Source organism: Mercurialis annua, linkage group LG3 (assembly GCF_937616625.2).
Source record: "Mercurialis annua linkage group LG3, ddMerAnnu1.2, whole genome shotgun sequence".
Classification (NCBI taxonomy): domain Eukaryota; kingdom Viridiplantae; phylum Streptophyta; class Magnoliopsida; order Malpighiales; family Euphorbiaceae; genus Mercurialis; species Mercurialis annua.
This window is the reverse complement of record NC_065572.1, coordinates 5,464,485-5,534,541: the sequence shown is the minus strand read 5'-3', so window position 1 is coordinate 5,534,541 and position 70,057 is coordinate 5,464,485. Positions and strand designations below refer to the sequence as shown.

The 70,057-nt window shown below is 34.9% G+C and overlaps 6 protein-coding genes and 1 long non-coding RNA gene across 23 annotated transcripts; 3 read left to right on the top strand and 4 right to left on the bottom strand.

Annotated features, from left to right (window-relative positions):
- Positions 1-13: 13 nt before the first annotated feature.
- Positions 14-8,462, top strand: LOC126674253 (GPCR-type G protein 1). Of its 10 annotated transcripts, none has more exons than XR_007639481.2 (15): positions 15-425; positions 519-619; positions 864-971; positions 1,157-1,277; positions 2,202-2,331; positions 3,606-3,684; positions 4,580-4,668; positions 5,328-5,420; positions 5,796-5,822; positions 5,944-6,030; positions 6,234-6,305; positions 6,754-6,884; positions 7,000-7,160; positions 7,432-7,474; positions 8,217-8,462. XR_007639481.2 is itself a non-coding variant. In XM_050368672.2 (15 exons), exons 1-13 carry the CDS (start codon positions 211-213, stop codon positions 7,151-7,153), a joined length of 1,407 nt encoding a protein of 468 aa, XP_050224629.1. In that variant the 5' UTR covers positions 15-210; the 3' UTR covers positions 7,154-7,160; positions 7,432-7,469; positions 7,879-8,199. The 10 variants fall into 10 exon arrangements, 3 of the variants coding, with proteins under 3 accessions (XP_050224629.1, XP_050224630.1, XP_050224631.1); XR_007639484.2 differs by having other exon boundaries at positions 7,000-7,164; XR_007639480.2 differs by lacking the exon at positions 8,217-8,462 and adding an exon at positions 7,880-8,199.
- A 6,817-nt stretch (positions 8,463-15,279) lies between these two features.
- LOC126674456 (F-box/kelch-repeat protein At5g60570-like) lies at positions 15,280-17,402 on the bottom strand. Of its 2 annotated transcripts, none has more exons than XM_050368900.1 (2): positions 17,074-17,402; positions 15,280-16,850 (listed from the first exon to the last, which is right to left on the bottom strand). In XM_050368900.1, the coding sequence occupies exon 2, from the start codon at positions 16,831-16,833 to the stop codon at positions 15,487-15,489; it is 1,347 nt and encodes a 448-aa protein (XP_050224857.1). In that variant the 5' UTR covers positions 16,834-16,850; positions 17,074-17,402; the 3' UTR covers positions 15,280-15,486. The 2 variants fall into 2 exon arrangements, with proteins under 2 accessions (XP_050224857.1, XP_050224858.1); XM_050368901.2 differs by having other exon boundaries at positions 15,280-16,843.
- A 3,183-nt stretch (positions 17,403-20,585) lies between these two features.
- Positions 20,586-29,471, top strand: LOC126675142 (uncharacterized). 5 transcript variants are annotated; one of them, XM_050369744.2, is made up of 13 exons: positions 20,586-21,198; positions 21,383-21,469; positions 22,214-23,203; positions 23,377-23,462; positions 23,580-23,674; positions 23,764-24,063; positions 24,433-24,939; positions 25,038-25,752; positions 25,859-26,089; positions 26,198-26,322; positions 26,975-27,258; positions 27,635-28,284; positions 29,049-29,471. In XM_050369744.2, the coding sequence occupies exons 1-13, from the start codon at positions 21,124-21,126 to the stop codon at positions 29,059-29,061; spliced, it is 4,158 nt and encodes a 1,385-aa protein (XP_050225701.1). In that variant the 5' UTR covers positions 20,586-21,123; the 3' UTR covers positions 29,062-29,471. The 5 variants fall into 5 exon arrangements, with proteins under 5 accessions (XP_050225701.1, XP_050225698.1, XP_050225699.1 ...); XM_050369741.2 differs by lacking the exon at positions 29,049-29,471 and having other exon boundaries at positions 23,770-24,063; positions 27,635-28,951; XM_050369740.2 differs by lacking the exon at positions 29,049-29,471 and having other exon boundaries at positions 20,587-21,198; positions 27,635-28,951.
- A 1,138-nt stretch (positions 29,472-30,609) lies between these two features.
- On the top strand, positions 30,610-32,551 carry LOC126675135 (uncharacterized). The gene is made up of 5 exons (XM_050369732.2): positions 30,610-30,762; positions 31,038-31,161; positions 31,245-31,341; positions 32,044-32,124; positions 32,209-32,551. The coding sequence occupies exons 1-5, from the start codon at positions 30,729-30,731 to the stop codon at positions 32,344-32,346; spliced, it is 474 nt and encodes a 157-aa protein (XP_050225689.1). The 5' UTR covers positions 30,610-30,728; the 3' UTR covers positions 32,347-32,551.
- A 442-nt stretch (positions 32,552-32,993) lies between these two features.
- On the bottom strand, positions 32,994-36,610 carry LOC126675134 (8-hydroxygeraniol oxidoreductase-like). Its single transcript, XM_050369731.2, has 7 exons — positions 36,408-36,610; positions 36,188-36,330; positions 36,071-36,108; positions 34,410-34,812; positions 34,094-34,333; positions 33,354-33,509; positions 32,994-33,261 (listed from the first exon to the last, which is right to left on the bottom strand). Exons 1-7 carry the CDS (start codon positions 36,442-36,444, stop codon positions 33,151-33,153), a joined length of 1,128 nt encoding a protein of 375 aa, XP_050225688.1. The 5' UTR covers positions 36,445-36,610; the 3' UTR covers positions 32,994-33,150.
- Positions 36,611-38,780: 2,170 nt separating this feature from the next.
- LOC126673660 (uncharacterized) lies at positions 38,781-43,991 on the bottom strand. The gene is made up of 3 exons (XR_007639348.2): positions 43,812-43,991; positions 41,715-41,830; positions 38,781-41,006 (listed from the first exon to the last, which is right to left on the bottom strand). It is a non-coding gene; the product is annotated as an uncharacterized LOC126673660 (long non-coding RNA).
- Positions 43,992-47,000: 3,009 nt separating this feature from the next.
- Positions 47,001-68,663, bottom strand: LOC126673654 (8-hydroxygeraniol oxidoreductase-like). 3 transcript variants are annotated; one of them, XM_050367884.2, is made up of 8 exons: positions 68,557-68,663; positions 68,333-68,475; positions 55,738-55,775; positions 55,256-55,661; positions 54,707-54,943; positions 54,395-54,553; positions 53,326-53,418; positions 49,853-49,976 (listed from the first exon to the last, which is right to left on the bottom strand). In XM_050367884.2, the coding sequence occupies exons 1-8, from the start codon at positions 68,591-68,593 to the stop codon at positions 49,944-49,946; spliced, it is 1,146 nt and encodes a 381-aa protein (XP_050223841.2). In that variant the 5' UTR covers positions 68,594-68,663; the 3' UTR covers positions 49,853-49,943. The 3 variants fall into 3 exon arrangements, with proteins under 3 accessions (XP_050223842.1, XP_050223841.2, XP_055961102.1); XM_050367885.2 differs by lacking the exons at positions 53,326-53,418; positions 54,395-54,553; positions 54,707-54,943; ... (2 more) ...; positions 68,333-68,475; positions 68,557-68,663 and adding exons at positions 47,001-47,254; positions 47,820-47,978; positions 48,127-48,363; ... (1 more) ...; positions 49,665-49,702; positions 50,084-50,174 and having other exon boundaries at positions 49,834-49,976; XM_056105127.1 differs by lacking the exon at positions 49,853-49,976 and having other exon boundaries at positions 53,017-53,403.
- Positions 68,664-70,057: the final 1,394 nt, after the last annotated feature.

The window sequence follows — 70,057 nt, the reverse complement described above, 5'->3', positions numbered from 1 at the left end:
AAACAAAAACGTTTCGGTTGAGCTGTCGTCTCCAAAAAAAAAAGCACAGTTTATTGCCATGGAAGAAAACTCCATGGTCGCAACAGAGATCAACAGCTTAAGCAAACATTTCACAGAATTTTGAGCAGAGACCGTCAAAAACAATACCGGCACCGCTGCTACTGCTCGGAGATACTGGAGAAAACATCACCAGAACTGTAATTTCTAACAATGGGGTGGGGAATAGCGATATACGAAGGGATAGTGATGGTCGGTTCGCTATGTTTATTAGGTTGGACCGGTCTCTGGTTCTTGAATCGGAGATTGTATAAAGAGTACGAAGAGAAACGAGTGCTGGTTCAAATCATATTCAGTGTCGTTTTTTCCTTCTCCTGTAATCTTCTTCAGCTTGTTCTCTTCGAGATCATTCCCATTCTATCCAAAGAGTAACTAACTTACTATTTTTTAAATTAATTTTAATTTTAGTTTTAGTTGTAATTATTTACTTTTTTTAGACTGATTGAGTTGTGATTATGCAGGTCAAGATGGATAAACTGGAAAATTGATCTGTTCTGTTTGATTGTAGTATTGGTTTTTATGCTGCCTTACTATCATTGCTACTTGATGCTATGTAACAATGGTAAGTTTTTTCGTTTTTTGTAGTTTAATATGGTTCATTGTACTTAAGTTAAAAATTATGCTGTAGTTAAATTCTGTTTAGTCATTTTAAATGCATTTTGAAAGAAATGAAATCGTGCCGGCTACAATTTGATTTTGTGTTATTTGAATTTCTAGGATTGTGAGAAATTCTACTTGAGAATTTATTTTTGTTATTGATTTTTCGTTCTTTTGTACTTAATGGAATGGTTGGATTATCCTCCTAGGTGTAAGGAAGGAACGGGCTGCACTCGGAGCAATCTTATTCTTGTTGGCCTTTCTTTATGCTTTTTGGCGAATGGGCATTCACTTTCCTATGCCTTCTCCTGATAAAGGTTTTTGTTTCTTTTCCTTGTTCTCACATTTGTTATGTATCTCTTTGTACATAGACCTGTGCATTTGATATCTTATTGCTAATTTACATTCTTGTCGTAGAATAAATTTGCGTCTAAGAGTTTTGACACTTTATTTTGTTTGCATTGATTTTTGGCATTGTGACTGATGTCAATTTTGTATTTAGGTTTCTTCACCATACCTCAGCTGGTGAGTCGAATTGGGGTCATTGGTGTTACTGTCATGGCTGTCTTATCTGGTTTTGGAGCTGTGAATTTACCATATAGCTATTTGTCCCTATTTATCAGGTAGGTAGATACAATTGATGTTTTTTTCCCTTTCCCTATGAGATGCTTATTATTTATCCATATAGCTAATTGTTGCTTTATTCAGTTTTTATGTTTGAATTTCTTCATGTTTACTGCTAAACCTTCATGGTTTCTTGTGCTATTATAGTCAATCGTGAGGGAAATAGCTATACTTGTAAGTTATAATTTAGGGATTCCAACTTGAAGGTCCACTGATCGAACAATTAAAATTTATAGGGGGTTCAGGGTAGGTTTACAGGTATGGGTACTGTGCTATCGAGAAATTCTTAGGTGAACTAAGTCCACCCCGTAGGATTATGAACCATTCATTTAATACGTGACACGTGGCATAGTTATTTACAACAACTAATTAATGAAAGGCACATTTATTAATGAATATTTAATATATATTATTTAGAATTAATGCGCCTTTCATTAATTAGTTGTTGTAAATAATTATGCCACGTGTCACGTATTAAGTGGATGGTTCATAATCCTACGTGGTGGACTTAGTTCACCTAAGAATTTCTCTGTGCTATCACTTGTTTTTAGCCTCATCTTTGGATGTAAAGAGAGAGATATTTAAAGGTGCAGTACTTTTATGTAGTCCCTGACAAATATCGTTAATTCATACAATATTACTACAAAATAGTTATGTTTGAATGAATCTAGAGGTGAAAGGGTGCTTGTTATATATAAATTGCATGTGAAGATGCAGGGTATCCTTCTGCTAACATCTCACATTAGACTTTTATATTACCTGGATTGAATGTATGCTGCATACTGAAACAATCCAGAGAAAAGTATTTTCACTTATTATGACTTTTGAATAGATTAGTGTTATCGAATTAGAATTTACAAGGACCTACATTTTTTCCTTTGTATAATTAAGTGATTACTAATATTATGTTCTTTATATGGTAGAGAAATTGAAGAATCAGAAGTTAAGGGTTTGGAAAGACAATTAATGCAATCAATTGAGACTTGTACTGCAAAGAAGAAAAAAATTATTCTTTCTCAAATGGAGATGGAGCGAATTCAAGGATCGGAGGAGGTTGGTTAATATATTTCTTATCATACGATTTATGTTATTTGACTGTCTTCGATTCAGAACTTATAGATGTCAGTTCCTCACCACATCTTTATCTAAACTCCTGCTTTTTTTTAATGTTGTGATATATTTAATGTCTTGTTATTGTCCAATTAACGTTCATCTTGTAAAGAAGATTAAAGATTTATGCTCCTGATATACATACTTCATGGTGCATCCCTGCATGTGCTTTGATGATACAAGTGATTTAGAGAAATATAAGCAATACTTTCTAATTTTTGGAGGTGCAATTGACAGAACATGATGTTTATGATTTGAATAATTGAACTAAGTGATTGTTGTTTGTTTTGTTACTACATGAATAGTTTTCACCAGTTGCCTGAATAAAGATGGGGTGTTATTAACACTAAATCTCCTGTCCAGTGGGACTGTGGGAGGGCTAGAAGTCTTTAAAGGCATTATTTTCTTTAAATCTAGCTCCGCTGTTTTTTTTTTGAAACATTAGTAGGTATTGGATGTCTCTCTTTGTGTTCCTAAATATCTGTGATAACATTTCCAAATTAGTTTTGGCATGCCTTTTTGTTGAAAACTTGACGCTTTTTATGAAATATGAATACTTAGGCTGGAATTGGACACATAAATATTAGAGCAATTTACTTGAAAGAGAAAATAACAATGCACCAAATGGTAAAACTTTTGAATTTTCAATCTTAACAAGGGGAGAAAATGACATTGTTCTTATTATGTTCTATTTTTAACCTTTAAAAGACAGGACAGCATTAACCTCACTATTAGAAATGCAGTTCCATTAGGTAGTTATCTACTTATGTCTATCCTTAAGTAGGTTTTCTATACTTCGTAAATTCCATGTATGCTGTAAACAGGGTAAAAATTTCTTTGGTTTTAGGAGGTAGTTAATAAATCCTTATGCTTTTGTAATTCAATATGTAAATATTATTTATTGTTAAAAGTTGAAAAGGAGAAAGAATCTCAGGAAAAAGGTTTTTGAGTTCCTTATACATCAAGACTCAAGAGATCCTTGGGTTCTTCCTAAAGAGCCCTTACCAAGAAATTGCTGGGTTCCTCTAGTGAATCCATATTCGTCATATGATGTCTAGTGCACACACCCCGTAACTAGATTAAGAAGCCTGGTTGTATCTCAAATTTTAAAAAAAGATTTAAGAAGCCTGAGATTGTAACAGACTACTACTTTGGCAGTTTCAAAAATATGCTTTGGATATTCTTAACATCATCTCACTTGTAGCTGTGCATTGCAGACACTGAAAGCTAGATCATTCTTTAAGCGGATTGTTGGAACAGTTGTACGATCAGTTCAAGATGACCAAAAGGAGCAAGGTGACTTTCACTTTACCTTTTCTCTTGCAATCATAGTATTCTCCATCTTCTGATGTCGCTTTGTATAATTTATTATTGTCTGTTATTTGGCACACTTTTTGATTTTCTGTTTACTTTTGATAGTTTATATGTCGCCATTGGGTGTTTCAGCCCATTTTGGATGTTAGTGTTAAGGGTGTTTTGAAATGTATAAACATTTTAAAGATTTGTGAAAGGTGTCCAAGTTATTGATGAATTTTTATCTTCAAACTCGTCAGACTTTGTTCTGGCTTTATGTGCAATTTGTTTGTTTCTTGTTAGATTCCATCTTAAAACCAATTGGTGTTAAGTGGAGGTGCCCAACTAATATATAAACACAAGTCCATTCACACACACAACCAATGTGGGATTTCCCACTTCAACACTCCCCCTCACGCGTAGCGTGTACGGGCCGAGCAACAAAGAATTGGTTTTAAGATGGAATCTAACATGGTATGAAAGCCTTGTCCATTCACACAATTTGAGTTTGGCCCGGCCCACGTAAGATGTGCGTGAGGGGGGACTTTGTTGCTCGGCCCGTACACGCTACGCGTGAGGGGGAGTGTTGAAGTGGGAAATCCCACATTGGTTGTGTGTGTGAATGGACTTGTGTTTATATATTAGTTGGGCACCTCCACTTAATACCAATTGGTTTTAAGATGGAAACTAACATTTCTATCTCTGTGTTGTTTCTCAAATGTAGTTTTACTGCCAAGTTCCTGCTGCTTCAAATACTTGCACTCCTGAAATACTTGAGAGTTCGATTTCATAATATGAGCATGGACTCAATACTCTCTAATCATTTGTTGTGAATTTTCTCTAGTATTTGTGTTCTTTTTAATGATTTTTCCTGATTTTATTTCCTTGTATGCTCTAGATATTAAAAACTTGGAAGCAGAGGTTCAAGCTTTAGAAGAGCTCTCAAAGCAGCTTTTCTTGGAAATATATGAACTTCGTCAAGCTAAGGTTTATGCCTAGAATATGCTTTTGCAGTATATCTAATTAACTAAAAGTTCAAAATCATTTAATACAGTATAGATTTGTCACAGGAAGGACTTATATATTAATGATTTTGTTTAAACCGTGACTATTAGGTAAACGGGCTTTGTAAATCGGCCTACCTGACTTTACTAAATCTGACTACATACTTTGAAGTTATTAAAAGAACCAGCACAAATAGTTGCCGATCCTTGCCCATCTTTGTGTTTTCCTCAACCAATATTAGAGTCAAAAATGTATTCCCGTTGGTCATCTTTGTGTTTTTCTTAATCAATATTAGATTCAGTGCTATTTCTTTGGGTTACTCAAGTATCATGCGGTATTTGCTCTTTCACTTTTTATCTTAGTTTTATAGCCATTAAATAAATTTTATTTTGTAGCTTTCCTAAAATGAAATCTAAATAAAATATGTGCAATGCTTATCGTTTAAATAATCTCCCTTGAGCATAAAAAGCAACATTTGATGTAAACGTCGTATCTGTTTGTAATAGAAGGGAGCTATTCAACAGGTCTCGTAAGAAAAGGCAAGAATTGTAAAAGAAAAAGAATATACATGGCGAACAACAAGAAATAAGACACATATAACTCATTTAATTTCTTATCAATGATTTGTTCTCAATTTGCAGGAGGCAGCTGCTTATTCACGAACCTGGAGGGGCCACATGCAGAATCTACTTGGCTATGCATGCTCTATCTATTGTGTATACAAAATGCTTAAGGTATGGATCTTTTTAGAATACACGGCATTATTTTTAAGTTCTCTTTGGAATGTGAAAGTTACTGTAAAAAAGTATGTTGTTCCATCTCCTACCTTAACTCTGATCTCAAATAGAGAAAGCTTCTGATTTGCAGGTAAAGTTGTCTTCTGATGTACCTTTGTCGCCTGTGGAATCATGATTTTTAAATTTTATTGAAAAACTAACTTTTGGTTTACTTTATATGCGTAATTTGAGTCGTGAAAAAATTATGTCACCTCACTCAGTCGTGAATGCGAATGACTTTTTCTACTGGTTATTCAATTTAATTGCTTATTCTGATTCCATCATCAACATATGAACAATAACATAACTAATAAGTTTATTTTGCTTTTGCAGTCTTTGCAAAGTGTTATCTTCAAGGAGGTACTTTGTGTTCCTTAATGATTCCTTTTGAAAGCTCTTTTTATGTTTTCCTTGCAATATTGAATCAAACCATTTTGCTCTATGTTGTTCATGTAATGATAGATATATCTCTGTTTTACAGGCTGGTTCAGTTGATCCTGTAACAAGAACTATTAGCATATTCTTACAGTTTTTTGATATAGGAATTGATGCAGCATTACTGTCACAGGTGAATTATTTTTTTCTTCTTTTAAATCACACATCCAATTTCATAGTCTCTTGCATGATAAAGAGGGGTAATTTCAGCTTGAGTTATAACATTGATTAACATTAAGCAAACTGTTCTTTATATCTGCGCTGTTGGTGCTGTTGAATGCTGCAGAATATGTTTCACAGCCAGGAGAATTATCTTATGTATTCTTTCTTGTACAGTACATCTCCCTGTTGTTCATTGGAATATTGGTCGTCATATCAGTTCGAGGATTCTTAACAAATCTGATGAAGGTACTTTTGCTCTTTTTCAGCTGTTTGCATTATTTGTGCACTCAACAGCTTCATTTTCTTATGAGAAAGTTGAGTTCATAAAAAAAGTGTCTGTTCTGGATTTGTGAATAAAGCTCAGTTGTTGGACAAGTAAGAAATATTTACAGGGATGAATTCCAGAGTATGTGCAGATTAGTCTAAATGACTGTTGAATTCATGTTACTCTACTTGAGTGTTTTATAAGAAGAAGCATCAAGTTCTACGGGAATTTAGAATGTAACAGAACCTGATCTCAATCCCATTTTTTGACGTTTGCCAAGTTATGGTGCATTATATCATACAGCGTATTTCCATCCCTGTCTTACCTGATGAAGATCAAAATTTGCTCGATAAACGTAATCAGTCTGTTTTAAAATAAATGGATGTGACTTATCGTAGTGGTTGACATGCAGCATTTGGCTGTGTGCAGTTTTTCTTTGCAGTTTCCAGAGTAGGGAGTGGATCTTCAAGTAATGTTGTGCTTTTTCTGTCTGAAATTATGGGAATGTATTTTCTATCTTCCATTCTGTTGATCAGGAAAAGCCTAGCAAATGAATACAGGTACTATGGTACTTTGGATCATAACTATCTTTTTCTTTGGTCATTCATACACGTTCAATCTTTGAAAGTTTGCTAGTTATTCTTGATTTTATCTGAGATGTTTGTCTTTTGGCAGGCTGATTATAACGGATGTATTGGGTGGAGATATTCAGTTTGACTTCTATCACCGATGGTTTGATGCCATTTTTGTAGCAAGTGCTTTCCTTTCGCTGCTTTTGCTTTCTGCACATTATACATCTCGCCAGTCTGATAAACACCCGATTGATTGAAAATACGGTATGTAAGTATCAGCTGATGCATTATTTTCATTACTTTTGGATCAATTGAAGCAGTTATTGAAATTTTGGAATGGAAATTCGGTGAGTTTCCAATTTTATAAATGTTCTGACAGTAATAATATGTAGGAAATGACCATGGCTAATCTCGTAATATTTTAAGCTGAGTAGCAATCATTGTGGATAATATTATAGTCTAGTCATCATTCAATTTTATTTTTTACTCAACTAGTCAATTCTATTTACCATGCTTTTATATATATTTGGAACAGTGCAAATACTTGTACAATGTACTACCATTTCAAGGCCAACGAGGTATTTATCAAATCTTTTATTTCTAATTTCACTAGTTTTCTTTTCCTCAATATTTCATTTTAACATTTTCTCATTTTCACCATTCTGATTAAGAGCCTGTATAGGATTAGTTCATATAGGGTCATATCAACATTTGTTCGCTGATAGTTTGTCATAAGAAATGTGATTGGCCTCTAGATTACTGATATTTAAGTCCATGGATGGATGGTCTGGATGCTTTTCCAACTTATAATACCTGCATAAAACGGTTCAAAATTACCGACGCCATGAAGTAGAGTGGCTCCTAAGGTTTTATAATGTTAAATGCTATATATGATGTATGGAGTTATGCAGAGTGGTTATCAAGGAGATCTAACTGGAAGATGCTACTGTTTGAGTAATTGATTTTAATTTTCAGTCCATCAGGTGTTTTCTCATTGTCAGCTCACGGTAGACAACTTTGCGGGTTAAAGTATAATATGTCATAGCGCCGCTGATTGTTAATTTTAGACAGCTAATATTGGTGACTTCAACTAGAGAGTGTAGCTTGACTCAACATTAAATGTGATGTGACAATCTCAACATACTGAATTAAAATCATTCAAATAGGGAAGTTTAATTATAAATTCGGGTATAAAAAATGCGGGATTAGGATGGTAGCTGATCGAGTAGTCTTCTTTCTCGTTATCTGTAATTCTGTATGATGCTTTATATTTGCTACTGATAATCGCTTTTCTGTTCTTCAATCCATGGCATATTGCAGATCAAAAACTAGTCAAGATGAAATCATACACAAAATTTGGTTGTGCCATTTTGTTTTTGTGTATAGTGCATGTGAATGTGCTTGTAATGCGGCTTTAACTATTAAATTTGGTAGATAATGATATTACTATGGCACAAACCATGATTCTATTGATTTGTTGAAATATGTATAAAAACACAAGATTAAAAGCTCTGTAACTACTCAAATTGATGAATTACTATTAGTTACTTTGATTTTAGTTTTCAATTGATACATAAATACGAATCTGATGGCATTATTAAATCTTGTAAGTCTTATTAAATGAGCATAATATTTACATTTTGATTTTTTTAAAATGGTTGTAATTTATGTAATATGAAATAGTAAGGAGGTGTAATATTAAATACAATGATTTTGATTTTTATAAATTATTGACTTATAAAGTCATCTTAAATAAATATCTTAAATGGTATATACAAATGCATATACAAATGCATGGTAATTACAACTTCAGATGGTATATACAAAGGCTTAATACATAGTTTGACCCCTGAACTTGTACCCTTTCACCCATCTAACCTCTAAACTTAACGTCTCACCTATCGAACCTCTGAACTTGTTAAATAATCCGATTTGACCCATGAACTTAATAAATATGTAAATATTGAACCCTTCGTGTCCACCTGTCACTTGAAACATTCTAGAAGAAATTGTGTACGGAGGGGTTCAATGTTTACGTATTTATCAAGTTCGGGGGTCAAATCGGGTTATTTAACAAGTTCAAGGGTTCGATAGGTGAGACGTTAAGTTTGGGGGTTAGATGGGTAAAAGGATACAAGTTCAGGGGTCAAACTATGTATTAAGCCTATATACAAATGCGTGGTAATTACAACTTCAGATGGTATATACAAACGCATGGTAATTACATTATCTAAAAAAGATTTTAATAGTTGTCCATCTATATAAATAAATTAAAAATACAATTGCAATAAAAAAGAGTTGAATTGTTGCTAAAAATATTGAAAAATTTAAACAATTAAATTGTTGACGGTTGTGTAAGCATTTTTCTAAAAATAATAAGGGTTTTATTGCAATAAAATATACATTATTACAATTTTTCTTTTCTTTCTTTTTGGCTAGTGTTGGATTTTAGTGGCGGTGATAGTGAAAAAAAGAAAAAGATAATTTTTGTTTAGTTTATTTAATTTTCAATTATTCACCCTTAAACAAGTTAACAGTTTGCATCTCCAACAATACTCTCTATTTTAAAGAGCATCTTTAAATAAATAAAGAGCATCTTTAACAATAGAGAGTAGAAAATATAATCGTATTTAATGGACTCTTTAAAACTATTTCTCTATTATATTTATTTAACTTTTTTCTGTTTTTTTTTATTAATTTTCATCTTCACTTTCACACTCATTTTTATTGATTTTATTTATATAAATAGACACTGTATTATTTTTGACATCTGGATAGAATTTGCAGTAGATTTTAGATTTTAGATAGTTGTTTGCTTGGAACTTGGCATATATATAAACCTGCTTATTTTTTCTTGTTTTGGAATTTTGATTATTGTCCAGAGAAACATCACTTTCCTTAATTTAATTGAGTGGCCATGCAAGCAACACCATTATACAGATAAGAAAGTGTTTAGGATCCAAAATCACCAACTAAACAAGTTTTCATAATAATGAAGAGGACAAAGATGATGAATGTGCAGTATGTTAAGAAGAAAAAAAATGGAGGTGTTTGCTGTTTCCGAAAAACAAGGAGATAGTGGAGAAATAAAAACACGTTGCATATTTTAAAGTAGAGAGTTGATTTTGCTCTCTAAATGTGGAGAGTCAAATTGACTCTTTATTTTTATTTTTAAAAATAAAAATAAAAAGTCCATTGGAATGACATTTTTTAATTATACTCTTTAAAATAAAGAGTATTGAACTAATAGAGAGATGCTCTTAGTCAATACAGTCAAGCGGGACTTGTTTGCACCACTTAAAAAACGTTAAGGATTCAAATGGTTATAAAAAAAAAGAGCATATGTATTTTTATAGAAAACTTGAAGTATTTTTTTTATATTAATCTTTATTAAATACATTAATGATGTATCTGTGTAGTTGGTTAATTTCTCTATTAAAGCACTAAAAATAAAAAGAGAAGTAAAAGAAAGTGATATTTTCGAAATTGTTCAGAGTTGTCAACTTCCTACAGAGAGCTTAGAAAATAGTAATGATTATAGTCTACAAATTATGTAATCAGAGAGGGACACTTATTTTCTAAACCACAAATTTTGATTGACATACAGCTTCTTTCTCTTCTTAAGCCACTAATTATGGCCCTATTGCCTATAGACTTTTTTAGACAGATTACGGGCTTAGCCCAAACTAATTAGAGATATACGGTCCTAGGTTTCAAAATTGAGATTTGTTATTTCATCTCCCTAAATTCGAATTTTAACCTTTTTCCTTATAATTTTTATACTTTCAAAAACTGAAGAATACGGTTTCGAAAATCAGAGAGATTGCATGTTATGATTTTTGCGAGATTCTCGCCTTCCTTTTCTCCATACGAGATTCTCGGCTTTCTTTTCTCCATCCAAATTATGGTTTCCTTTTCTTTCAAATTTCATATTTCAATATGTTTTCAGAATTTGAATGCATTCACAGTTTGTTTTTGTTGTTGGTGGTGTAATGGAGTCATCGGAATCGGAATTGGAAATTGTGGCGGTTGTTGTAGATGATGCAGCGGTTGTTGTTGATGATTATGAAGCAAAAAGAGAAAAATTCTCCATGGATCATAGATGATGCGGCGGCGTGGATCATCATCGCCATCGACCAAAATTAGTTGCTGCTCGGCGGCGTGGATCATCGAGGAGCAGCAGCGGCATGGATCATCATCGCCATCGACCAAAATCAATTGCTGCTCTCTTCTATTTTCCTGTCGCTGCTCTGCAATGGAGATGAAGTTGGCGCGTTGTTGCTATGGAGGCGGAGACGGCGCTATGTTATTGAATGGAGTGAGTTCGACGGAGAAAAAAAGGCGGAAGAGGAAGAGCTTCTGATGTGGTGGTGGTGGCTTTGTTTACCGCTGCAGCTGTTAGTGAGCCACAAATTCAAATTTGTTGGTGATGAAGGAAATTTTTGATTTGTAATTATTATGATCAGATTTTCTGTTGGTTAATCAATGGTTAACTAATGGTTAACCAATAACAAGATGAAGAAATGCTTATGAGAATATAAATGCTTATGAGAATAGAACGTTAATGTGTGTTTACGAGAATAAAAATGCTTATGATAATGTCTGTTGATTACTGGTGATTCAATCTCTCTCGATCCCTTTCATTTTTATCGCTCTTTGATTTTGTTTAATTAACATGGAAATTGATTTGCAGTGACTATGGTCGAAATTGATTTGCAACTGCTAGTTCGATTTTTTAGTACGCACAACCTGCACTCTTGGTGTTTGAAGAAATGCTTATGAGAATAAAACGATTATATATGTAATGTTTTAGGTGTTGGTTAACCAATAGTTAATATTGGGTAAACCGTTGGTTGACTTGTAATAATTATGGACAGATGAAGATTGATATAAACATTGACAGCGACGAGGAGTTTGAACCAAAACCAAAATAGAAAACTGGTAGATTGAAGAAAAACTTTGAATAGATTGTAATATAGTTGTTACTTTAGATGTTTTTGATATTTTTGTTTGTGTTTCAAACACACTTGAGTAGTTTGTGGAACACATTTGGATACTAGTTGGTACACTCCAGTTTTTGGTACATATTTGGTTTCTATTTTGGATAACATTTGATACACAGTTGGTTCCTATTTAGTTATCTAATATTTTATATTTTTTTATTGCACAATTTTTTATTGTTATACAATCTAATTTATAATTTGTATTGCATTGTGATTCAAACAATATATATCACTTTTTTTTACCAGAATTAGACTATACTTGATTTTTTTAACCTATTACATACCGGTGAAGTTGTTAGTTAGTAAATACATGGTAATCGTTTGGTTCATAACTGGTTACCTAATTAACAATTTGGTTAAAAAATTATAAACACCCCGCATGTATTTTTAATTGAAAACATACATAAAGTTTTGCTAAATTTTTGTTTTATTATTTTTTATATGTCAAAAAATGGTTGAATAAAACAACCGCTAAACAATTAAGCTATGGTTATAACGGTATACCAAGCAACAACCAATAGCATACTACTCAGACCAAAAAATTGAATTATATCATATCTATTACTATTTTGGTAGACCGCGACAAATCTTTTTATTATGTCCCTGCTGTATATAATTTTTTTAAAAGGTACAGTTTATTTAAAATACATAATTCAAGTTTACCAACAATTTACTAAAAAATTATCAACGATGTATTCAAAATAAAATTTATTACAAGTTAACCAACTATTTACCAAAGATTAACCATTGGTTAACCAACACCCGAAACAATATAGATACTTATAAGCATTTATTCAAACACTTAAAGTGCAACATTAAAACCAGACCACTACCGATAACCATCATCATCCACAACCATCAAATTAAACAATTTCTTCAAATCACAAAGAAATTAAATAAAAAAACTAGAGGAACATTAAGACAGGTCAATTTTTCTTCACTGGTGGTGCCATTGCTGATGGTGGGAAGAACGGCAGCGATTTTTTTTTTGAGGAGCGACGCAGCTGGTAAAATGACATCACTGCTGGCGTAGATGATACAAAGACGAGATGGAGAAGAGGACATTGCTGAAAACAAGAACGACCTTCATCATGGAACCCAAACTCACCACCGCGGCCTCCACCATCGCGACCTCCACGTCCGCTCTGAATCTTTGATCAATTCGGTTGTTTGTATCTTTTATGATTCAATTCTATGTAATCTTTCTATGTGTTAAGATCCGAATATCTTTTTTCATGGATTCAAAGATTTGGCTGATTAGGTAAGATTTGCTTTCATTCAAATGTTGAGAGCAAATTTAGGAGAATCTTGGATCATGAGCTGACTGTTACCTTATAAGTTGAAATCGTATTTCTCTAATATATAAAGGTCAATTTTGCAAAAAAAATTAAGAGAAAGCTAATTATCTAAATAGAAAAGTTGGGGCGTAATTTTCTGATTATTTTGGCTTAAGTTGTGCAATTGTCAATTTTTCTCATTGCCTATACTTCTAGATGTATTGATTAAAGATCGAAAGTTTTGCAAATAAATTACTATCAACATAATAAGGACAGACAAGTTTTTCTTTTTAAATTTTAAAATAATATTATTTTTTTATTTGCAGAGGTGAAAGCCATTTTTGTATTGTCATTTTAATAATTGTAAAAAAAATTAATAGTTAGTATATTTTCATGATACCTTTTAAAAGCTGTGATTTAATTAAAAAAAACGTATAAAATTAATAAATTTTGATGACATTATCTTATAATAAAAAAAAAAATTGAATTAATTAATAGAAATTTAAGAATATATTTGTATGGAATCCTGTTAGTAGAGTGGAGACAGAAGTGTTTAGAGAATGTGGCAGCATAACTGAATTGACAGTAACTTTGATCCATAAAATCTGAGTTGGCATCTAATACCTATCTTTCAAAAGCCTACCACCTAAGCCTACTCAGATTTAAAACCATGCATCTACAGCTGGGGAATCAAATTTAGTCTTTTCACCATTATATCCCCAACTTTCATTTCTCATATTAATATTTTAAATTTTATACATATTATACCATCTGTTACGGAATTAAAGTGTGTGCATTTATCGGAAAATTCTTATCTAAATTAGGTTCATGAAAAATTCATAAACGTATCTCCAATCAGATGTTAGAAAAATTAGGAAAGAGAGAAAATTATGATAAAAGAAAAAAATTTATATTAAATTTCTTAACAGCTCATCTAGGTTAGAATTTTCCGTATTTGTTAGGATCGATATTGATCAAGTTGATAACCATACGATCCAGAAGATAAGGTGATCCAAGAGGGAATCCATCACTAATTATAATTCCTACCGGTGTTTTGAAACTAATTAAAACTCTATGTTCGTGAAATATATACCGATGTTCTAAAGATCCAACAAGATGGTCAAACTGAATAGATAATTCGGTTCACGATCAAACCGTTTGAAGTGGTTCAACTAGCTAATCCGACCGGCATGTCTAAATATCATTTTTTTATTAATTTTTCAATTATTAAAAATAGCTTTATACCGACGATCAAATTTAATCTAATCGACTCTTAGATTTTTCTTATCTTTAGGACCAGATCAGGCAACTGTTTCCGATTGAACCAGTCCGATCGGGCCAATCAGATCCGTTTTTTAATCCGCTGGGAGAGAACTTCCATAACTAACCCACATCCCTGCTGCAGAACTGCATATGAAAACTTGGGTTGAAACTTGAAACTCTTCAGCTTTGCTCTGTAGCTATAAAAACCTGCCAAACAAAAATGTACAGAACAAATCCAACTTCTAAAATATTTCCTGATAAAGCAAATGCTGAAATGCACATGCATTATTTGACAGCAACACAGTGCTGTATAATCAGTTTCTTTTGCTACTTGGTGATTTCGTTTTAGCCAATGATCTGTGTAATCCTGCTACAGAAAAGGGCCTTGCACGGAAACTTATCGTGTCCTACATTTTGAGGTTTCTGAAACTTTATATTTATAACATATTCTGGTAAAGAAATATCATTTCTCCGTTACCCGTTTCTCATTTCGGTATCTCCGTGCAACATAGGGAAGGTCAATAACAATTACAACGAGGAAAAAGCTGCCAATAAATAAAGATACTCAGGGAAAGACAAACTTTATCAACAGAAAAGCATTACTCAACATTAAGACTATTTTCTTGCAGAACATCAGCTTCCGACAACAACATAAAGCAAGACAGCGAGAGCACCGGCATAGGAGCAAAGCAGAAACCAGTCTAAAAGATGTGACTCCTATTTGAAGTAATAGTCTAATGCCACTAAATACCGCAAATAACAACTCAAAATCGACAAGAAAACGAAACATTCAACAAGTATTAATGAAATCGATATGCTAATCTTAGGTTACGAATATAATGGGGCTTAAAATGAATCGTTTATGAATCCTCATTGTCAATGTGAGGTCAATTATGTTCATCTAAATGCCATAAAATCAATATGAAGCAACATCGAAAAAATATTACAAGTTAACATTGTAAATGTTTCAACAACAATTATACCGAGAAAAACAAGTACTACCTCGGTATGTACGCATATAAGTAGTTTGCAGTATGTACGAAACAATCAGCATCCCATGACTGCACAGTTGTATACAAAAGCTCCTGCTCTCTCTTTGACAGCAAGAACATCCCACTCTGGCTCATTCATGCTTGTATCTTGAGGATCCCAAGAATGAAGCACAATTACTTCGCCTTCAGGGCCTCGATGTCCACCAATCACTAATAATTTACGACCACATGCTTTAAATGCTAATCCCCAACCGTTAGAGGAGTCGGCTCTAACTGGCAACCTCTTCACAATGCTCCATGTATTATTAGTCTTATTGTATCTCTTGACCTCGTTTGTTGCTTGATCGGCAGAGTATAGTTGATTATTTACAACAGCTACTAACGGAGGAGAACGCATAGCTGGATGACCCACAGTCGACACTGGATACATGTTTTCTATCCTCCTCCATGTCCGTGTCTCAAGGTTATACTCCTCGCCACAACTTAAACACTCTGTTTGGGTTGACATACCACCAACGACATAAAACATCCCATCCATAAAGAAGCCTGAACAGAGCTTACGTGGCAAGCTCATGTCTGGTAAACTTTCCCACACGCCCAGTTCGGAATTGTACAGCTCGGCGGACCTTAGAATACATCCATTCTTGTCACTTCCCCCAGCAACAATGGCAATTTCTCCAAAGCTGCTCGAACCAAACAGGCAACGAGGCAAGCTCATAGGAGTGCATCTAGTCCAATCATGAGATAGCAAGTTATACATCCAAATGGCAAATCCCGATAGCTCACGACCAAAAACAAGTAACTGAGTTCCTACCGCAAGAGACTCCTTGTCTGCGTAAGTAAAACAATCATCACACGGCATCCTAGGTAATTGCATCCATCTTTGCCTCACGGGATCAAAAGCTTCCCAAGGCATCAAAATACAAGCTAAATAAACCCAGTGTTCAATAACACCAAGCCGACGCCTCAATTTATACAAATATCCACTTCCAATCAAAGCCTTAAACTTTTTATTAATGCAAGCAAGATTAGGGTAATCCGATCTGCAGCCCCAAGCCAGAATATCCGACGCTGTATCATCATGAAGACCAGGCAAGAGACTATCATCCGATGCTTGGCGACCATGATTCTCCCCGCTTCTATTTAGCACTACAGTTTTTATATCCTTAAGAAGCACCTGGTTCAAATCAAAACCAAACATCTGTCTTCCAAGAAAACAATTCTCCATAAAGTTCGGATTAACATTTCTAGACAAAAGAATACAAGCTAACGACTGCAAATTATTCTCGAAAAATCCGAAATTTTCGTCCGAGCTCATCTGAAGCTTATCAGAACCAATACAATCATAATCAGAATCTTCCACCATCACTTTAGGTTCCTTGAATGCTTCTCTAAACACCATTTCAATCAACCTGCGTTCTATAAACAAGCAAAAATCCAAATTCTTCCACTCAATGAACAATCATATATAATCAAGATTCACAATTTATGAAATCAAACACATAAAGAAACAAACTTTCACAAATTACAACAAGCACAGCACAAGAACATGAAATCAAATTCAAGAAAATTGCAAATTTAACACAAAATTAAAAAAGAAAGATCTAACAGTGTCAAATTCAACATCAATCAAAGAAATTACCTTTTATAGCTGAAACCCAAGAATTCTCCTGATTGAATTTGCTGAAAACAAACCCACCCAAATCAATCAGATCAAACCAAATCAAATCAAATCAAAGCTCTCAGCTTTTACTTTATTTTCTCTCTCAAGAAAAATTTACAAATTGACCTAGCTTCTGAATCTATCTTGAAACTGTTATTACTTACTACAACTTCTATTGATTCATTCTTATCTACATCAATAAAATTCTTTTGTTTTTGTTTTTTGTTTTTTATCTTTCTAAAACTAGAAAGAGAAAGTGAAATTTTTATTCTTTTTGTTATCTAAAAAAGATTTTATTTTTTTTCTTTTTCTTTGCTGTGAGTGAGCGTTTTGATTCTTTTTGGTATAGTTTTTAACGTTTTTTCTGTTTCTTTATAATTTTTTATACGTAATTGTTGCGTTGGAGTGTTTTGAGTGGTTTCACTGCTTTGAAATTGTAAGTAAAAAAATCTGAGTTTCTGCTTCTTCCATTTTTTTTTATTATTCTCTTTCACTTTCTTTTTACCTTTGGTTTCTATTTTTTTTTATCGGACTTTGGTTTCTATTTGACCAGTCAGCCATTTCTCTCCTCTTTTTTTAACTGTTTTATTGTCTCTCCTACTATTTAAAAAGATTCATTTCGGCCCTGGAATTTGACACAAAATATCATATAGCGTCAATTTTATGAATTTGGATAAAAATACTTTTAAAATAGGCGTTTTTAATTCATTTTAGTTTTTTAACCCCCTCGGCTGCAATGTGTAGGTCACATTTCTACAATAATTATCATATATTTTATGAGGTGACAGATAATGATACAAATGTGATTTATAAATTGAAGATGGAAAGAGTTAAAACGGGCAAAACGCCTATTTAGTTTGTTTGTTTCCAAATATGCATGAATGCGAACAAAATATGAATCCTTTTAAAATAATAAATGTATGGACTTATTGATATTTCTAATTGATTACTTAATTATTGCAGATGTTAACTTCACACGAAGGGGAAACGACAACAAATAATACACAAGCCTCAAACACTATGAATCAGGATGCCAAAGGTAGCTACAACTAATGTAAAGGACCTTGTGGTAATTATATCATCGACGTACACAAGAAGATAACACAACTGAAATTTCATGGTGGAGTATGAAAAGAGATGTGTCAGACTGAGAATCAATGAGGCTTGTGAAGCTCATGGTATAATGCATGTGCTATTTTGTTGAAGAACATAAATAACTTTTTTGTAGTTTTTAAACTTGAGTAGGGCATTAAGACACGAGAGGTTGATTCATGAATATCTCATTGAAAAGAGATTTGAATAAAAAAAAACATTGTTCATGTAGAGTTGAGGAAGAGGTCAACTTTAGTTATAACCAATACGAGTAGCAGTCGAACAGTAGTAGATTTGTCAATATGACTATATGTCTCAAAAAAATTGATTATAATTCTTTGATAAAATTCATAGCTACTATTTGGGCTGCATACCGAGCAATAAAATCATTTAAATTATTCTTAATTATATAGTTCCACTTACAAATAACAACATCACGTGGGATTATGGTTTTATTGTATGAGAGAACATTAAATTCATCACTCATAGCTTGACACCGATATGCAAGTTTTGGGACTATTTGTATGTGGAAGGTTTTATTAAAGATGAAGTCGTTGTAGTGTGAAGGTTTATGATTTGTTTGCTTTTCATGATATCGTTTTTTGTAATATGAGTTATAATGATGAACTCGGGCATTGTGGAAGAGGAAATACAGAGTGAGGTACTTATCGTGTATGTAAGGAAATATTCATTGACAAATGAGGAATAAGAAGTTATTGAAGAAGCATAACTAGATGGCCCAGACATGCTGAAGCGTATTCATGAGGTGAGATTACTAGGTTGACTGTAAATTTTCAAGATGGATAGAAAATAGAGAAAACATTTCAAAAAATGTAGATGGTGATTTAATGACTGTTTTGTTTAATAAACGAAATTAAGGGAAGAAGAAGTAGTGTTTGGAGTTATAATAGAGGTAAGAAACCATTCATATACACTTGGAAGTAAATATGTGCAACATTTGGGTATAACTAAATTAACCTACTAAACCAAAATATAATTTTAATATGGTATAGTTTTGGTTAATTGGGTTTGGTCATAGTTATAAATTTTTAAAAAATCAGTTATTTTGACTTGTTCAGTTATTAGTATGAATTTTTTAAAATAACTGAACCGACCAAATTAACCAAAATTCAAAACGACGTCGTTTTGATGCATACATATGTTATGATATTTATATAATTTTTTAGAAATATAATTTTGTAATTTAGATATATCCTCTTACTTTCTTAATCATTTCATAGTCGTACAACGTTTCTAAACATGACACAATTTCCTCAATACACTCTATGCTCTACCCATCACAATTCTTTGAAGTCTCACATGTTTCTTCTCTTTGTTTTTTTATTACCAGTGGGTTCACGAAAATACATTCACTTATGATTTCAATAAAATTCGGTAAACTAAATCCAAAAGGGTTATTTTGATTAAATTTACAAATTTCATATCAGTGTATTTATTGTGCTAACAAAAAATGATTTTTTTAAAAATAATAAATTTATGGATTTATTGATGTTTCTAACTTATTACATATTTAATTTATTAATTGAAAATTTTCAAAATATGTAATATTAACCTAACATGTTTGATTTATCTATTTAAATTGATCGAATACGAGTAATATCAACATAATTAATATATTTATTGGTAAAATATTATGTTGGTTGGATTCGTATGATACAATATAATAGTATGTTTTAATTCGTATCATAAATGGATTGAAGAATTCACGTGTCAATTCAGACACTATATATTTTAAATCGGATTATATATAAATAGATTTATTTATAGACCTGTTCATGAGTCTGAGTACAGGACGCGCCCATCCAGGTCTGTCCCTTTAAGATCGGGCTTGGATACTTATTTTGTGTCTCAAGCTCTGTCTGAACCCGAAAAATCCTTTTATTTTATGGGCATTGATAAAAGCCCAACCCTAATTTGCATTTATAAGTGTAAGAGTCAGATATAGGTGGAAAATATAAAATCCGAATCGGACTCGAGCCGGACTTAAACTTACATAAAAATTAATAAAGCCCGTTAAACTTGGTTGGACCTATCCCGAGCCCGATCCATTGTGTTTTAGCGACATGACCCGTATTTATACTTTAGCTACAACAGCAAGCAAGATTTGCTAAGGAAATAAAACAATACCCAAAACACGTGTTACCAATTTAAGAAGATAACCCCCACACGCGCTTAGTCAAAACACGTGCACGCATCACACGTACCAAGCAACAGTTCACTCCCTTCGCACGTGCAAAGAGTCTCACTCTCGATTGGCTTGTACCGCAGGCCGCAGCTTTCAAATTTTAAATACCAATATAAAAATAAAATGTAATAATAATATTTTTTTTAAAACCCTCTAAAGTCTGAAAACAGAGAGAAAAATATATTTCATTTTCCAGGAAAATAACGTGGTGGAGCGAGAAAAAGAAAATTAGAGAAGATTTGCCTTCTAAAAAAAGTACCCAAAAAAAATTTAAAAAAATTAAAAAATTTTAAAAAATCTAGAGAGAATAGCTGCAGTGCTATAAATAAAGAGAAAAAGAAAGAAAATTGGACAGAGGCAAATTTAAGCTCTGAGAAGAGATTATATACGATTCTTCTCTGATTAAAACTGAGCATTTCAGATCATTAACAATCAGTAATTAACTTATAATATATATTTTATAATTAGGTTTTCAATTTTGCTGTAATTTAGATTTTTTTTTCTTTTGAGAGTTAGAAGAGAGAGAGAGAGAGCAGTGAACAGAGATAGATATTATCTGATTGTTTTTTTTTACTTTGTGTGTTTGTTGCTGTATTAGTAGAATTTGGGGGAAATTGAAGTAAAACTTAGGTTTAATTCAATTCGAGAGGGATTTGCGATTAAAATAATATTTAGGAATTGATGTTGTTAGATTGCGGTGGATTGTGTCGGCGGATTGGGCGGCGCGGGGGATGGCAGTCTGGAAAAGTAGAGAACGGAGCTTGAATGACTTGTACAATGCGACGGAGGTGATTCGGAAACCTAAGGTACGTTAATAGTTCCGAATGTGTTTATGTTAATTAATTAGGTTATTTGTTTGATTGATCGGGGTTAATGGCAAATTAAAGTATCTAATCGTTTGGCTTTGATGTTAATTGGCGCTGTTAGAAGGTTGATTGAACTAATTGAATTAGCAGTTGATGTGATTTTTTTAATATTTTGTTCTTTTAGATCACATCAGTGTTGAGTGGGAGCTATCCTATGCAAGGACCATCAGTAGTTGTAGAAGATACTGAACGAGATATTGAGAAGGACACGGTGAGATAAAACAATCAAAATAAGGGTAATTTACAGTTGGTCTTTATCTTTTTATTCATTCATTCATTGTTGTTTTACTTCAGTTTCTTCTCTTCATTTCGTTCCACATTTAGGGAAAATAATTATTAGATGTAACTCAGAGCGGATGAATCTGCTTCTACTGTGGTGTGGTGGTGGGGTAATTGTCATTTCTGATTTGTGTGGATTTTGTCTAATTTATGTGTGATTCTTATAAGTTTAATTGTTCTTAATGGTGTTTGGATAACTATAGAATGCTGTGGGATAATTTAAATCAGCTTGACTGTCAACGTGAGTGGTATTATACCTTGTTGATTTGCCATGTTATTTCTCGTAGACCTGATCCAATTGAGTTTAGCCTGCTTCCAAAACCAGGGAATCAAGTGATTGTGAAACTCAAATGACATTAATCTATGTGGGATATTCAATCATGTGAGCACTGAGCATCATGTCTCTTGTTAATTGTACCTGCAAGGTTGTTACTAAATGAATCATTCATGGTTTATTGGGTTGCTATTTTTTGATGCTATTAGCTAGAAAATAGTTTTCACATATATGTTTTACGCTGTGGTTCTGTTAATGGTCTCCTTCCTCTTTTTTCTATACCTTAGATATTTTATAGTTTGGAAATAATATATTCAAGCTTTTGATTATGAAATTGTCTGAAGTGTTACTAGTTCTTCATCATTACCATTGCTTATATTCCTTTCTTTGTCTCTTCCCCAGTTACCATCGCAGTTCGAGAAGAGAATAGGCAAGCGTTCCATGAGACGCAAGGTTCATACAAGAGTCGAGTCTGGGACCTGTAACGTGTGTTCCACTCCTTGTTCATCTTGTATGCATTTTAAGTTAGCCTGTATGGGGTCAAAGGATGATGGATACTCGGATGAAATCTGCCGTGCAACTGTTACAAGCCAGAATTCTATTAATGAGGATGGTGTTTTACCTTTCAGAAATAGAGCAGGTGACCGCTTGCAGCGTACCACTAATGAAGCAAGTAATCTGATCAGTGCCAATTCGATTCATGATTCTTTGTCTGAGAATGCAGAAAGTAAGGCAACGATTAGGTGTTCGGATACTGTTGATGCCTCGGTTGATTCTGAGATGCTTCCGAAATTTCCTGTAAGTGAAAATATTGCCGTGGATCAACTATCTGCCAAACCACAGTGCATGGCAGATCATAAAACTTTGGAAAATGAGCCTTCCAAGGTTGTGGAAGGCCATGATGACAACATATCATGTGTAAGTAGAGCAAATGATGCCAGTATATCAGTAAATTTTCATAACAAGAATGTAGACAGGAATAATTTATCTTGTACTTCAGTTTTAGCTAGTAGTTTAAGACCTGAAGGATCTGGAAAGGCACTGATCTCTCCCAAGTTAGAGTTATCGGATACTCCTTCAGATGATGCAGATGTCGGCAGTAGTTTAGCAAAGGTACGAAGCAGGTGCCAGTCCTCCACCAAAGATGTTATACATATGGAAGAAGATGTGAAGATAGATAATTTGAAGGTTTCAAGTCAAATCTATCCGAAGATAGAAGTAGAAGCCAAAAAAGATAATGAAGATGAACAAGACGAAAAATTTATATGTGCCAACCAAGTTGAACAAGATGAGAAGTCCATTGATTCAGCTGAAGTACCTGATATGAAAGAGAATGATTCGCGATCTGTATCAGGGAATGAGAGCGACGAGTCAGAAATAGTGGAGCATGATGTGAGTATTTGCTCTTTGATAATGTTTGCAGTAAATTTTTGGGATCTGTGTTTTTCTTTTCCTACTGGTTCTGGTTTGAGAGGACATCAGTTCTTCTCCTTTTTCTGGTGGTTCTCCTTTTGTGAGGACTACACCTCTTGCTTTTGCTGAAGTCATCTTTTGGCTTGAAACAGGTAAAAGTGTGTGATATTTGCGGGGATGCTGGCAGGGAGGATTTGCTTGCTATATGTAGCAAGTGCACTGATGGTGCAGAACATACGTAAGTACTTATAGAAACTTTTTCTGGATTTCTTCTGATGCCCATTTTCATATGTTTTTCTTTTGTATTGGATGCCTTTAGTTGATACAAAATCACTGTTTCTGTTGCTATGGTCAGCTATTGCATGCGAGATATGCTTCACAAACTTCCTGAAGGTGATTGGCTGTGTGAAGAATGTAAGTTAGCTGAGGAAACTGAAAAACAAAAGCAAGGTAAAGCTGTGAAAAGTTTGAATTACTTTATGCAGTTTTCTGGGTACACAAGCACTTGCATTTAACTGTCTGTGTAATTGATGTTCAAGGTTCAGATGCTGAGGGAAAAAGAATGAACAAAGAGAGCAGACAAAGCTCTTTGAAAAGACCTGCAGAAACTACAGATGTCACTTCAACATCAAAAAGGCAGGCTGTTGAAACAAGTTTTGGATTACCAAAATCCTCCAGCCCCACCAGAACAGGTGCATTGTCTCGGGATAATTCATTCAAGGGTTGGGATAAAGGGAAAGCAAAGGTAGCTCATCAAACTTCTTTGGCTAATAACTCCAATATGGACATATTGGACAATGCACGCTCTTCTATTGGTCCACGAGTTCAAACATCCAAAAGTAAGGAAATCATGTTCTTTTTTCCTTTTATTTATGCTCTGGATACTATATATTGAAAGGGAAACTGAAGTTTGATTGGTTGTCCTTTTACTGAAATCTTTATATTAGATGAAATGTCTTACCCATAGTTGTGAGTTATATATCTTACTTTTCTAGTTCAAGGACTTGCAATATGTTTTTTACTCCATACAATGAATGATTACTCTATGGCTTAAATGAATGTAATTGTGGATAACCCGACTGGAATGATTTGATATGGTAGAGCATGGTATCCTACAGTTTGTATGTTGAGGTTTTGCTGTATGATTGATTTGCATTTTATGTGGTAGAGCTTTGCAAGTATTAGTTTTTTTGTTTCTATCTTTACAGGTACTTTACTGAAGTCCAATTCCTTCAGCACCTTCAATTCCAAACCAAAAGTGAAGCTTGTCGACGTGGTTCCTCAAAAGCAGAAGGGTAGCAGAGATCTTGATGTGAAGGAAGGACCTGCTAGGATGATAAGCAAATCTATGTCATTTAGATCAGTGAACGTGGGGCGTTCCAATGCTTTTGAGTCAAAAGCTAAAATGGTTTCATCAAAATCTTGTCAAACTCAAGATATGAAAGGAATAAAACAAGTGAAAGAACGAAATGCATTTGAGAATAAAAGTTTGTGTAAATCAGATCGTCCTCCTGGTAGTTCATTGTCCACTAGTTCCAATGCCTATGTACCCAAGGTCAATCAAAAGCCCACACCTCGTGGTGAAGGAGTCTTGTTATCATCTGCAGGTAACAATAGAGATTCAAAGGGTTCACTGTCTGATCCAAAATCAGGTAGCTTATTGAGATCAAGCAGCAGCTTAGCTCGTAAAGGTGCAGAAGTATCTGCTAGTTCTGGTATGATTTTACCTTCTTGATAGTGAGATTTCTTTAAAGTATCATGTTATCTCATATCATGGTTGTTTCTGATATTAGTTTTCTATGTGTTTGTGCAGGTCGATCTTTATTGACAAACGGAATAGGCAATACGTCTGTTGAACAAAAGTTAAATCAAGTTAGCCCAAAGGAAGAACCTTCTTCTAGTTCTTCTTGGATTGCTGAGCGACCAATCAATGATGTTGATGAACATTTGCAAGAATGTTATTCTCGCTCACGTGAATCATCAAGCCAAAGTGAGAAAACCAGAGAAGTTTCTCGCGCCAGGTCTGGTCTTGCGGCTGGACCGAAAAATGTCATGTGCCACAAGTGCAAGGAAATTGGGCATGTGGCAGAATTTTGCTCAGTTAGTTCTCGGACATCTAGTGCTGATGCATCTGCTGCAAGAATTGCTCGGGAGGATGTGAACAAAAGTAGCAAGTTGAAAGCTGCAATTGAGGCTGCTATGCTTAAGAAGCCAGGAATATTCAGAAAGAAAAAGGAAAGCGATCAATCTGATGGATTATCTTCATCAAATGTAGACGTGACTTCTGATCTAGCTTCTCATGACCAGTCTCATGATCTATTTACAGTTTCAAATCGGACGAGGATTAATGTTTCTGATGAAGGACGAGATGAAGGGCAAACAAAATTTGGTTGTAGTTCTTCGGAGACTAGCAAACAGATAAATAGCAATATTGTGGTCTCTGTTGTTGGAAAAGCTGATCATGCATTGACAGCAAAGCCTCTTAGTCCAATGATATTATCAATTCCAGAGCATGATTATATCTGGCAGTATGTTTTTCCTCGCATTTTTTCAGAATCATCTCTGCACACTTTATCTTGTTTCATTTCATCTCAACTAAGCCTCAATTCCTATGTCTTTGTTACATATGTGCAGGGGGGCCTTAGAAGTGCGTAGGGGTGGAAAATTCATAGACTCATACAGTGGAATTCAAGCGCATTTATCGACTTGTGCTTCGCCTAAAGTTCTTGAAATGGCGAACCAGTTTCCCCTCAAAATTTCTGTGGATGAAGTGCCCCGCTTAAGCACATGGCCTAGACAGTTTCATGAGAATGGGGCAAAAGAAGATAATATTGCTGTCTATTTCTTTGCTAGTGATCTTGAAAGGTAAATAGGTGCATGCAATTTGCACTTAGTTAATGAGAGTGATCTCCGTGATGTATGTCCCTTGTAGTTTCTGTAATTATTTAATGTTCTGTAATGCTTGTGATACAGCTATGAGAGGAACTACAAGAACCTGTTGGATTACATGATTAAAAAGGATTTTGCGCTCAAAGCATCTTTTGACGATGTTGAATTTTTGATTTTTCCATCCACTCAGCTTCCTGAGAACTCCCAGCGTAAGATCTGGTCTTAAGTTTCTGTTATTTTCCCCTTGCAATTTCATTATAAATTTTATTAAATTTGCTACAGTGAATATTATAAATCTGAAATCCCATTTTGTTGGAATTGAAAATTAATAGCTTAAATTCTATTAGAACATTTGGAATTCCCACATTATTGATTACTGCGACACTACTGCTCCTGCTCTCTCAAGGGATATCTTTCTCCTTCTCTTTCTCTGTCTCTCATGCACATTTCTTGCTAGCTTGAGAAGCACCAAGAGCCAAATTATGAGACCAGGAGTATATAGATAAGGAAGGTGTGATTTACATCGGATTCTACTTGCTAAAATTGGGCCTAAACTGAAACCCCAAGCCTGAGCAGTTGAGAATGGATATTCATGTAGCATTCTCTTAAGCAGCTAAGCTAACCTTCATCTTCTTTTGTGTTGTCATCTATCTGAACTTTTAAGTGCTACAGACAGAAGCTAGTTACCGTCTGCGTCATCCTTCTAATAGCATGTCTGTAGAGCTGTTCGTAATCTTTTACTCGTTGGTCAAGATCCTTTGGTGGTCCTCATTAACTTATGAATTGATTGAAATTCATAGTATTGTAATTTTTACATAAAACTGTGACCATTTCTGAAGTTCATAATTTTGCAATTGGCAGGTTGGAATATGTTAAATTTCCTATGGGGTGTATTTCGCGGAAGGAGATCCAGTTGTTCGGATTCGATGAAGAAGTCTATCATTCCTAGTTCTAATGCGGTGCCCATGGATATAAATATTCCGGACAAGTCATTAACTGTTCTAAACAGGGACCGTGATAACGAAGTATATAGCTCTCAAACAGATTCGCATCAGCAAAATGATAGACTCAACCCCAAATCCTTGCTGAAGAATGCAAAAAACAGCGCACTTTGCTCTGAAATTGGGCATCCCAGTTTGTCGCAGGTAACAGCTTTTGTTGGTCCAGTTGAGTTCACAGTTTACTATATGCTGCTCTATCAATGTGATGTTGTGGTAGACCTGCTTGAAAGCACGTGTGCCCCTCTCTAATCCTGCTATCCCTCTTGTATATGTTCATGTTTGGCTGATAAATATAGAATATAAGTAGCATTTTTTTGTGGAATTGATTATTTTGCTTGCATATGTATATGAAAATATGCACACTTATTCAGTATGGTGTTAACTCATGTTTCAGTACTAGTTGATAGATCATCATAGAAGATCAACCAAAAATATTTGGTCTAAAATATGAATCTCTGACAGTTCCTGAAATTTAGTAGGTTTTTAAATGTTTATTTTAATTTTTTCTTTATTTACCCAGGAAGAAGTTGCTCTTCCAGAGTGCATTCTAGATACTGATAAACCATCTATTCAGACAGCTGGAACCGACAGTGATTTTAATAGCAGGGAGGAGATTAGTAAAGATGTTGATACTTTTCGGCTCAGCGGAGACTCGTCATGTGTTGAGGTTTTCCATACTGGTAAACAAGATGATGTGAAGGGGATCATTGATGAGGAGAGAATGGTGGATAGAATGGACATTGATAGAGATGAAGTTAGAGTTGAAACAAACCTGAATGAATATCCTCCTAGTATGGATGAAGAAGCTTCTGCAGGGAGAGATGAAACAGGTAAAGGGCTCGACTGCTGGCAGTCAAATAGCCGGAAAAGGTCTCACCTTGATCTTTCAGAGGAAGCTCCTCTAATGTCTGGTAGCACAAACAAAAAAATTCCATGGGTTGACATCAATGATACAATAGTAGATGGGGACAGTATTAGCAAGAAGCCAAAGACCGTTTTTCATGAAGAATATTGGGATAGCAGCAAAAGAGATAGGACTTCTTTGAGCGACGGTTTTACTTCACAGATATGTGATTTGGGTTCCAGCTCCTCAGTTGAACGGAGAGGGAGAAGCTGTGAAGAACCTGCTGATGAGAAAGTTATCCATGAGGACCTGGGATCGGCTGAAAGGTATTTTTTTCCTGTGGAATCACGTCGTGTAAAAGATATACGAATGGGTGGCAATTCCATGCCGTGGAAAGATTACTCATTAAATGATGAGAATCAATTCCATGATCTGGTACCAAATCTTGAGCTTGCATTAGGGGCTGAAACAAAACACCAAAATAAAGGAATCATGCCTTTCTTGGTTGGAATTGTAGAGAGAAATAATCCCCAGGACAAGATACCGGAGAACGTTACAGAAAAGGAAGAGGAGGATGTCTCCGGTTCCCTTTCCCTTTCTCTTTCTTTTCCATTCCCAGACTCGGAACAAACTGTTAAACCTGTTTCAAAAACGGAGCAGCTCCTGCCCGAAAGGCACCATGTGAATACTTCACTGCTCCTTTTTGGGGGATTTGCAGATAAATAAGCCCATGGTGGCTCACAGTTTGTATAGTTTTGTGAACCACATGGATGTGGTGAATGTACCTGATCATGTAAAATGATCTTCCATGGGCTTTATAGGGGAAAGAAGTCTGTTTCCATCTGTTCATAACCCCACACAGGATTTACTAATAATTTTTCTTTCTGTTTTCTTAAACGTTAATCTTTTCCTTTTTTGGATTGCATAGTCACGGCTGTTTGTATATAAAGAGAACTTGAGCCGCGTAAAATGCCATGAGATATTTGCAGACCAGTATCCTGCTCTTTGATATGCTCTAAAGTTTTGTGTTTACATATGTTTTTGTCACTGGTTTTGGTACAGTCACCATGTTTGAATTCTTGATTGCCAGGAAATTGTATTAAAAGATGATGCTTGTGATCTTGTTCTCTCTATGAGAAGGCAGATTTTGTAAGATGAAAGGATTACGGTGGTGGTTCGTTGACGGTCTAGCAGGTAGTACGGAGCTGGAGTTGTTAAGGGTTTGCTGCATCAGTTGCTGTATTATGAAACTAAGTTTTTTTCTTTTTGTGGATGGATGTTGCTGAAGTCGGACTTGCTTAGGTAGTTTTTATAATTTATATTACAAGATTTTGTACTTAATATGGTATATAGACGCGGAAGGGAAGGTTCCGTTTGGTTCAGCTGTTGCTGCTGTTGGATCTCTTAAGATATAATTCATGTCGGAACTGTTAGATGAAATTCAAGGACTAAAGTATTTTGGAGCTTTGATTTTGTTTTCTATTAACTCAACTAAGAAAGTTTAAAACGATTAGTTTTTATTGTCTCTGGGCGATTCAATCGAAGCAGCAAACCCTGCCCTTGGCCTTTACTATACGTCTGTCCTGCTATTGCAGCCTGGCTAGAAGTTTTATTTCTATGATTACTATTATACCCTCTTGAAATTTCTTTCTTATATAAAATTCTGATCAATTCTTTCCTTTTGAAGTAAAAGAACTTTATTTCTATCAGAAAATAAGAACATTGTAAATTTGTAAAGAAATGGAGTTGGAAACTCTCACTCTCCGTGAATAGACTTGAATCAACTGCTCTAACTTCATAACAAGTAACTCAACAAATGTTGCATGTCGGGTAGCTAAAAAATATCTACGATACGCTTGATCTAATTTTTTTCAGATTTGATTTAGCATGTCTTTTGTACCGAAATAAAACAATATGGATGATTCGTTTTATTTGTATGCCAATTTTAGAAGTATTTTAGGGCTGCGTCAGTAACAACACAAGGAGATTTTTGAACCTTCTGTCAAACTACATCATTTCGATGATTACACATGTACGGGAGACAAATATAAATAGATTTCGACCAAGTTACATATGAAATAAATTATCAAAAAAAAAAGTTACATATGAAATAGTTTATGTACATTGATTAATTAAAAGAGCAACTATCATCACACGGTATTATTAAAAAAACTGATTATTTTAAAATTTGATTTTTTATTAAGATTTATCATTCTCTTTTATAAGGGTGATACTAATTTCTGTAATCTTAACAAGTGGAGGCTTTTTTTATATTTAATTTAATTTTCAAGATATGGTCTTTGTAAAGTTGGTCGTAGTCTCTTATTTTGTGCAACAAAATTATTTATATCCTGAGCCAAAATATTTATAGCTAAAATTAGTAAATAATACGATGTCTTTGTATAATTATTCTGGTTAAAATATTTTATTCATCATCAGAAGGTAATCCGATATTATGGCTATTTTAAGTTTTAAGGATAGGCCACTTTTTTTTTGTCAGATCTACAGGTTTACCCTGCTTCTTACAGTGTAACTGCTTTTGTTCCAGAGTTAATATAATGATCCATATGATTTCAAAAAAAAAAAAAAAGTTTTAAGGATAAAAATTAGGCTCCACTAATTCAGACAAAAAAGGGCAGAATTGGAAATTAGAAAAGAATAGTATGAGTAGTGAGTTTCACTTTGGAATAACCGTTTGTTCTTGGATTTTGTTTTTGCATAAATAAGAGCACTGTTTTCTTCTCTAAATCTTCGCTTGTTTGTGTTATCAATGGCAACCAGTCTCGCCACTGTTTCCATCTCAGGTACCGAGCTCCCGGAGTTTATTTTTTTACTATAAAATTTTGTAATTCTGCTTGCGAGCTGAATGTTTTGTTGTAGAAAAATTTGAGATACATTTTTTTGCATTTACTTATTAGTTTTTCTTTTGAATTTACGCTCGTCTGATTATTGTCATGCTAATTAATATAACTATTATTATTATAGATGATCGAGCAGTAATTCATTTGATTTGGAATTTTTTAAGCTTTATAATTACTGTTATAATGTTAATTGATGCTTAAATTAATTTGAATTGTAGGTGGATCTAATCTGAAAGCACGTGAGCTTTGCTCCTCCTCTAAGTTCCATTCATTTGGAAAAACGCCCAGATTGGCACTTTCTCGGAAGCCAAACACCAATTTATCAGTTCGTGCAGACTATAAGTAAGTTGTTATTGAACTTATAATTGCTGCTTAGTGCTTATAATTATTGATGTTTGTTTCTTTATTTTATTTTTCGTTTGCAGTGATGGTAGTAGGGGCAGCGGTGGCGGTGATTTTGCTGCTGGTTTTCTCATAGGAGGCGCCATATTTGGAACTTTAGCTTATGTTTTTGCTCCTCAGGTGAATATATCTTGCCATGGTTTTTATTAACTTTAGGCCCTAGTTACTTTAGTTTTCCATTAAAATTCCAAGGGTTTTGTAAGGAAGAAAATTCAGGTGATGATTTTTCTCAATGGAAATGCATTATGTAGATGGGAAACACAAAATGCGTGAGTTACTGCATGGTTGCAGAAGACACCCTACAGCTTATGACATCTGGTGGAGTCTTGCATGTTTGAATCACGCAAAATGGATGTTTCTGTCTATGCTTTGTGTGCCACCCATAACGTATAGAAAATAATGAATCTGAATGATTGCTTGTACTGTTAATAGGACAGTCAATCACAGTTTAGGTGCCGTGCAATAACCAGCCTTGCGTGTTTTTTATTTTGTATATAGTAATGCTCACAGTTGTAAAAGTTGTTGATGTATAGATGCTGTTTATTAACATCTATTTGGTCAATTTCTCATTTGTACTCTATGATATGGTCACTTGTTCTTGCCTCTTAAGTTGGCTAACTGAAATGACGATGATCATTGATTACCGTTATGCTTCTTCTGTCCCTAAGTAGTACTGGATGACCTGTTCATCATCCACTCTGTCGTTGTTAGATGAGGTCGGTGGTGATATTGGTCTCTGTTGCTCTCTTATGCTGAGGTTTAACTGTCTTATGAAAGCTCGCTGTCCTGCTGGTACCAATGTTTCTCTTTGTATTGTTTCAGATCAGAAGATCCCTGCTCAATGAAGACGAATATGGATTTCGTAGGGCTAAGCGACCAATTTACTATGATGAAGGTTTAGAGGTAATAAAATTATCTTCACATCTTGGAGGAATTTGATGTGACATTCATTTAGTTGCTTATATTCTTCACTTTCCTGAAAACCAGAAAACCAGGCAGACTTTGAACGCAAAAATCAGCCAGCTGAATAATGCTATCGACAATGTCTCCTCACGTTTGCGAGGTGGAAATAATTCACCTAATGTGCCTGTCGAAACTGATCCCGAGGTAGAAGCTACCATGTGAGATATGCTTGTGTTTTCTCAGAGACTACATACCCTTTGAAGATCAGACATGTAACTATCTTCTTGCCATTTTGCTTAATGCAGTTCTTTTATTTTTCCTTAATGTTTACAGTTATTGCAACATTAAACACTGGCCCTTTTCACTTTTGCCTCAAAACTTGAGAATTTATAATGGGAATTACTAGCCTTTATTAGTTGCTTCTTAACTTAACTCTCATAAGGCTTCTAATGTTTCTTTTCTTTTCATCTTTGAGAACCATAGTACAATAAGAAGGGGTTGAACTGTTACTAATAAAAATGGGGAAGTAAAACTTTAAGAAAAATTAGAGGGGCATTATTTAATTTAAGGAAGGGGTGAATAGAATCACAAAGTTCAACTATCTTTTTACTTTTTGTTTGAGCAAAGGGTCTGGTCTCTGAATTTGGACGTTAGGATCAAATGATTTACTTTTAGTCATTTTAATCAATAAAGGTCAACTAATCCCAATTTGTACAGAATGAACGTGTTCAGGGACCGCAATGATCCAATTTGAGGGTTAGTTGACTTAAAATAGATTATTGTCCTTAATTTATTTAAAAATAGAGAATATTTTCTTTAATTTATTAAAATGTCTAAGTGTGAGTAATCAATTGATTATTACGCACAAGTTTAAAGAACGCTACCACTCTTTATTCCTTTTCTTTTAAGTGAGTCTAATAAACTATGTTGGATTATGGCAAATTATCTCATAGTTGGATAATGTTGCTTCAAATCTTGATAAGCACAATTGCCAATCATTATTACTATTTATTAAAATTGAAATAATCAGATCTTGATAAGAATCTTCACACAATCTGGTAGCTTCAGTAGATCAAATGCCTTGTCTATGTCTTGCAAGGTAACTTCATAGCTCAAGAGTTCATCAAGATGGAATTCCTGTCCCAAAGTAAAAAAATTAGCACTAACCATTTTTTTTAATCTTACTTAGGTAAGAGCAGGCAATTGTAAAGAAATTAGTGAGGTAATACCTTGTTTTTGCATTTTTCAAGTAAAACAGGCAGGTCTTGCTTCAATTTGAGCCCTCCAAAAACACACCCCTTTAGAGTTCTGCCTGCAAGTAAGGGCAGGAATTCGATCTTCACGCTCTCATTTCCTGTGCCTATCACAATCGCTTTTCCTTTCCCCTAACATCAATTTACAAACTTGTAAATTTCATAACCAAGTGATAAATGTGCCTGATCATAACCCGGTTCTCCCGGATCCAACTCTTTAACACAGATCTAAATTTGATCCATATCCGGTTCAAATTTAGTATTTACTACCGAAATTTGGTTCATAGATTGAATTTACGTAAAATTTTAACTAAAAATAAAAACTCAATTTTGCGTGTAAAAAAATGAGTAATAAAAGTTTAAGCTCAGAGCGGACTTGATAAAGATAAAGTGTATAAGTATTGTTCTAGCCTGAAGATATTTGGCTCATTGAACTAGTCTAGTACTGGTTAATCTGTTGAATATCACGTATTCTGAGTGTATTACGCCAATCGTTTCATGGAATTTATCAATAGATTATTAGATATGATTCATACATCAATTCCTCTTTTGAATAGATTTATGAATTATGATCCTTTCAAGTTAGAGTGAACATCCCATATCACGTTCAATCAATCTACACCTTTTGTTATTAAACTAATGATATAGATTGAAAGAGCTTAAATTAACCTCTAGTTAACCATGCATTTAAAGAGAGAATAGAGGCATAGCTATACCATTTTTGTGGCTTTAAGGGCTTCATTGATTAAAGGTGCAGCACCGGTGCACTCGAAGCAATAATCAACTCCAACTCCACCACTCAAATCTTTCACAACTTCTGAAATAGGCTTATCATCAAATTCATCTGGGTTTATGAATTCTGTCATTCCAAAAACTTCTCCTTTCTCTCTTCTTTTCCCGTTCTTATCCACACCGATAATCATACTTGCTCCTTGCATTTTAGCTCCTTCTACAACCTGCAATCATCCATTCATCAGAAACTAGGCAAAACTCATCCGGAAACGATCATATAGGCAAAACGAAAAGACTTACCCCTAGCCCTACAGCACCGAGGCCAAAAACCGCCACAATTGAACCCGGCTTAACCCTAGCTTCTTTCCAAGCTGCTCCAAAACCAGTTGAAAACCCGCAAGACATGAAACTAGCATGTGGGAGATGCATGGTTGGATCAATCTTGACGAGATAATTAGAATCGATGACCGTGTATTCTGACCATGTTGAGCAAGTAAACAAGTGGTATAATTTCTGGCCTCTAATGGACATTCTTGAAGTACCATCTTGCATTAAACCGGTTCGATTTATTGGGTAGTTTAGGCATATATTGGTCTCTAATGATATGCAATTTTCACATTCTTGACACTCTGCAATATAAGTTGGAATCACAATGTCTCCTTCTTTTAGACCATTTACTTTGTCTCCAATGCTCTCCACCACTCTTCAATTGCACAATTCAAGATTCTTTAATAAGCATTACATATGAGTCTGAGTACTGAGAAATAGTATAACTTACAAGAACAAAGGTAAGGAGAGGTGTTGATTAGGCTTTAGTCGGGTTAAAAGACTGAGTTATACCACATGTTTATTTTTGTAGTCCAGTTTGGTATCAAATTTTAAGACAAAATGGATTTACAATTCATAATTATATCACTTCTGCCATATATATTATATTCTTTATCTTTCCTGTTCAATTCACCATTTTTTGAGAGTAGTTATATATATTTACGACTCATTTGAAGTGGACAATTCGATGCGGAATACCGGTGTAAAACTTTATAATATGTGGCGTATATAAAGTTGCACCACATCAGCTCCAAGTGAATCATAAATTTATTTGACAATGCTTGAAAAAAATATTGATGCAGAATTATAATATTTAAAGATTATGATAATATGGTATTTATGACTAATGAACTATAATAGTTGGTCAATAAATTTAATTTGCTAAATTTTAATTTAAGTCAAAGTATGCTAAATATTTCAAATCAGAATAGATTGATGGTTCAATCATCCAACAATATCCTACTTTTTTATTTTTATTTCAAACTTTAAAAATTATTAATTATATTTAATTTTTAATTTTCAATTTTCAATTTCAGTTGTATCAATTTTTTGAATTGGAGTTTTTTTTCATTTAGAAAAGATTCAAATATGTTCTGCATATTTGACTTATAGTCTTTCAGTTTTCGGTACTTTTAAAATATTAAGGGTTTATTTAGACTATACATCAAATATGAAAAATATATTATTTAAACCTTTTTAAAGTAAAAAACTCTGACTTGAAAACATGTGTGTAATTAAAATTGAAAATTGAAAATTAAAATTGAAAAATAAATAAAAATGACGATTTTGAAAGTTTGAAATATAAGCCAAAAAAAGTAAAAAATATACTATATTTTAGATGATTGAGCCTAGAATGATGGATCAACGAGACACAATATTCTAAAAACGTGATAAGGTGTCATTTCAGATGATTGATATGACCATTAATCTAACAATCGGTAGGACAACATATTTCTTTTCATTTGATCGTCATATTAGATTGAAAATAGCGAGATATATATTATCTTGATATTTAATAAATTTTTGATTTAAAATAAAAGTTTACTACCACTCTGGAATTAAATATTAGCATCTCCCTTTTCCAAATAAAACAAAAAAAGAAAAGAAAATGAAATGAAAGTGAGATGACTTACCCAACACCTTCATGCCCTAAAACTCTTGGGAAAAGTGGCTGAAAACAAAGAAAATCAGTCAAGAAAACTATTAAGTTGTAATGGAGAAATAAAATAGTGATGAGAGTATAAATTCACCAATGGAAATCCATGAACCCTAGAAATATCAGTGTGGCAAATACTAGCATAAAGCATCTTAACCCTAACTTCTGATGATTTTGGTGCCTCGACTTTTATTTCTTCCAATTTCATCGGCTCCCCAATTCCCCATATCACTGCAGCTGGACACAAATTAACATTTACTATCAGATATCCACTTTCTTACAGAAACACACACTACAAAATCATATAATAATACCTTTGCATGTTATAATTTGCGAGCTGCCCTTTGACATGATTTTCTTGATAACGAAACGTAAATTTTAAGGAAGCAAAAATGTCGGATTCGGACAATTTGACAAGGTTTTATGGCCTATTTAATTGTCTTTTTCTAACAGTTGTCTATAGTGTCTGATAATCGGTTGGTGGAGGAAAAAAGGTGGTATAGTTGAGGAGCGTTATTGTCCCTTATGACATCTCCATCGAGGTGTAGCGGTATCAAGTAAATCAACTCCAACTCAACTCTATAACAACATTTTATTTTACGGTGTTCGACTTTTTAGTCAACGTCTAGAGGTTTACTATACATTTTTTTATAGAATAAATTTACATTTTTCTGACATTACAAATTGTTTATTAAATTCATTGACATTCAATTATGTAATTACACCTATAATAAACTATATATTCAAATGTTATAATTTTTTGATTTTATATTTATTTATATACAACTTATATTAAAGTATATTTATTTGAAGTTTTATTATTTTGTTATTAATAAAAATTAGTTATTTCTAATTTTGGATGCATATGTAAAAAAAATAGATTAAATTGTTAAAATAATAAAATAGTATAATATCAGTGATAGAAATATAAAATGTAATATATTTTTCTTAGAGTTACATACTTGCACTTTTTCAAAAAAGTTATTAGTTGAAAGCCTAGTGTTTGGATTGGCTAATTTTAAAATTAATCAAATTTAGATTTTATGTGTTTGGTAAATGAAGAGGAATTCTGAGTCTAATCTTGGATGGAAAGAACATGCACTCAAACTGTTTAATAAAGACAAAATGAATTTATCTATCCATGTTTATAGGAATATGATTTTTGAGCTTTGTCAATTTCATCAATAATTTATTTGATCTTTGTCAAATATATTCAAAGTTCATTTGAATTTTGCCAAACATATCCAAGACTTGAGTATATTTGACAAAAATCGAATAAATGATGAATCAAATTGGCAAAAATAAAAAATCATGATATATTTTACAAACTGCAATAATTATGGGTAGATAAATTTATTTTTCATTTAATAAAATGACCAAGTGAAAAGTGAGGTATTGAGTAATATTTCTCCAACTATAAATAATTTGTCTCTTATCTTTAAAAACACATAAATAAGTTTATAGTTTTGAAAAAATAGTTTTGGCCTTTTGGTCGAAAACTATATATCTCCTTCATTTTTTTCATTTTTTAATTTTTTTTCTAATAAAATTTCATATGGAGGACCCTCTCAACTTAAAAGATTAATAATCCTGAATTAAAGAAGATGGTTTAGGTGGTCGGAAAACCACCTCTATCTTTATCCAGTGTTTTTTTTTCAAAATCTCTCTCGAGAGTTCTTATTTTTTTTTCTTATTTTCTTTTGCAGGACTTTCAATCCGGTTAACAAATTTAAATTTTGTTTTGAGTAGATTAAGATCTCAAACTTAAAATAAACGTCTTTAATTTTTTTTAATTTTTTGGTTATTTTAATGATGTTTTCATGATAATTGTTTATCTCATTAGATGACTTTTGGATCTATATTCAAGATAAAAATTAAAAAGATTGAAATTTCAAAAATCGAGCGATTTCAAGATTGTAATTTCAATATTTGAATCGTAAAAAAGCCCAACCTTTCATTGTGGCATTTATAGTTTAATTTCTATATACGGTGTTATTTTGGTCATTCAAAAAAAACCAAAATGACATTATTTTTATGAAAAATAACGTAGTAAACGGCACCGAAATATAGGATGAAAAGTTTGAAAATGTTGGGAAGCGACATGAGACGTTCGGTAAATTATTCTTTTTTATGAATTTCGGTAAATTATTTTTAAATCAAATAAAACACGGAAAGTGTGGATATTTTATGATGTAACCTTGTTTTTTTTTTGCAAAAATTGCAATTTCGCCTTTTGTTATTATTAAAAAATTATTTACATAATTAACTAAAATTTAGCTTATGAAACCATAAAATAGTAAAAGTTAAGTTGAGCTATTGGTAATAAGTTTTTAAATTTTAGAAAATATGAACGACGTAATTTTTCTTTTGGAACAAGCGACATATTATTGTCCTCAAATATTGAAGAAAATAGAAACAAAAATGTTCTCTAGTTTAAAAAATCAATCGAGATAATTAAGTAAAAATTTGCCCCCTAACCAAAATTAAAGAAAATAGAAACAAAAAATGTTGTCTACAATCTGATTTTTTTAGCTCTTTTTCTTGAAATTAATTTGCTAACCTTTTGAATTCCGATAATTATATTTGATCTCCAATTGTTGTTTGTCTGTGAATTTGAGCTTTGATTTCCGGGGGAGGTGGGGGGGGGGGGATCGATAATATTTTATGGAGAAGATGACAAAAATATATAGAAAACGGTACAATATAACATAAATGCTAACTCAACTTGATTATTACATCAGCACGTATAAAGCATGAGAAATTACAAGAAGTACGAAGTGCTCCTATGCTTGCCACGTCGCACGGAGAGAAGGAAGCTACAGCTCATAACATGGAGAGAATAATTTGGTCAACCAATTGATACACGCCACATATACAAATTTATAACAATCAAATCTTTTCAAATCTAAAACAAAATAAATTTGATTCTCTCAAATCTGCAACAAGCATTTTTTTTTTTCAAATTGAAAAAATTACCAAATCTCAATATATGCAAAATCTATACATTTAAATTCACCATCTTCTTCAAATATGAACCACCATTGTTTATGAACAAAGAAATCACAGATCTCGAAACCAGTAAGTTCTTACAATTATTTTAATTATTCATAAATTGATAGATACATCACACTAACAGATCTGTATCTCATTTGTATATAGATGGAATCTCTACTTGTTATGCTTCAACACAATGGACAATGGATTGAAGCAAATAAATATGTAGATTTTGAAGGTAATGGAATCATGATACCACAAAATACATCATATTTGAATCTAGAAAATTCAGATCAAGTATCAAGTTGAGATTCAATATCCACCATTAAAGATTACGTATTGATGATTCGAACTTCAAATTTTACATGGAAATCAAGAAAATGCAGACAGACTTTGCCATGTACCCTCTTAGCATAGATATTAGTAGTGATACACTACTGATACATGCAAATCAACAGAGTTCAAGAAGTATATCTACAAGTATTTCATATTCAAATTACACAAACAATCATCAAACTACAGAGATATATGCTGATACATCTATGATACATCTTCCATACAGTGGTGGTACCTTCTCATAAATAAGAAAATATGTTACTCTTCTTGCAAAGGGCAGTGTCGAAACAAGTAGGATGAAGGATAAATAAATGGTAATAGAATAGAAAAGTGCATAAACAATGGTTGAACCAGTGCAAGAGATAGAATTAAAAGTTGGTCAATTTTTCAAAAACAAAGCAGTTCTTCAAACATGCATGAGATTTCACGCAATCAATCATCACCATCAACACAAGACTGTAAAATCGTGCAAAAGCAACTTCTATTAAAATGTATTAATGATACATGTAATTGATATCTTAAAGTTTCTAGCAGCGGAAATTCAAAATTGTTCATCATTCGAAGCCTGAACATGAAACACATGTTATTATTTATGTGTTTCAAAACTATATTATTTATATGTACTATTTATGTGTCTCAAAACTATATTTTTAATATGGAGTATTATTTATGCGTCTCAAAACTATTCAAACGAACACAATTTATTTCAGAATCTTTTCATATTAAATACAACTCTAATGGCACATCTTAAATACAAATAATACATATTAAATACAACTTTAATGGTACATCTTAAAATTGTCACGACCCGATTCTCGGCGTCGAGACCGGCGCTAGGGAATGGGAGTGGTTGCTCCGAAACCCGTAGCAAGCCTTAAAAACACTTTAAAAATCACTTCAAATTTTTCGCGGAATTCAAAACACATTTTCGAACATTTTAAAATCTCCGTTTAAAAACGTTCCGATAAAATCATGATGAAACTTTACAATTAATTTCCTATTTAATTAATGTATTCAAGTTTCATACCCACTACACTGGGGTTAATAATGCATCTCATTATGCACACACCATCTCATTATGGTGATAACTGCATTTCACTATGCAGACCATTTTATTATGGATTTAAATGCATTTTATTATGCAAACACATTCATTAAATTAAATCCGTTACTTTTCAATTACTGGTTATCGTTTTAACGCGTATTCCTCGAATACCGTCTTTTACAAAACCGATAACATGCAATCATGCATATAGCCACGCTGGGCCCCATATTATACACATAACATAGTTGCGTACAGTTTCCTTTACACTGTATCTCAAAACTCCCGGTACTACCGTGTACCCGGGTTGCAACTATTTTCCAATACCTTAATGCATGTCGTTAAAATATATTATAATCGTGCGATGAAAACAAAACAGAGTTCATGCGTGGCAAACATCGCAAATACTGACATGCTAAGGCGTCTGTCTATCTATTCTACTGCAGCTCTATAGATCAAGATAAGACCAAATACCATATACGCAAAACGAAGACTTCAAGAATCAAAAAGATGAAGTCTCGTCCAGACACAGGCAATATTCCTGAAAAATAGTTCCACAACGTGGGTCAGATATACTAGTGAGTTTACAACTTACAAACACACATTAAATAATTTAACCCGTTATAAAATAGTCGTATTAAAATATTTAGTACTGGTTCAATCACAGAAACGTAAAGCTTTTGAATGAAATGTTGTTTCTAATCCATATTCCTCTAAGTCTCCTTTCAGACTTAGATTAATAAACTAGTCGGCTGAACCCATAGATTCACTCGACTCTAGTTTATTTTCCACTATCCTTTACAGTTCTAAACTTTTGTTTAGACTGTTCCCAACTTTTCTCATGAACTCAACGACCGATAACATTAAGTGTTCCATGACGCCGTTAGTTCTTAAATCAATCGGCCGAACTCTAACGTTCCGTCACCGTTAACTTGTTCGGGGTTCTAGACCGTCGTCTTAGAAGCTCTCCCGCAATGTCTGGACCGTCGTCTCAGACTTCTAGACCGTCGTCTAGATTTCCACATCCACTTAACGTAAAAATAAATATGCATGCAATAACTAGTGATCACATAGTCCTATTATAGCCCAAATAGGATGGCACGTTTCATAGACTCATTCCATAATAATTTTATTTACTCAAAATAAATATACGATATATTTAAAATGCTTTACGATATTAATTTTCCACATTAAAGTAATAATAATAATTTTATTACTTTAATGTATGCATGTAATAATGCAAACTCACAGACTGTCGCTCCATAAATAATTAAATACGCCACGATGATCCACTATTAGCCACTCGGTCTATTCCAACCGGTGCTCCTTCAATTTGATCCGTCAATAGTTGACTTTCCGTCACATCTATATTCAGGAATCGTGTTAAGTCGATTTCAAAAATAGAATTCTAAATCTATTACCGACCTCTAAACACGTAGCCACATAAATACGATATCATATCGTATACAAACAATCATCACATTAAAAACTTTTCACAAAACACTATCCTTTTCGGTCGTTATTTCAACGTAACCAATTCACAATTCCTTCTCATTCTCGACTATTCGAGAATTACGAACCTACTCTATCGGGTTCGATTCAGGAAAACACTTGAAATAAATTAAAGGTTCATTCCACATCTATGGCCTTTCATAAATAATCACAAATAATTCTTTTTCTTTTATCTCTTTAATTAGTTTCACTAAACTAATCAAATTACCATATTTCCCTTTTATCACATTACCCTTATTCCATTAATTACCGAACTAAATAATATTTTAATTATTAAAATTCGGATTTACTTTCAATATTGGGTCTAACCATTCCATAAGATAATTAAAACAGCCCTATATTGGCTTAAATTCCCCTTTTGGTTAAAATACTAAAATATCCTCAAGCTTTTCAAAATTGACCATTTAGGTCCTTTCGTAAACTAATCGATTTTAAAATCGAGAAAATTACTTAAAATATCCAAAGTCATTCTACTTCAGATTATTAACAAATATAATCTGGAAACTTTGGCTAACATACCATGTAACCCCTCATAATTTGGAAAACTACAATTTAACCCCAAAACTCTAGTTTTCGGCAAAAACATTCAAATCTTTCCAGAACTTACTAAAATCATTTAAAATCATTCTACATCAGATTATGTACATCTATAATCTGAAATTTTGGTTAAAATACTGACTGGTCCTTTATTTTTACGAAAGTTACATTTTAACCCCTTAACTTTTTAATTTGCTAATCATCTCAAAAATTAACAAAATTCACACCAACTTTTAACCATTCTCAATAAATCTAAGCATGAATATTTAACATGTATAATAAACCATGTAATTATGAATTTACAAAAATAATACCGAACTATCAAACAATTTTCATACAAATTGCTAACATAAAAATCAATATATATATGGCCTCCAATTTTAACAATCTCTACACATTCTTTTCTTTTTTTTACATAATTTAATTTCTCATAACCATACCAACATAAAATTAATTACATGCACAACAATTCTAACAAACAACTATCCACCATAATTCCATATCAAAATTTCACTTTAACACATAAAAATTTCAAAATCATAATCTCTAAGGTATAACATTTTTATTTTCGATTCCCACTTGAAATTATAACATCTAAATATTATTTTCAGATTTAATAAAATAAAATAATTATTAGATCTTTAACTTTTTTTTTTTATCAAGAGTTCAAGAACACTCTAAACCTCAAAATTTCATATTACAATTACTCATGAAATTTTCGGATTTAATTAAATCATGAAAATTCAAAGGATTTTTCTCAAACTTTTAAAGCATAGTCCTTTGAAAAATTCACCATAATTTAAAAATAAATTAAACCCACCACTTTAACAAGTTTGGATTATTTAAGAATCTATTTGCATGTCAATTTACTTAACCAAATTTTTATCTAACATACAACTCAAAACTATTAAAATTTCATAGGGAATTTTCGGATTTAATACCCATTAAAATCATCAAGTTGGTTTCAAGAAATACCCAAAGCATAACATATAGATTAACACCTCAAAATTTGAAAATAATAGATACCCAAGTAGTTGATCATCCTAAATACACTTATTCAAGAAGAAATTTTAAGTTTTTAAAGTTTTGAGTTCATAAGAACGAATTTAACACATAAACACCCATAAAGCTTCTACTCACTTATTAACATCAAACTCATAAATTAAAATCAAGTTTTGATACTTTTTAATTAATCCCGAAATAATTATTAATCACTAAATAGAATTCGAAATTAAAACTCAAAACACCATCAAAACCATTTGTAAAGCATGTATAAACTATTAGTACAAGAAAATACCTTGATTTTAAGCTTAAACTTGAGTAAAAATGGTGGTTTATGAGTTTTTGGGGGTGAAGTTTAATGAAAGAGAAAACACAATGAAGAAGATGAAGTTGTCTAACTAAAATAGGAAAATTCTCTTTCCTCTAGAAATATCCGAAAATAGCAAGTCAAAAGCACCCTTTTAATCCCTAACTTTATTTGTTTCTTTAACTATAATCCTTCCATAACTTTATTTAGTAACTTAGTCAACAAGTTGTTTTATCCAAGTGACACATAGCATAACATGTGTCATCTTTAAAGAAAAATCAAACCCTTTTTTTAATTCTTTTGTCTCTACACATGACACATGTTTTAACATGTGTCATACTTTTATAAATTCCTTCTTCTTGCATGACACATATATCTACATGTGTCACAATCTCTACAACCCCTTTTTGTTTTCATGACACATGTATCTACATGTGTCACAACCCTTACACCCCATTTGTTCTCCTTTTAGTCTCTACACTATATTTTATAGTATATTTATTTTTATGATTAATTAATTACATACTATTTTAACGGTTTTTAACATAAATAATATTTTATCGGAAACCAATTCCGATGCATTCTTATTTATTATTTTACCTTAAAAAAATCAAATTCATATTTAACCTATTTTACAATATTTTAAAACTCATTTTAAAATATTTTGCATTTATTTACGAAAATGCCACTGCACATAATAAATAGCACGCAATCTATTTCTAACACGTAATCACATAATTCACACAATTTGACTCGATTAAAGCCTTAAATTGTCAAATTAACTTTTCTATTCCCGGCCTAAAAGTCAACGGGACTAATCTCATCGTCCGATCTTTTAAAATCATATCCTTAAATTTTCGGGGTATTACAAAAATACACCAAAAATACATATTAAATGCACAAATAATATCTCTTTCTGCTACTGTAATCTAATATTAAATACACTATTGTGCCATCAATTATATAAAAAATAGAGCAAAAAATTAGAAAAATTTTTCAATAAATATCATGTAATGCGTACAAAATACACAAAAAATACGTTTTTGATACACTATTTATACATAATGCATCTCAAAATACACAAATAATATATATTAAATATAATTTTAATAATACATCTACAATACATAAATAATACATATTAAATATAATTTTAATAATCCATCTATTTTAATATAAAAATTACAATGTATAAATTATACATTAAACATGTATCTATAATGTATCATAACTTAACGCTTATGTTATAAAAAAATTATAATTTTAAAAAAATTTAGTCTGCAATGTATCATAAGAGGGAATGCTTTACTCATGGTCTCATTTTTTAACACTCTCTCGAGCGTAATAATTAAATTGACTTGTGATCAAAGATGAACTAGCGTTAGCATATAATTATCACTTGTATGGCTACTTCACTAGTTTAAAAATCGATTGATGTATCAAAGATGTATCGGAAATGTATGGTTGATGTATTTATGAGGTATCAATAATGTATCTACAATGTACCGGTGGTACATCTATGACGTATCAGGTGATATATCTATAATGTATCATTGATGTATCCAATATGTATATACATGATATATAAATAAAAAAAAGATGAACTAATAACAATGTAATGTCGTCATAAAAAAAGATGAACTAATAACAATATAATCGCGAACTGGGAATGAACGAGTTCATTGCAATAAAAACAAGCAATAGTAAAGCATCAAATGCTACAACCATTGTCAGTCACATTTTCATCAATAATATTTACAATTTTTGTAAATTTAATGATAAAAAATTGCATAAAATATATTTATACATATATTCACATCTCAAATACATAAAAAATACATCTCAAATACCAACTAATTTTCGAAAACCCTCTGCCAACACCTAATATAAACTAAATTTTATCTTTGATTGAAAAAATGACCTATCAACTTCAATAGCTCCTGCACATATACACCCAAATCTGCGTGTTAGCTCATGAGCATGCAAATATGAAATAAAAGAATGAAATTTTCAACTAAAACAAGAATGAAATTTTCAACTAAAACCATGGTCGGCTAATTATTTTCATTAAATGCTAATAGACAAAAATATTATGTGAAATCAAATGGCATGTAGTCCTAAACTCAATTCCATAATAACCCAAAAGAAAAATCAGATAGCAAATAATGAATTTCTTTTGCAATTGATAAAAAGCTCATGGGAATTGTTCACCGAAGCAAGAAAAAGTAAATTAAATATTTATGATCAGAAAAGCAGAGGGAGATACCTGACCTAATGGCTAAATTGGAACGGAAGAAGCCGATAAAATTGAAAAAAAAAATTAAACTTTAAAAAGATTAAATAAGAAGAAATTATATGTGGTGTCTAATGAATCAATCATATTATACCCATAAAACCACAGCCGCTGATCGGAAATTGCAGAGACTTGCCGAAAGTAAAATTGGTTTTATTAATTTCTAGTAGAAACTAAATAAATTGTACTATCTCAATATTTTAAATAAAAAAGTCACTTGTATTTTATAATATCAAGGAAAATCAACTTAGCATCATTTTCAGAGTCACTTGAATTCGAATTTTTTTCACATCGGTGACGATACTCATTACGGTATGCTCTACTAAAAATGTTGAAAAAAATATATGAAAAAATCGTGACTAGAATTAAGTTTAAAAAATTTGAAATTTAAGTTTAAAAATAGTGAATGTTTATGAGAGAGAGAGAGAAAAAATGAGGAGAGAGTAATGGAGAAGAAAGCCACCACAGCATGTGTTACTCTTTTCTTTAATCATGTGCCACATGTAAGGATAGGATTAAGTAGGTGTTTTGTGTAATAATTTACCGTTTCCAGCTTTGTATTGTAAATGTCAACTTAGCATTTAATGAAAATAATTAGCACACTTAGCATTTTTGTAAAGATTCAACGTTTTTAGAATCTTTGTGTAATTTTTCCTATTTTATGTGTATCAATTAAAATGGCATATTTTGGTTTTACATATTAAGTCCGAAAAGAAAGATGTTCACGTAAACTGTTCACTTCAGCCAAAATATGTTTCAGTTTGTGAGGATGTCGATTATATATAACATTAATGAAAAACTATCAAGAAAAATAAATTAATAGCCATCAATTGAAAGAAGAAAAAAATTCAATAATGTATAACAATCAATACAAGAAAATAAAAATTATTATTGTGCCTGAAATAAAAGCTCTTATTAAATTGGGTATAGAAGACATCACAAGATTTAATTTTTGAAAGACAAACCAAAAGCGACCTTATTGATTGAAAAATAATATATGATATAATACAAAAATTGGTTCAATTATTCAAATCTTGATAAGAACTTTGACACAATTGGGCTGCTTTACTAGTTGGAATGCTTTATTGATATCTTCCAATGCTACTTCATGGGTCAATAGCTCATCAAGATGCAATTCCTGCTTACAAATAATGCAAATACACACTTATTTGACTACATTATTTTCCACTCATTTCAATATTTAATCAACTTCTAGACTAACCAAATTCAAACGATTTTTCAGCGATTTAACTTTAGTTTAAAAAGTATTTAAATTTAGTATGGTACTAATTAAATCGATATCAAATTTGAGTTAGTTAGATCAACTGCTGAATCTTATTAAAACATCAAAATATTCATACTCAATAGATTCACGAGTCTAATCAAGATTTATTTATTTATCTTTATAATTTTACATATATTAAGATAATGGTTTTGTTTTAATGTTAAAAATTTAATTTTAAAATTTATACACCCAAAACTCGACCGATTTGAATCAAAATTTGATGTTCAAAGTTAAGTCAAACTCGACGAATCTATAATTATTTAGTTTGATTCGACTCGATTTCACCTATATTTCTAAGATTAATAATCTTTTTGGATTAATGAACTCTCCTAAGACTCTAATTTAAAAACTTACATTTTTTAAAAAAATTACTATTAGGGCAACCAAAAGTTGTCAAAAAATGTCACAGAAAAATTACCTTATTAGTGCATTTGTCGAGTAAGAGAGGGATGTCAGATTTAATCTTAAGTCCTCCAAAAATACAACCCATCAGATTTCCACCACAAAGAAGGGGGAGGAAGCTGATTTGAACATTTGGTTCGGTTCCTGCTCCAACCACTATTGTTTTTCCAATTCCCTAACAATCATGCAATCTAATTTTAAAAAGTTTCCAGCAACTTTTATACAATATTCTATTGTGAATAAAGTTAAATTAAAGTATGTAAATGATCATTTAAAAAGTTGAGGTGTGTACGTGAACAAAACTATAAAATTGAGGGGCGTACCTGTTTTGTAGCAAGAAGAGATTCGTTAAGTAAAGATGGGACACCAGTACATTCAAGGCAATAATCCACACCTAATCCACCTGTCATTTGTTTAATCTGTTCTGAAATTGATTTTTCTGATTCATTAGGATTAATAAAGTCAGTCATTCCAAATACCTCCCCCTTTTCTTTTTTTCTTTCATTTGTGTCCACTCCAATTATTTTAATTGCCCCTTCAATTATAGCTGCCTCTATTGCCTGCATTTCATAATTAATAATAGTTTTATTTCTGATTAGTTATACTAGAAAATAAAATTTGGAACTTTATAACTATATAATGAATCATCTTGAATCCATTTTATGCAATATATGATGCACATAGATTTTGATAAAGCCGCATTATCCATTTTTTCATATATTTTTATGTCCGAAACTCATATGAAGCGTTTTGGAGTCGTTCTTTTTTAATACTAATAAATGTTTAATTTTTTCTTGTTTTAAAAGATCATTTGAATATTCGGTTTAAAATTTCAATGCATATCCAAAAAAAATGTGAGAATTTTTGCTTACTTTTAAGAAAAGAAATGAAAATAAAAATTTGACAGACATACCCCTAGGCCAACCGCACCAAGGCCAATAATAGCAACACTGGACCCTTTTTCAACATTGGCAACTTTCCAAACTGAGCCAAATCCAGTAGAAAATCCACAAGACAAGAAGCTGGCATGAGCAAGATTGACACGTGGATCAATCTTGACCACATAATTGACATCAACTACAGTGTACTCAGACCATGTTGAGCAAGATAAAAGATGATACAATTTCTGCCCTTTAATCGACATTCTTGAAGTCCCATCAGGCATTAACCCACTATAATTTAAAGGGTATTTTAGGCATAAATTGGTCTTTCTTGAAATTGAATTGCATTTTTCACAATCTTGGCATTGCCCAACATAGGCTGGCATTACAATGTCTCCTTCTTTTAGATCTTTCACTTCATCTCCAATGCTCTCCACAACTCTGCAATTATGGCAAACCTGATGATAAGCACTTTTAATTGGGGTCAATTAATAGACAAAATGATACTATATATTTATAATTTTGATCTTTTTGACACCCATATTTTCTTAAACTAATTGGACAATCTCATATGTCAATTTAACGAGTTTGAACAATTATATTTAAATTTATGTTCAATTAAAAGTACGAACTTTTTCTTTTCTACCGGTTGGACTAATCATAACGTAAGCAAATCCCGTTGGATCTGGATATATTTGTTTCAATTAACAAAATCAACGGATCAAACTGTCAAAATATGTTTTTAAGAATATATCTATCAATACGATTAAAATTATGAATATATATAATCATTTTGTCTAGTTATTATTAGCTCAAATGAAGTTAAAATTGATGTTTTCTCACTATACATTGAAAAATAAATTTTAGATGTTAGATAACTGAGATTTTCATTTTGATTTAAAAATAGTCAAAATATTTGAAAAATAATAATTATTATAACTTAATCTCACGGAATGATAGTAATTAAGCGATTAACTTACCCTACACCTTCATGACCAAGAACTCGAGGATAAACGGGCTGAAAGAAGAAATGCACACGTAAGACGTTCAAACTTTTGATTAATCCTTCAAATAGATTAATAGTAATATAGAAGGAGATTTATTGTTAAAAGATGAAAATTAGTAAAGTTGAGAGAAATTAGTACTAACAATTGGAAAACCATGAGAGCACAAGATATCTGTATGACAAAAACTAGCATAAAGCATTTTAAGTCGAACTTCAGAAGATTTAGGAGGATCTACTTGTATATTCTCCACCTTCAATTCTTCCCCATCACCCCAACATACAGCAGCTGCATAAAATAATTAATTAGAAAGCATATGACAAACAAATTTATAATATGTAAATATGTTGTTTATTTAATAAGATGAGGGTGTGTATGCATATTTAATTACTTACCTTTGCATGTAATAACTTGTGAATTGCTGCTCTTAGTGGTCATTGTTGTAGAAGAATGACACTAGTATTGTAGTATTCTATGAGATACTTGATTTAGAATTAGATGGCTTTGGTCATATCATTTTGCATGTATTTATAGAAAGGAACTTCTCTCTAGTATAACTGCTATTTTTAGTAAACATAATTTTAATTTTTTTTAATAAAAGTCACTATTTATTATCATTGATCCAAAAAAATGAATCGGTCATAATGTTTAATAAAAATATAAAAAATAAAGATAAATTTAAAATATTTATTGTGTGCGAAGAAGACAATTACTTTAAAATTTAATGGAGAAACAAAAGAATAAATAATAAATTTTTGATTTTTAACACTAAATAAGAATATATTATAATTTTACTATAATTAAAAATACTTTATAACGTTTTTCACATGTTATACTCTTAGTAAAACATATCTTTTCCATATCTTTTGTTCCCCTCATAATTACTGTTTTTGTTTTCTAAAAATATTTCAACCAAGGTTAGAGTACTGATATCAAATTGTGATGAGTCAGCATATCAATTAATGATATTCATTGGATGGCAATGGGGCGGGGTGGGGACGGGGAAGCCATCCCCATCCCCATCCCCGTGTCTATGGGGAATCTCCATCTCCGTCCCCGTTTAATTAATGGGGATAAAATCATCCCCGTCCCCATCCCCATGGATTCCCCATCCCCATGGGGATCCCCGTTCCCCGTACAATTAAATATAATTTATAAATAATTTTATTATTTTCATAAGATATTTGAAAAAAAAAATCATTATAGAAAATACTATTATCTTTTATAATATTATATATTTAAAACTAAATAGAAACTAATAAAAAAAATTATGTTAAATTATTTAAAATTATAAATAACATACTAAAACTTATAATATAACATAAATATACATAAATATAAATCGAATTCCCATGGGGACGGGGATGGGGATCCCCATGGGGTGGGGACTATACTCCCCGTCCCCTCCCCATCTCCGTGGTTGGGGAATGATTTTCCCCCATCCCCGTATCCATGGGGGTAATTGGTGGAGATTCCCCGCCCCATTAGGGGCGGGTCCCCACGGGGAACGGGGAATCCCCTCCCCATTGCCATCCCTATTTAAGTCTATCGCATTATTTATGGACTAAAATTATCACATAATAACATATCATTAAAATAAGAGCAAATTATTATAAATCCCATCATATTTGACATAATTCACACTTTAGTCCCTCCTGTTTGAAAACTAAACTATATGGCCCCTCACTTTTGCTTCCGTCAATATTTCAGTCCCTCCATTTATTTTTAGTGTTAGTCAACGAAGTTAAAGGACTTATGGGTAAATTAATTATCAAAATTAAGGGATGAAATCATTGACAAAAACAAAAGTGAAGGGTGAAATCGTTGAAAAAAATAAAAGTGGGGAACTATATAGTTTTTTTGACTTTGTTGACTAACATCCAAAATGGACAGAAGGACTAAATCGTTGACAAAAATAAAAATGAGGGGCTATATAGTTCAATTTTCAAATAAAAGGGATTAAACTGTAAATTATATAAAAAAATGAGGGGTGTCATAGTAATTTACTCTTAAAATAATGGCAATCTTATAAATTTGTTTATTGCTTATTTACACATTTTAATAATAATATTATAAAATTGTTATCATTTTAATGACGTGTCATTATTTGATAGGTTTATTTTATAGATGACGTGATGGATTGAGTCTACCAAAAAATTTCTTTTTATTATAATGTTTATTTCATGCATTAATTATATCATGTCAAATTTATAAATTAATGAGAGTTTAGTTCATGAGACCGCGACGGGATGAGTGGAGCAGCCGCGATACGAAGTTTATTTGCAATAGAAAATCTTTTAATTATTATTTAATTTTTTTATTATTAATTTTTCTATATAGTTAACGCACTATTGGTTTGTTGTACAAATATGACGCAACTGTTGCATGCAATGATTTTTTTTTATTTATTATTCTCTTTGTCCCACAAATATAAGCCACCTTTCTATTTTGGACATTCCAAGTTATAGATCACCTTCTATTTTTCGTTAATAATTTTAAAATTAAAAATTTTAATTACTCCTCATAAATATACATTGTTATTTTCAATTTAATTAATTTCTCCATGTTCCAATATGGAATAAATGCCAATTTTTAATATTAATGTAAAATATATCAATACAGAAATTAGTCATTAAAATATTATTTATATATTTAAACAGTTATTAAAGGCTAAAAATTAGTGTCTCATTGGAAAAGGAGCTACTGCTTTAGGATTTTTTTTTAAAATAATAACTAATAATTAAATTAAATTTATTAGTTTTTTTAATTTTTTAATTTTTTTAAAAAGATGGTATTTTTGACTATTTATAACATTTATGTTTAATTAGTATATAGGTTAAAAATAAAGGATTATTTTATTTTATTTTCAAATAGAAAGAGTACATTTAATGTTTTTAATGAAAACTAAAAACCCAAAATTGAGTATAAATGACTTTTTTATAAGATTAGGGTAGAAAAAAAAATCAAAGTGGGGTTTTTTTTAATACATATCTTTCTTATTTATATAATTTGTATTATTAAACTTAATACTAATAATTATTCGAACAATGACTACTAAATTGCTTGATGTTGAAAATGGGATTTTCCGATACGATTGGGTATGTGAATGAATATATGAAGCACGGAAACTTCGATAAAGTTGCGTTTTCCGTTTCGGAAACGTTTCGGAAACCGGAAACTCTTGGACACCCGTACGAAACGTTTCGGGCCGTTTCCGTAAATAATAAAAATTAAAAATTTGTAAAAAAATTTAAAATTATTACCCACAAATAAAAAAATCTAACTAGTTATCTATAAATTTTACATTCGCATTACCCACAATACATAAAATATACTTATTTGTGTTGAATTATATTTTTTTTATATATATATTTATAAAATTTTAAATATTTAGTATATTAAAATGAATTATTTTGTACCAAATTCACTCAACCAGTTCAATTGGCAATCTAACCAGTTGAACCGGTTGAACCTCGAATCAGTGACTTTATCGGTTTGGCCACCGATTCGGTCACCGGTTCGGTTTTTAAAACAACGCTAACCAGTTCTTCTATTAATGGACAAGTTTAAACACAAAATATAATGTCTCTGTTTTCTGCTTGCTTTAGTTTCTATGTGATTGAATGTTGATGAGAACCTTGACGCAATGAGGCTGCATGGCCAGTCGAAATGCTTCATTTATATCTTCCAATGATACTTCATGTGTCAATAGCTCATCAAGATGTAGCTCCTTCACAAAAGTAATGTAAATCCACCATTATTTCAATCTATATTATCCATTCAATTCAACAATAGAAAAAGGCCAAATCCATTTAAAGGTTCCTGTATTTTATACTTTTTTTCTAGAGATCCTTATATTTCAATTTTATATTATCTGGTCTCTCTACTTATTTATTTTTTTATTTTCCAGATCCTTTTTGAGCTTTTTTCCAGTCCTTTTGTATGACTGGAGGAAAAAAATTGTCGTTCCTGTACTTTAGTTTTTTTTCTAAAGATTCTTATATTTCAATTTTGTATTATCTGGTCCCTCTACTTATCTATTTTTTTGTTTTTCAGATCCTGTTTGAACTTTTTTCCAGTCCTTTTGTATGACTGGAGGAAAAAATATTTGTAAGTAGAAGGACTGAAAAAAACTCAAAAAGGATCTGAAAATCGAAAATAGGTACATAGAGAGATCAAATAATATAAAAATAAAGTATAAGGACATCTGGAGAAAAAGTGTAAAGTACATGTACCTATAGATGGATTAAGTCATAAAAAAGCATCTAAAATGTAATTTTTATAATGGTAGCAATTTATTACGAGTCAAGGGACTTTAATTCTAATCAAGTTTGAGATCTTACTAAAGATGATTTTCTATTAGCTAATGGGAAGTTTTCAAAAATTATAGAAAACTGTAAAACTATTCAAAAAAAATTCTTAATTTTTAAAAATACTTTATAAGTATAAAATTTTCATTTTTACACTTTCATTTTTGCCAACAAAAAATGTCTCGCAGATTAATATCTGATACTTTCAAAAATATATCGTTGATGTATTTCTAATACATTTTTTATATGAAGCGTAAAAAGTAGTAAAAAGTAAACTTTTTAGATCTAAGTAAAAAATGGAGAGTATTTTTTTTTAAGAAAAAGTATAATCTTAAATTTCTTGATCGATTTTAAGCTAATGTGTAATTTTATCCAAAATTATGACAAGCAAATTACCTTATTCTTGTATTTGGAAAGTAAGAATGGGATGTCAGATTTAATCTTGAGTCCTCCAAAAATAGAACCCATCAAAGTTCCACCACAGAGAAGGGGGAGGAAGCTGATTTGAACATTTGGTTCAATCCCTGCTCCAACTACTATTGTTTTTCCAATTCCCTAACAAATCACGCCATTTAATTATATAAAATGTCCAACATTAATTTGTACAAAATGTGCTATTGTTAACAAAGCTTAAATTTAAGTATGTAAATGATCATTTTAAAAGATGAGGCGCTAAAGTGAATAAAATGCTAAAATTGAGGGGCGTACCTGTTTTGTAGCAAGAAGAGATTCATTAACTAAAGATGGGACACCAGTGCATTCAAGGCAATAATCCACACCTAATCCACCTGTTATATCTTTAATCTGTTCTGAAATTGATTTTTCTGATTCATTAGGATTTATAAAGTCAGTCATACCAAATACTTCCCCCTTTTCTTTTTTCCTTTCATTTTTGTCCACTCCAATTATTTTATTTGCCCCTAATATTTTAGCTGCCTCTATTGCCTGCATTTCAAAATTAAGAATACTCTTTTTGAGGATAAATGACCAGTCTGCTCTCTCAACTTATCAATAAAGATCAAAAACATCAATCTTAACATCATCTTCTTTTGACAAAAACCTCAACAATTTAACAAAGAAAAACATATAACTTTTTATCTTTATTCATATTACGCTCTTCGTTGATTTCTTCTAAAAAAAATAGTGAAACGTGATAAAGGGATATTTCAATAAAATTACATTTTATTGAAATATTTTAAAGGATCCGTAAATAAATTTTTTCGATTAGATTGAACGGTAAACACGTATGATACATACCCCTAATCCAACAGCACCGAGGCCTAGAACAGCAACACTAGATCCTTTCTGAACATTGGCAACTTTCCAAGCTGACCCAAATCCAGTGGAAAATCCACAAGACAGGAAGCTGGCATGAGCAAGATTTAGAGTGGGATCAATTCTGATAATATAATTGGAATCAATCACAGTGTATTCAGACCAAGTTGAGCAGAAAAAAAGATGATATAATTTTTGGCCTCTAATAGACATTCTTGTAGTTCCATCAGCCATTAACCCATTAAAATTAGTTAAAGGGTATTTTAGGCATAAATTAGTTTTTCCTGAAATGCAATTTTCACATTCTTGGCATTCCCCAACATAGGTTGGTATTACAAAATCTCCTTCTTTAAGATCTTTCACTTCATCTCCTAAACTCTCCACAACCCTGCAATAAAAATCTAATTAAAGAAAGGTTATCAATATTTAAACTAACTACTAGCAGAAATTAATAATTAACGTACCCGACGCCTTCATGCCCGAGAACTCGGGGATAAACTGGCTGCAACAACAAGCATATGAAAAATAATCAAAATTCAATCTCTCAGAAAAGGCCAAAAAAAACTCGGATGGACTATATTGTACAACATAACAATTTGATGATTGAAGGAGATAATGATGTAATTTCAGGGGCAATAACAAAAAATATCCATATATCTAATAACCTAAATAAAAAAAAATCTCAATTTAAACAATTGATAAAATTGAACCAAGGTCACTGTTAATCTTATAAGTTGATTTAAAATTATTAAAATTAAAAGTTTCATTTGAATTTACTATTATAAAAAATATTTAAATTTGTAGACAATCAAGCAGATATCTAATTTAACTTTTTGAACGGAGAGTCAGAAATAGTAGTGATAAATCACCAAACAGGATCCGAGCTATAACGACCTGCACACCACAAACAGACAGAGGTCAGAAAGAACTCCGGTGGGGGTCACCGGACGTTCACTCCGACGCTCAAGTAAGATTTGAGGTAAAGGAAGAAGAAGAAGAGAAAAGAGAGTGCTTAGAGTAGAGAAAAAGAAATTACCTAGGGTTTGTCCTTAAACCCTCTATTTATAGTTAGGGTTTAAGGACAAACCTGCCTTGCTGGCAGGCTGTGAGCCCAGTGGTCCCAAGAATCAGTTATGCTGACGTGGTAGAATATCCCTGCGGGTGGCACGGGTTGTTAGGTGTGTCAGAGGGAACATTCCTCACGTACCTGTCAGAAGATCTTCTGTGTTCCCAGGATCTGGTACACGAGTGAGCGCTCTCGGGCAGGACCTCGGAGCCCGGATATCTTGGGAGTCAAGTTATCATGGTTCCTGTATCTGAGAGCAGCTCAGAGCTCGGACCAGATGGTCCAGTCTTTCGGGCTCAGGAGCTCGGAGCTCGGCTTAGGTCTGAATTGGACATACTTCAGAGCTCGGGTACGATTCTTGGTCCGACCTTATCAGACATGATTGTCTCGGATGATGTTTGAATTCCCATCGATCCGGTGACCCCCCAAGTCATGCGTTCTATGATTTCAAGAAGGTCGGGAATTGTTACCAGGTCGGTAAAATGCTTGACTTAGCGATGTTCGTTCCTGGCGAGGTTGCTTCGCCCCTACTAGATGTGCTACGTTATCACTAGTCCCCCCCAGTGCGTCGGATATTTATGTCCGAGATGGTGAGTTTATCCGGGTTATTAGGTCACGTGATTCTGGGCGTGCTTACTTTGTTTTTGAGTGATCTCTGACACCGAGCCGCTTGTCAGGGAGATGGGTGAGCTGAAACGGCTATGTGAAAAGACCTGTCCTTTCGAGTTGGCGTGCATGACAGCTGTTTGGGTGGGTGTCTTAAATGGCGGTTGTGCTTCAGCGCACGTCTCAGCCACGTGTTTAGCAGTTATTGCTAGTGCAATTTTCTAGGAGACGTTATGAGTGGAAAGAGAGAGAAAAATTAAAGGCGTGTCCTTTCAGTTTCCCTCTCTTTTCAGGTATAAATTTCATTTTTCAAACCTTTAGAGACTTTTTCATTTCTCTGTTTCTCTGAGTTAGACAATTAAAAACTTATAATTTCTCAGTTCATCGCCTTCTGAATTTCTCTGTTTCTCTGAGTTTGAAGACCTTTTTGTTTGTTCTTCGCATCGTTGGGGAGATTTTGCTGGTTCTGTTAATTGAAGTTGTTCGCTGCTGTGTTCATTTCTTCTTGCGAAGGATTTACTGTGCTCTGTTGTTTTCTCCAAGGATCATCTGTGCTATATACAAGTGAGTATTTCTGAGTTTTTGCTTTAGTTCTTTGTTTCCTTCAGTTTTGAATACGTGTTTGAATTTCTGTGTTCTTAGTGATAGGCTTCTGGTTGTGTGCTTGATTTTTGAATTCTGCCTTTGTAATTCTGTTTTTGGATTTCTGAATCATAGAGAGAATGAACTCCCCTTGCGTTTTGTAGTCTGTTGATTTTCAAAGATGGATGAAACTCGTTCGTGTTTGCCTTGTTTTATGTGTTTCAGTACTGTGATTTGCTAGATCTTTTGTTGTTGATTTCCAGAAATTGAAATGCCTTGTTGTGTTTGAGTTTATGTTTTGCTTTGAGCGATGAGTTTCCAGAAATTCTGGAAATTCATCGTGATGTTCTTCATGTTCTGATGGTTTCACCCCTTAGGAACTCTGTCTTTGATCCATAATTTCGATTCTGCTATAAGTTTATCTAGTTTTTCTATTTGAAACTTGTCTCATCCGAGCTGGTTTCTGTGTCTATAGGTATGTCGGGTGAAACCTTAGATCATGAAGAGGGGAGGGGTTATGATGATCACGGTGTGGGCACAGACGAGCCGTCTACGGAGTTCGTAGTCGTTCGTCCTCTCCGAGGTAACACCCCGGATGTGGAAGAGACTGGGACCTCTCAACCTTTACCGGTCGAGAAAGGGAAAAAGAAGAGAAAAGCTCCCGAGGCCAGCGAGAAAAATGATGACCGTGATATCAAGGCCTCTCAGTGCACCCGGGGTTTTCTGAGAGCAGTACGGGAAACGTTCAGTATTCCTGTCGAATACGAGCTGTCTTTGGTGCCCGAGGGGCAAAAGCTGAACGACGTGCCTCCTGCGAACACCATCATGCTGACCCTGGAGCATTTGCAGTCTGGGATCCGGTTTCCCCTGCTCGAGCACTACAAGGAGTTGAGCCGTTACTTCGAGGTGCCCTTGTCGCAGATTCACCCTAATGGGGTTCGACACTTCTCTTGCTTCTTGAAGCTCTGCGAGAAGACCGGGGTGGTGCCTAGCATGAGGTTGTTCTGCTGCCTGTACCTCATGTCCCTCAAAGACCGGAACCATTTTGCATACCTGCAGTTCCGGAGCGAAAGGAAGGCTGTTCCCGGGGGGTTGGTCTCTGGAGTGATTGATTCACTCCGGGATTTCAAAGAAGATTATTTTCAAATTTCCCATCCTTCGGCCTTTGATGGGATGGGTACCTCGTGGGTAACCAAATGCTACAAGCCGGAGAAATGGTTCCACATCCCGGGACCTCTGGAGGATAACGACATCGCGGCCCTTCGGGATGATGCCCCCCCGGGGAAAAAAGCACAAGCTGATGACTTGTGCCCGAAGCTTGCTTTTGACTATTGGAAGAGTTCAGCGCCCGGTGATGGGGGTTTGTGACTTGTTCTGTAGTCTTGTTTGCTTAGTCTTGTTTTTTTTTTTTTTTTTTTTACCTTGAATTTTGTTACTTGTGTGAGTACTGACTTCGTTGTGTACATTTTTGTTGCAGTGAACAGCCTAGATCTGAGCAAGCTAGCCGGGAAGAAAAGAAAGAGGCCGGCGAGCCGAAATGTAGCCCCGGCTCCTGCTCCGGTTCCCCGAGCTACCGAGGTGCCAAAGTCACCTGCTGCCAAGGCACCTGCTACCACGGGTGTTCCTGAAGAACCCCTGCGGGGTGCTGATGCTATCCCCCTCCGAGTTCGTTTACCGGAGGGGATCGAGGTGCCGGTGGGTGCCGAACCGGTCGGGAATATCCCGTTCGTGAACCTGGACTCCACCGAGACGGTGGATGGTCCCATCCGGGGCTCGGCTGATCCCCAGGGGGCAACTCCTGCGCCCGCTGGGCAAAGTTCTAGGGCTCCTCCAACTCGGATGCCTGATCTTCCAGACATCTCGTCGGGGTCGAGCACCACTGCTCCGGGTCCTCAGACCATCACTCGAGCCAGCTTCGCCGAGTGGGTCAGCAGGCACAACGATGGTCGACCAGCTACCCTGCATGACCTGGTCATTGCGGGCGACGTTGCTCGTGTGACCACTCTTCCTGCTGACCGAGAGCACTACAAGTCCCACCAGCCTGAGAATTTGTGGGCTGTGGTTTCCTCCTTTTGCCTCCAGGTAAATATCTTCTATTCTCATCCTTTTACTTGTTTTGTCTTTGTTTTTATTTTGATTTGTGTTTTTTGTTTATTGCAGGCCTCGCAGATGGCCTACATGGCCGATCAAAACCAGAGCAAGGTGGAGATCGACCTGACACTGGCCAAGGACCTTCTTCTGACCGAGAAGAAGAGGGCCCGGGAAGCCGAGAGGAGGGCTTCCGAGGCAGAGAAGAAAGCTTCTGAGGGGGCTGCCCTGGTTGCTACGCTGGAGTCTCAGTTGAAGAGCTCCGAGGATCGCCGGGCTGAGGACCTCGGTGTGCTGGAGAAGCTGCGAGCTGAGGTGACTCAACTCGAGAATGACAGAGTCCTGGCCCGGGACGATTTCACCAAGCAGCTGGCCGACTTGACGACTCGGAACGATCTGGCTTCTAAGGGTCTTCGGGAGACCGTGGCCGACCAGAAGAAGCAGATTGCTGAGATCACCCAGCGGGCTGAGAAAGCGGAGGCCGAGGTGAAGGAAGTCACAGGCCGGGAAGAGAAGATTTATGACGACTTCCGCCGCATCCTCTATGTCAGCGAGGTTCAAGCGGGCGAGTATGTCCGAGGTCGTTTCGGAGCCGATGTGGATGTTTCAGACTTTGTTCTGGACATCGAGGAGCTGGGTCGGCGAGCCAAGGAGCTGCCAGAAGACTATGATGTGCCCGCCGACATCGAAGACTACCTTGCTGATGACCAGGAACCGGGCTCCAACCCTCCTTAGATAGTTTTTTCTTTTTTGCCTTGTAATTTTTGAACAGTTTTTGTAACTCCTGAATATTGAGCTTTGAGCTCTCTTTATAAGATTGAATACTTTCTTTTGTATATACTTGTTTTCTTGAATGAGATTTCCTTTATTTTGTAATGTCGAGCTCCGAGCTCCTTTGTTATACTTTGAATATTTTTGCAAAATTTGATCACTTTGGCCTTTATATACATCTTGTTTTTTACTTGCCTATGTTCTCTTTGTTATACTCGTGTTATTTCTTTGAATGATGTTTTTGTTTTCTATTTTTGAAAATTTTGGTTAAGTATGTGACAACACGTTTGCATACTTAATTCAAACTAGTTTCCGAGCTGGCTCCAGTAGTGTGGACTTTTTCTATCCTCTTGTTTTCATATGTTGGTTCTTGGTTGTTCATAGACCAAGTTTAAGCAAGTTGCTCGGCGTGGATAGCCTATTGTCTTGGGACAACCCGGAGTTGTTGTTGCTCGGGGTCGAGAATTGCTCGTAGTACGTTGGTGGTATCTAGCCCGTTTGTGGCATATAGCTCGCTGGTGGCACTTAGCCCGTAGATGGCACATAGCCCGTTGGTGGCACATAGCCCGTAGATGGCACATAGCCCGCTGGTGGCACATAGCCCGCTGGTGGCACATAGCCCGTAGATGGCACATAGCCCGCTGGTGGCACATAGCCCGTAGATGGCACATAGCCCGTGGATGGCACATAGCCCGTGGATGGCACATAGCCCGTGGATGGCACATAGCCCGTGGATGGCACATAGCCCGCTGGTGGCACATAGCCCGTGGATGGCGCATAGCCCGTGGATGGCACATAGCCCGTGGATGGCACATAGCCCGTGGATGGCACATAGCCCGTGGATTTTTTACCGAGTAGAGTGCTCGGGTTTTGGAAAAGACATAAATTCTTTTTAATCTTTTTTATTCATTGAGGGGAAAAACTTATGTTTGAGTTTTACAAAGGCCTAACTCAAACATAAGTGAAAAAACCCCTAGGTACCTCGAAAAAGTAAAACAAGTAACTATTGATAGTATTTCCGAAGAACCTGGGAGTTCCAAGTTCTCGGAAGCACTCTGCCCGACATGTGTGCTATTTTATAAGCTCCTGCTCGTCCGACCTCAGTGACTTGATAGGGGCCTTCCCAGTTAGGTTCGAGTTTTCCCACTCCAGCATTTCCCTTAGTAATGTCTGCCCGTCGTAGGACCAGATCGCCAACTTGGAAACTCAAGGGTTTAACTCTCTTGTTATGATACTTAGCCATTCTTTGCTTGTATGCTTCGATTCTTAGCGCTGCCTGCTCTCTTCGCTCTTCCAGTAGGTCTAAGCATAATTTCTGTTCTTCCACGTTCTTAGCCTCATCGAAGAACTGGACCCTTAGAGTTGGCATCCCGATTTCCACCGGTATCATCGCCTCGCACCCATATGTTAGAGAAAACGGGGTGTCTCCTGTGCCTGCCCTTGGCGTGGTTCTGTAAGCCCATATGACCTTCGGTAGCTCTTCCAGCCACTGTCTATCGAACTCCCCCAGCCTGGCCTTGAGCCCTTTTAGGATCGTCCGGTTGGTTACTTCGGTCATCCCATTGCTCTGTGGGTGAACTACTGAAGTGAAACGTAAGTCAATGTGCAAGTCGTTGCAAAATTCCTTGAAGGCTCGGCAGTTGAACTGCTTTCCGTTATCAGTTACCAACGCTCTGGGTATACCGAAACGACACACGATTTGCCTCCAGAAGAAATCCCGGATCCGAGCTTCTGTGATGGTGCTCACTGCCTCTACCTCGAGCCACTTAGTAAAGTGATCTACTGCCACTATCAAGAACTTTTTCTGCCCCGTGGTTGGCGTGAAAGGCCCCAGGATGTCAATTCCCCACGTTGCAAATGGCCAAGGACTAGTAATAGGGCACTGCTCTGTAGTAGGAGCGTGTCGGATGTTCTGGTGCCTCTGACAGTTTTCACACTTCTTTACTATCTCCTCTGCCTGTCTGACCATCAAGGGCCAGTAGTAGCCCTGCAACACTGCTTTCTTTGCTAACATGCGAGGAGCTATGTGTGCCCCACAAATACCTTCATGTATTTCTCTCAACACATACTCCCCTTCTTCTACCGTCAAGCATCTCGACCACGGGTGGGTGAATGACTTTCTGTACAAGACTCCGTCGAGGAACGCGTAGTACGGAGCTTGTCGCAAGATTTTGTAGGCTTTATCTCTATTTTCTGGCAGAGTTCCATCCATCAGGTAGTGGGCTATACCTTGCATCCAATTTTCCAACGGCTGAGTTAGAAAAATGGTTTCATGGTTGTCGATACTGGAATGCTTTTGAACAGAGAAATGAGCCCCCGGTATTTTTTCGTTCACTGTTGCTGCTTTGGCTAATACATCGGCCTCTTGGTTTTCCAAGCGAGGAACTTGCTCTATCACCCATTTTCCTCCGAGCTCCTGAATCTTGTTCAAGAAGAACTTGACTCTGTCCACGTATCTCCTCATTTCCGAATCCCGAGCTTCAAAAGTACCCAAGATTTGGCAAACGACTAACTGAGAATCACTCCTTATCGTTACGTGCTCGGCCTTGACCACGTTTACCATTCTCAATCCGATCAACAGAGCCTCATACTCCGCGGCATTGTTGGATGCCGGGAAATCGAATTTTACCGAGCTTCGGAGTGTGACTCCGTGAGGGCCTTTCAAGACTACGCCCGCTCCAGATCCATCCAGATTTGATGCCCCGTCGACTTCTAATACCCACCGTAGAAGTTGTTCGTCGGGTTCCTCAGGTTGGTCGCTTGCTGTGGTCTCAGCTATAAAATCTGCCAATACTTGTGCTTTCAGAGCCGGTCTTGGTTCATACCGGATGTCATATCCTCCCAGCTGGACCGACCAGCTGACCAGCCGTCCCGACATCTCTGGCCTCTGCAGCGCCTTTCTCAAAGGTTGGTTCGTACGTACTACAATGATGTGAGCCTCGAAATATCTCCTTAGTTTTTCCGCCGCCACCTTCAATGCCAAAGCAAATTTCTCAATTTTTGGGTATCTGACCTCCGGGCCTTTCAAGACTCTACTGAGATAGTAAACTGGGGTTTGCAGACCCTTATCCTCCTTCACAAGGACTGCTGCTGCTGTCTCGTCATTCACCGAGAGATATAAGTATAAGATTTCTCCGGGCTCAGGTCTACCTAGCACCGGGGGTGTGCTGAGGTAAACCTTCAGCTCTTCAAAAGCTGCGTTACACTCCTCTGTCCACTTGAAATTCTTTGTATTCTTCAGGATTTTGAAAAATGGCAAACATCGTTTGGCCGAGCAACTCATGAATCTGCCCAACGCCGTTACTCTCCCGTTCAACTTTTGTACCTCCTTCACCGAGCTGGGTGCTTTCATGCTCATCACTGCCTCGATTTTCTCCGGGTTGGCCTCAATGCCTTTCTCCGAGATGAGGTGCCCTAGAAATTTCCCCGAGCGGACTGCGAAAACACACTTTTCTGGATTCAGCTTGAGGTTAAAACCCTTCAGCTTTTCAAAAGTTTCTGCCAAATCCTGTGCGTGATCCTCGATCCCCTTAGATTTTACTACTATGTCATCCACATAAACCTCGACATTTTTGCCCAGTTGATCTTTAAAAACATGATTCATGAGTCTTTGATAGGTTGCTCCAGCATTTTTCAAACCAAAAGGCATCTTCTTGTAGCAATAGGTCCCCAGATCCGTTGTGAAAGCTGTTTTTTCTTCGTCATCTTTACTCATCGGGATCTGGTGATATCCCTGCGAAGCATCTAAGAAGGCATAGACCGCAAATCCGCACGTCGCGTCCACCAGTTGGTCAATGTTTGGCAGAGGAAAACTGTCCTTTGGGCAGGCATTGTTTAGATCAGTGAAATCTATACAAAGCCTCCATCTACCGTTGGACTTTTTGATCAAGACTACATTGGCCAGCCATTCAGGGTAGTCTACTTTCCTGATGAACCCGGCTTTCAAGAGCTTCTCCACTTCGTCTCGGATAGCAATCTGTTTCTCTAGAGAGAAAGTTCTTTTCTTTTGCTTGACAGGCTTGCATTTTGCATCCACGTTTAACTTGTGCGAGATGATCTTAGGGTCTACCCCCCCAATATCCTCTGGCTTGTTGGTAAACTCTTCCACATACTGTTTTATCCGAGCTATGATAGCTTCCCGGTGCTCGTCTGGCCAGTCTACGCCCAGCTTTACATACATCTCGGATCCCTCTGTAAGTTCAATCGTTTCTAAGTTTTCTCGGGGTTTCTAAGCTTTTTTCTCTCTAATGAGTAGCTCGGGTGTATCGATGTTCATCGTTTCCACCGTGCTGCCCATAGTGGCCATGTAACATTGCCTAGATAGGGTTTGGTTTCCCCTGATAGTTATGACCTCGTTTTTTACTGGGATTTTCATCATCAAGTAACGAATACTAGTCACTGCACCTGTGCTATACAACATAGGTCTACCAAGAATACCATTATAAGCAAGAGGCATGTCAACTATCATGAACAGTGAACGTACCTTCCGTGTTGGTTCCGCCAGGATTCCCTCTGTTCCGTCCTCCTGAGGTATTTCGATGCCGAGCTCTAAGTCTAGCTCGACCATGCCCTCTGGGGTGACCGGAGCTCCCCCCAGCCCCAGGAGAGGAATGTTCACAGGCTTGAGGTCAGTCTTGGATCCTCCCATTGTCAAAAAGACTGATAGAGTCAACAAGTTAACCGAGCTTCCATCGTCCACCAGCAATCGTTTTACCCATTTTGAACCAATGATGGCCGATACAATCAAAGCGTCTTCATGAGGAAAATCTACTCCTTTCGCATCCTCTGGCCCGAAAACAATGTTAGGCCATGGCGACCCGGTAGATACCGACATGACCATCTTTTGCTTTTTCTTTCTGCGTTTGCGACCATACTCGGATTCTGAGGTTCCTCCTGAGATAGTGTTGATTACTCCCGTGACTTGTGTTTTCTTTGATGGGGATTGGGCTTCCCTACTCCCCCCGGGCTCCGACCTGACCGAGTTGACCCTCGTATTTCCTCGGTCTTGGCCCTCCTTGGCCACAACAAAATGTTGTAATCGCCCCTGGCAGACTAATTTGTCTATCTCGCTTCGCAAACGTCCACATTCCTCCGTTTCGTGGCCATAACCATCATGAAAATCACAGAACTTGGATCGGTCTCCATCTTTCACTAGCCTTGGTGGATAACGAATCTCTTCGTTGTTGTGCTTGATCCAGGATAGAATCTGCTCCCTTGGCGTGTTAAGTGGCACGTATTGTCTCGGTACTCCTGCTCGATCCACATATCCTTCCGTTCCTCCGCCAATACTGAAACTTGGCTTAGGTCCAGGCCCCGTGCTTGGCGGACTGGTCTGAGCATTGAATGGCTTGTTACCTCTGTACCCCGAAGTCTCGTTCAGAGGTCGGTACCGATCTTGGTTACGGTTAGATCCCTGAGTGTTCTGTGTTTTACTGGGAACCGGGCTAGCCGTCCCATAAGACTTCCTCTGCCTTTCCTCGTCAAGATTGATATAATTCCAAGCCCTGTCCATCAACTCGGTGTAAGTGTCAACCGGGTTGGTGATCAGGCTATCTCGGAAGACTTGCATGCTGGTGTTATCTTTCATAGCATCGATGGCGGTATCATCATTCAAATCTTCTATCATGATCGCCTCGGCATTGAACCGAGCAATGTAAGCTTTTAAACTTTCTCCCGGTTTTTGAAAGCACTTCTTCAAATCACTGGATCTTTTCTTTCGTTCGATGCTCGGGGCAAAATGAGTTTTGAAAGCCATAGCAAGCTCCCTGAAACTAGTAATAGAGCCCTCCTTGAGGTTCTGGTACCACTTTTGCGCCGCATCACTCAACGTCGAGGGGAACACTTTGCACACTGTGGCGTCCGAGACACTTTGAACTCCCATGGCAACTTGAAAGCAACTTAAATGAGTCATCGGGTCGGATTTACCGTTATATCTGTCAATGGGCGGATATTTAAACTTATCTGGAAATGGGTCATCCCATATAGCCTTTGACAAAGGGCTAGCAATGCCACAGGTAGTAAAAGGTCGAGACTCTGCCTTGTGCCCTTTGTGCCTATCCAGCTCGGCCTGGACCAGACGAGTAACCTCGTCATGCAAAGTTTTCTGATGCTGAGATGCTGCACCCGAGCTGTGAACACTCTCTGCCCCGTTTCTCCTGACCGGTGGGACTCCTGCCCTCGCGGTCCGCAGAGGATCTGCCTCCGGGTCTGGGTCTCCCCTCCCCAAACCAGCGTCACCGCGCTGTGTCCCCGGTGGTAGATTCTCGTCTTGCACCCCCTCCCTTCGAGGAGGAGGAGGATCATTCCGACCTTCGTCTCTCGGAAAAGGGCGATCATGCCGACCTTTGTCTCTCGGCAGAGGGCGATCATGCCGACCTTCGTCTCTCGGCAGAGGGCGATCATGCCGACCTTCGTCTCTCGGCAAATTAGTGTCACGATGATCTTCGCCTCTGGGTGCTTGATGCTCTGTGGGACCTCTAGGTCTGGGTCGTGGGTGATCGCTCCGACCTTCCTCTCTCGGAGGACGACCATCCTGAAACTCAGCAGCTTGGGGTGGGGGGGCCACGGGGGTGGCCGAGGGATTGTAACTTGGGTAATACTGGGACATGACTGCAAAGTGCATCTGCTGGGCCTGGTGCAGCTGGCGAGCCATGTATTCTAAATATTCTTGAGCTTGTAAGACCGCCGGAGGTATATCTTGCCCAGAAGTTGTTCCTGTTCCCGTAGCCACCAGTGTAGCGTCTACCGGGAAGTTGAGTTGAGTGGGAGACAAGGTATTGTGGAGGAAACTCTGAGGCACGGTGGTTCCTGGGGTTGATAAGTGGGTGTGACTTGCATCTGAAGCAAAAGGGTTCGCCCTTGGATAGTTTTCCAACCCATATAAAGGCACAAATCCAGCTCCACTGCCGGAGGCCCTGGATCCTCCCACCTGAGCATTCGCCGGAGGAGTTAAGCCAGTGATCACAGAGGTCCGACCACTAGCAGAGACTCCACCAACCAAGTTAGTATCGGTAACCGTAGTTCCCAGAGGATCTACCCTGTCCAAAACAGGATCATCAGCCATTGTTTCTTGTCAAGATCTGATCAGCAACGTCAAGAGAACCAGAGTAGAACAGGGGAATACAAAACGGATTCCCACAGACGGCGCCAAGTGATAAATCACCAAACAGGATCCGAGCTATAACGACCTGCACACCACAAACAGACAGAGGTCAGAAAGAACTCCGGTGGGGGTCACCGGACGTTCACTCCGACGCTCAAGTAAGATTTGAGGTAAAGGAAGAAGAAGAAGAGAAAAGAGAGTGCTTAGAGTAGAGAAAAAGAAATTACCTAGGGTTTGTCCTTAAACCCTCTATTTATAGTTAGGGTTTAAGGACAAACCTGCCTTGCTGGCAGGCTGTGAGCCCAGTGGTCCCAAGAATCAGTTATGCTGACGTGGTAGAATATCCCTGCGGGTGGCACGGGTTGTTAGGTGTGTCAGAGGGAACATTCCTCACGTACCTGTCAGAAGATCTTCTGTGGTCCCAGGATCTGGTACACGAGTGAGCGCTCTCGGGCAGGACCTCGGAGCCCGGATATCTTGGGAGTCAAGTTATCATGGTTCCTGTATCTGAGAGCAGCTCAGAGCTCGGACCAGATGGTCCAGTCTTTCGGGCTCAGGAGCTCGGAGCTCGGCTTAGGTCTGAATTGGACATACTTCAGAGCTCGGGTACGATTCTTGGTCCGACCTTATCAGACATGATTGTCTCGGATGATGTTTGAATTCCCATCGATCCGGTGACCCCCCAAGTCATGCGTTCTATGATTTCAAGAAGGTCGGGAATTGTTACCAGGTCGGTAAAATGCTTGACTTAGCGATGTTCGTTCCTGGCGAGGTTGCTTCGCCCCTACTAGATGTGCTACGTTATCAAGTAGTAATTTAGAAGAAAAAGTTAAAAATTACTAACAAATGGAAAGCCCTGGGAGCATAAGCTATCAGAGTGACAAAAACTAGCACAAAGCATTTGAAGGCGAACTTCAGAAGATTTAGGAGGATCTATTTGTATATTCTCCACCTTCATTTCCTCTCCGTCACCCCAACATACAGCAGCTGCATATATTATGTACTTTATTTAGCAAAATCAAACTATATTATATACTTTATTGTAACACATCATTAATTTCTACACACCTTTACATGTAATAACTTGCGACTTGCTGTCCATCATTGCTATAGCAGCAGCAACAATATTAATTTTAGATGCTAGTAATAGATTATGAAGTTCTGATGTGTGTGTGTATATATATATATATTAGAGGGGCGTAATTTTTCTTAAAATCAATAAAATTAAAATAGGAAGAGATGAAAAATAAACGGAAAGAAATGTTTTATTTTTTTTTACTCGACTGATTTATTTAAGTTCTAGAGAGAGAATGCTAAGAAGGAGACAATGTTTAGGGGTTAGGGAGGGGTAGTTTTCGGCATTTCGCCGGAAAATCACCTCTTTTAATCCTTTATATCTATAATTCTTTTTAGATAAAATGCTCCATGAAGGATTTTGCTTGTTTTTTTTATATATTTTTTGTTTGTTTAGTGTCTATATGCAAATCATTGGTTCGATCAAATTTTTTAGTGTTTATTCTGATTTTCACAAAAAAAATTGTGAAAGAATCGATATATTTGCAGGTTTAGTTAAAGTCAGTTCAGTAATAGAGTAAACTTGTAGATGGAAGTTAAGGCTGTATAATACTCTAAAAATTAATAGTACACTATTTTTTTAGTATATCTTGCACTATTAAAATTGTTTTTTTTGGATAATATTATGAGGTGTCCTTAATAGTTTCCAATTATGAAAACGACACTTTTAAATCTTCCACATTCAGACTAATTTCTATTCGAATTGGGTAGATCCCTTATAGGAGAGAAAACTCTGCTCCCAAGTTTTAAACGACTGCATACATGAGTATGGTTTGAACCTGTAACCTCACTTAAATTAGAAGAGCGTCTTACCAACTCACTTGTGTCTTGATATTAAAATTTGATTCTTTTAATTAAAGGGAGAATTGATTCTCAAGTTTTTACTATGTTAATTAGTTTCATTTCCGTTTAAATAAAACAAATTTTTAGGTTTTTTTAGTTTTTAAGTTTTTTTTATCATTTGATTTATTTGACTATAATTCGATTCATTTTCAATATAATTTACTTTAATGTGGTTTTAATATTTTTTAGAGATTAATTTTAAAACTAAATGACAGGTAGGAGACCTCGACCTAAGTCCAAGCAACTAAGCTTATCTATAAGAGATTTCTGGCCGGCAGAGAGAACTTGATCAATTATTTAAAATCTTAATGATTAATTATTGGAACTTAACCTGGCTAAAATTTCTTAATCATCAGAAGAGTCCATAATAACTTGGACCCATATAAGAAATTTGGCATTAAGGCAATTGGACTCGTCATGGCCAGGACTTTTCTATATTCTAGAAAGCATGGGCGAAGATTATCAACGAAGACTTTTTTAAGGGCTTTTTACACAAACAACCTACTTTGCCAATTTTTTATCTTTTATACAGGTCCAAATTTGCCTTTTCTAAACTATCATGTACGGCCTATTTTATTACTTTTATACGGACTCTATATATTAAACCCTAACAGTATACAAATCATAATTACAGTTATTTTCTCTCTCCTCA

Excerpts from the sequence above, each read along its gene's own strand:
- LOC126675142 (XM_050369740.2), top strand. The coding sequence starts at position 21,124 with ATGGCAGTCTGGAAAAGTAGAGAACGGAGCTTGAATGACTTGTACAAT. Across the intron at positions 24,064-24,432 it reads ACGAGTTCAAACATCCAAAA|GTACTTTACTGAAGTCCAAT; the intron begins GTAAGGAAATCA and ends CTATCTTTACAG. Across the intron at positions 27,259-27,634 it reads GGCATCCCAGTTTGTCGCAG|GAAGAAGTTGCTCTTCCAGA; the intron begins GTAACAGCTTTT and ends TTATTTACCCAG.
- LOC126673654 (XM_050367884.2), bottom strand. The coding sequence starts at position 68,593 with ATGATGGACAGCAAGTCGCAAGTTATTACATGTAAAG. Across the intron at positions 68,476-68,556 it reads GCAAGTTATTACATGTAAAG|CTGCTGTATGTTGGGGTGAC; the intron begins GTGTGTAGAAAT and ends TAATATATGCAG. Across the intron at positions 54,554-54,706 it reads CTCTTCTTGCTACAAAACAG|GGAATTGGAAAAACAATAGT; the intron begins GTACGCCCCTCA and ends GTGATTTGTTAG.
- LOC126675134 (XM_050369731.2), bottom strand. The coding sequence starts at position 36,444 with ATGTCAAAGGGCAGCTCGCAAATTATAACATGCAAAG. Across the intron at positions 34,334-34,409 it reads TCGGTGCTGTAGGGCTAGGG|GTTGTAGAAGGAGCTAAAAT; the intron begins GTAAGTCTTTTC and ends GGATGATTGCAG. Across the intron at positions 33,510-34,093 it reads CCCTTAAAGCCACAAAAATG|GGGAAAGGAAAAGCGATTGT; the intron begins GTATAGCTATGC and ends AATTGATGTTAG.
- LOC126674456 (XM_050368900.1), bottom strand. The coding sequence starts at position 16,833 with ATGGTGTTTAGAGAAGCATTCAAGGAACCTAAAGTGATGGTGGAAGAT.
- LOC126674253 (XM_050368674.2), top strand. The coding sequence starts at position 211 with ATGGGGTGGGGAATAGCGATATACGAAGGGATAGTGATGGTCGGTTCG. Across the intron at positions 426-518 it reads ATTCCCATTCTATCCAAAGA|GTCAAGATGGATAAACTGGA; the intron begins GTAACTAACTTA and ends GTGATTATGCAG. Across the intron at positions 5,823-5,943 it reads AAAGTGTTATCTTCAAGGAG|GCTGGTTCAGTTGATCCTGT; the intron begins GTACTTTGTGTT and ends TCTGTTTTACAG.
- LOC126675135 (XM_050369732.2), top strand. The coding sequence starts at position 30,729 with ATGGCAACCAGTCTCGCCACTGTTTCCATCTCAG. Across the intron at positions 30,763-31,037 it reads CGCCACTGTTTCCATCTCAG|GTGGATCTAATCTGAAAGCA; the intron begins GTACCGAGCTCC and ends TTTGAATTGTAG. Across the intron at positions 32,125-32,208 it reads ACTATGATGAAGGTTTAGAG|AAAACCAGGCAGACTTTGAA; the intron begins GTAATAAAATTA and ends CCTGAAAACCAG.